The 72,089-nt window shown below is 38.8% G+C and overlaps 2 protein-coding genes across 2 annotated transcripts in view; both read left to right on the top strand.

Moving 5' to 3' along the window:
• Nucleotides 1-20,768: 20,768 nt before the first annotated feature.
• On the top strand, nt 20,769-39,956 carry LOC309716628 (solute carrier family 4 member 11-like). Its single transcript, XM_082550549.1, has 20 exons — nt 20,769-20,971; nt 24,141-24,191; nt 24,955-25,032; nt 25,391-25,434; nt 25,637-25,856; nt 25,966-26,047; nt 26,139-26,262; nt 30,883-31,092; nt 32,491-32,575; nt 32,655-32,780; nt 32,869-32,982; nt 33,611-33,743; nt 34,018-34,091; nt 34,922-35,192; nt 36,534-36,640; nt 36,945-37,110; nt 37,267-37,440; nt 37,777-37,972; nt 38,613-38,782; nt 39,220-39,956. Exons 1-20 carry the CDS (start codon nt 20,935-20,937, stop codon nt 39,284-39,286), a joined length of 2,529 nt encoding a protein of 842 aa, XP_082406675.1. The 5' UTR covers nt 20,769-20,934; the 3' UTR covers nt 39,287-39,956.
• Nucleotides 39,957-70,429: 30,473 nt separating this feature from the next.
• Nucleotides 70,430-72,089, top strand: part of LOC309715941 (putative nuclease HARBI1) — a gene marked incomplete at its 5' end in the record, with an annotated part of 12,011 nt that continues 10,351 nt past the window's right edge. Inside the window, one exon of the mRNA XM_082549460.1 lies at nt 70,430-70,488. Coding sequence (XP_082405586.1) covers nt 70,430-70,488 — 59 coding nt within the window. The remainder of the gene's footprint in view (nt 70,489-72,089) is intronic.

Below are 72,089 nucleotides of genomic sequence, written 5' to 3'. Positions count from 1 at the left end.
ACTGTATTCCGTTACAGTTACCGTTTAAAAAGGTGGTATTCAGAATACAGTTACTTTGTTGAAATAAATGGATTACACGGCGGTACTTCCTGTTTCATATTGTGGCGGGTCAGGACTGTTTGGGTTTTGTTTCACAGCTACGTTCTGTTGTTCCAGGCGGCAGTGTTACGGTTGCCATGGTTACAGGGTGACATGCTCTCCCTGTAACCATGGCAACCGTAAGCATGTAAATATAATAATAACCACTGCAGCCAAGAAGAGTGCCTGACGAGCCCAGTTGTAAGTAAGCTATTAAGACTCGACTGTGTTCGTGTTTTCCTCCGAAACAATAAGTTCCGTTGGAGCAGCCTTTCAACGCCTCTCTCTGTCTCAAAGTTGACCCACACAACAAAGTAAAGCTATTTTTCAGCTACAAGCCGACACGGAACCCAACGTATTGGCCAGAAGTCCCTTTACGGTTCGGAGCCGCGACCTCCTTTATTAGAGGAAAAAAGCTCAAAAGTCAGACTTGTTAAATTTAAAGAAGATATGTCTATTTGAATAGTAATAAATCACAGCAATAGTACATTCATGTAGTTGTAAAAAGCATGATAATATATTAAGTAATCCAAAGTATTCAGAATACATTACTCTCATTGAGTAACTTAACAGAATATGTTACAAAATACATTTTGGGGCATGTAATCTGTAATCTGTAGTGGAATACATTTAAAAAGTAACCTTCCCAACACTGCTCTCACTGCCTGTGAAGACAACATATTTTGTTCACTATGCTGGTTTGAAGATTTTTTTTTCAGATTAAATATAAATTTAGCATTTGGGTCAGTAACCCATTTGTGGTATTCAGGTTAGCTTCGCTAGATCGAAAATCTGCCTTATAAATTGGGCAGGTAAAATGATCCTGAAGCACAAAACAAAAGAAGAAATATGATGTTTTTCCCTCTACATCTAACCTCATTCCTTTCTAATATATCTGTATTTTTCTGTAACTTTCATGTGTTTGGGACTATCACTTGGATTCATTCACCCCTTTTGCCCTTCCCCCTCCGTACACTGCAGTTTCCACCCAGTGGTGGCTCTGAATCGAACAGCAATCAATAACAACAATCAAATTCTGCCCTAGGGTGTTAAAACCTCTTGCCATTTACCAGTGGATCATTTTACCTGCATCAAATCAACACAAAGTTTCACTTGTATTTTCAAACTCCATGAGGTTACCATGTTATTTTCTGGTGTGTTTGTCTTCTGTTTCCAAGGTAAAGCGAGACTGCTACCTGCAACTAACTGCTGTAAACACAGAAGAAAAATACGTTAATAGCTCACGACATTATCATGACAATTTTTAGCCTTTCAAGGGTATAATGACTTGTTAGCTTCTGTAATTTTACTTCCACAGATAAATGTAACAAAATCACAACACTCACAAAATATACTCATTGTTCTTTCACAGAAGTATAAATGTAGCTGTGTATCCACACCTACTGCTAATTTCTAACCAACATGCTTGTCTTTCATGCATGTTGGAAGACAACATGCTTAAAAACACCAGACAAAAAAAGCCTCAAGCAAGTCCCAGAATCTCCTGCACCCCCTATGCCCCCTGTACATTGTGTTCAGATTTTTAATGAGTCGGACTCAGTATTACTAATCGGTCTGAAAAGCATCACTGCAAGAGTCACAGCAAGAAAATCTAATGCAGGTTATTATTATACTGGACTGTGACATTTGCCAGCCAGACTGTATGACAATGAACAGACACTTTTATATTTTATTACCATGATATGAAAAATACACAGATTTTCTTCCACCAGTCCAATTCAGGGTTAGGTTTGTGCTGGAGCATCTGCCAGATGTCATTCTATTGATAAAGATTTAGTTATTCTGATTGAGATGATTTTATGAGGGACTGTGTCTTCATAAAAAATAAGTAAAACTTAAAAAGTAAAAAAAAATAGTTTATCTATTCTTTTTGAGGGTGTTTCTTTTTTAGAAATGTCCTTAGGCTGACTTTGGCAAGTCTGGGCAAAGAGTGCACAGATGAGGAAAAGTAGCTGCAGCATGAACTGCTTTGGCAGCAAGCAAGCATTCACGTTTCAAACCACAATGATAGGTCTTAAATCTCTCCAGACAATGGACACATACAGTGGGGCAAAAAAGTATTTAGTCAGCCACCGATTGTGCAAGTTCCCCCACCTAAAATGATGACAGAGGTCAGTAATTTGCACCAGAGGTACACTTCAACTGTGAGAGACAGAATGTGAAAAAAAAAATCCATGAATTCACATGGTAGGATTTGTAAAGAATTTATTGGTAAATCAGGGTGGAAAATAAGTATTTGGTCACCTCGAACAAGGAAAATCTCTGGCTCTCACAGACCTGTAACGTCTTCTGTAAGAAGCTTTTCTGTCCCCCACTCGTTACCTGTATGAATGGCACCTGTTTGAACCCATCATCTGTATAAAAGACACCTGTCCACAGCCTCAAACAGTCAGACTCCAAACTCCGCCATGGCCAAGACCAAAGAGCTTTCGAAGGACACCAGGAAAAGTATTGTAGACCTGCACCAGACTGGGAAGAGTGAATCTACAATAGGCAAGCAGCTTGGTGTGAAAAAATCAACTGTGGGAGCAATCATCAGAAAATGGAAGACATACAAGACCACTGATAATCTCCCTCCATCTGGGGCTCCACGCAAGATCTCATCCCGTGGGGTCAAAATGATCATGAGAACGGTGAGCAAAGATCCCAGAACCACACGGGGGGACCTGGTGAATGACCTGCAGAGAGCTGGGACCAAAGTAACAAAGGTCACCATCAGTAACACACTACAACGGCAGGGAATCAAATCCCGCAGTGCCAGACGTGTTCCGCTGCTGAAGCCAGTGCATGTCCAGGCCCGTCTGAAGTTTGCCAGAGAGCACATGGATGATACAGCAGAGGATTGGGAGAATGTCATGTGGTCAGATGAAACCAAAGTAGAACTTTTTGGTATAAACTCAACTCGTCGTGTTTGGAGGAAGAAGAATACTGAGTTGCATCCCAAGAACACCATGCCTACTGTGAAGCATGGGGGTGGAAACATCATGCTATGGGGCTGTTTTTCTGCCAAGGGGACAGGACGACTGATCCGTGTTAAGGACAGAATGAATGGGGCCATGTATCGTGAGATTTTGAGCCAAAACCTCCTTCCATCAGTGAGAACTTTGAAGATGAAACGAGGCTGGGTCTTCCAACATGACAATGATCCAAAACACACCGCCCGGGCAACAAAGGAGTGGCTCCGTAAGAAGCATTTGAAAGTCCTGGAGTGGCCTAGCCAGTCTCCAGACCTCAACCCCATAGAAAATCTGTGGCGGGAGTTGAAAGTCCGTGTTGCTCGGCGACAGCCCCAAAACATCACTGCTCTCGAGAAGATCTGCATGGAGGAATGGGCCAAAATACCAGCTACTGTGTGTGCAAACCTGGTAAAGACCTATAGTAAACGTTTGACCTCTGTTATTGCCAACAAAGGTTATGTTACAAAGTATTGAGTTGTATTTTTGTTATTGACCAAATACTTATTTTCCACCCTGATTTACCAATAAATTCTTTACAAATCCTACCATGTGGATTCATGGATTTTTTTTTCACATTCTGTCTCTCACAGTTGAAGTGTACCTCTGGTGCAAATTACTGACCTCTGTCATCATTTTAGGTGGGGGAACTTGCACAATCGGTGGCTGACTAAATACTTTTTTGCCCCACTGTAACTACGGATAAGTTTATTATACTGCATCATACAAACAGTACACAAAGTAGCATGTAGTCAAATGCCAATAGATGACAAGGCGAAGAACAACAAAATGGCAAATTCAGGTTTTGTCTACAGACCAATCAGTATCAAGTAAAAGGAGCCCTGAGCATAATTTGTGATGAGAAGGCGTGGGCAGGGATCTTATATAATTGTGACATGAAACCAAAACTAACTGAATTACATTTATAATGTAAAATGTGAAAAACGTGTCTTCATAGGTTAATAAACAGTGTTGCACAGCTCCTCCAATTCCATGTGTATATTCACTTTCATCCACTGCGCTTCAATACAAGCCTGCGTATTCATGGCTATGTGTGTAAAGCCTGTAGGTGTATGTCTGCAGACATCTGTTTTTTTGTGTAATTAAATGTGTCCATGTGAGAATGCATGGACAACTACAAAGAAGTCTAGTAAATGTAATTTTTGCTTCGATTTCTACCATGTTTTCTGATAGAAGGGAATTCAGTGTACCTTTAGCTGCATATCTTATGGGGTTATAGATGCATGTAAGCGTTTACACTTAAAGGTTCACTATGTTGTAATGTGTTACAGTTGCCAGCAGCTGCACTGTATTAGCTGCATTCAGGTCCTGGAGCAGAACAGCATCAGAGGGAGAGCAGCTGGACAGTAATGACTGCCCACTATTCACCAATCCTTCAATGGCCTTTAATCCTATGGGTCCAACTGAGTTCTCATGGGAGCTCACTAGATTCCTACATACTTAAAATTCTCCCTGTGGAGGCCATTTTCTGAACAAACGCTCCTTCTCCTGAGGCAATTTCACAGTTACTGTCTCAGTATTTCAGGTGAAGCTGGTTACATTTTTCTTAACCTTTTGTTTTTATTAGTGAGTCTCGGCTAAATAACAGAAACAGATCTTTTCATTTACTTCTTTTTACTTCAAAATGATCATAAAATGAAACTAACATATTTACAACACTTTTAAAAAGTGTTTTAGGTCGAATCTTTGTCCAGATGAGCTAAAAATGGAAACGATTGACTTTAACAATGATTACTTTTTTATGAAAAAAAAAAAAAATCTATGGCCCATGTGATAGGCAAATGTACACTGCTTCATTTGATCTTAGTTTCATCCACCCCCACCTCACCAAAACTCTCCAACTTTTAGCCTCTTAGTTTTAATCTCTGGGGTCCAGCAACCCTCGAAAATATTTGCTCCTCCCTGTCCTCTCTGTGCTACTGTGGTTTTAGAAATGGTTGAACTAGCAGTGAACCATGCCTTTCCTTTCCTGACTTGCCTCTCATGTGTAGTTGTGATCTTTAGATGGCAGATGTCTAGGGCTTATGGGAAATAATGATTGTTAAAAGCGAACGACTGAATAAAAACATGAGGTTGTTTTTCTTTTGAAAACACAGTCAACACATGTTTGCAAAAGGTTCCCGTTCAGTTCCAGTTTCAGTGCAGCTCTTCATGTAAATGTAATAGGTACATTGAGAAAGGCCCTATAAATAGATAGCCCAAGTCAAGTTGAAGTGCAATAATTAAATGAAACTCTTCACCCATGGTTATTTCTATTCCCATGGGATTTAATTGGAGGAAAGTGTGTTTTCGGTTTGAAAAGAGCAGAAGCAACAGAAGCATAGCCTCCAGTGCAATTAATTGGATGACCCAGTGGTAAAAAAAAAACCTCACTACATTTTCAACAAATGACTCTTGAATGGCAATGACTTCCAGAAAAAAGGGTTTGAAATTAGATAAATGATCCCAAACATGAGATTTTCCAGAGCAAACATAAAGGTGTCATTACACACGATACTCACAAATGATTATGCATATTATTTGTTAGTAAAAGTTGCAGATAGACACACATTCAAATTAGGCCAAAAAACATATTTTGGCTGATTCAAAATCTTGACGCTGAACCAGCGCACTGACATTAATCTTTCTGAGCATTTCTATCTGTATTTCTGCTCTACTGCTAAATGAGACATTCTGAAGGCAACAGTCTGGTGGGCTGAGTGTATGAGGATGTCAGTTCACATCCACTTCTGATGCCAGCCATGCCCTCACTCAGTCACTATCATTGTTGTGAAGCCAGTCAGATTAAACCGAGCAGCTATTTGGCCTGAAGAAAAGTCTCTGCATGGGCAACGATATGGGCTAGAGGCTGGCATGTTGTCTGCCTCTTCTTTTTCTGCAGATTTACACATATTGCTGGGTAACCTTTCAACATCTTTAGCTCCAGATGTAAGCCAAGTCAGCACCTGTCCATTGGTGATCTAGTCAGCCTTTATAAAACCCACGCGTGCATTCTCCATCTTTCCCTTAACAAGGAGTGAATGTTACAACAAGCCTTTTCTACACACAAAATCCAGAAGTTCAATCTCCAAGAGCCTTGTTAATATAAAAAACTGTTATCAGTTATCAAAATAGTATTTTTTATGAATCTACTCGATAGTTGAGCCAGTAATTGTTGCAATCATTCTAATTGTGACCCTTATTTGTCTTTTAAAAACACTCTATAATGAATACTGACCATAGCACAACTACAGTGTAAGTGTGGGTACGTAAAGAATAGAAATCACTAGGAAAGATGCAATTAACAATCAAAACACAAAAGCAATCAGTCCTGGAGCTGACATGATCAACAACACTAAAAAGATTATGCTTTGTAAACCTCACAGGAATATTTAATCTCATCGCTGTTATTTTCTGTATAACATTAATTAATTCCTTATATCAAAACTGAAAAACAAGAAAATATTATCTGTGGTTTTTCATTTTTGAGAGACTCAGCTGGGTTTATACTGCCCTCTAATGGGTTTAAAGAGTAGTACAACTCCCGCTTCTCCAGACTTTGAAACACAAAGACTCCATCACTCTTAGTGATAAGAACACAGTCTCATCAGTGCTGGAGTCAATGAAATGAAGCTTGTTGTATATACTATCTAAGAGTGATATTCTCACACTGCTGGCTCTTTGTAGCTCTGATATTTCAGAGCATCTTAAAGCAATCTGCAATAATTAAGGCTCTGCAGTCATGGCAACCCCCAGAGAAACAGCCTGAGAGTCTACACAGGTGCTCAAACATACTTATATAGAAAAGTCAAGTTTCACACAGACCAGCGAGGAATGCCATTTGAAAATGGCAAATGCAAATGCCATTTATTGAGCTTTCCTAACACATAGTTTAACATTTGTCATACTGAAAATAGAAGGAAACAGACACAGTAAAGGATTATGACAAAATATATCAAGTAGAATAACAAAACAAAGTTACTTGATAATGGAAATACTTTTAAGCTGCAGTCTATTTAAATATGTATGCTTTCACACAATTATGCGAGTTGTGCTTTTCCTGACAGAGACTTATTAACCGAGACCTTGATGCAAAGGTGTTATTGAAAAGCCGACAGGGAAATTATATATTTTCTCCTGTGTGTTATGTGCAAAAACAGTCTTACGTTGCAAAGTTGGCAGAACTTCTTCATGTGCTACCTTGATGCAACCTATCCCTGTCACCTTATTAGCACTGCCTCGATGCCAAAGGTCTGTTGAGGCATTGAAGCAGAAAAATATGTTACCTATCTGTATTATTATGTCTGCCCTTTTTGTAAAGCTTGCAGTTCACTTCTCACCATGGTTATTATAGATAGCTAACACCTCTGTCAGGGTCAATAGAAAACAAGGTCACTAATTACCTAATTGTTTGCTCACTAACTCCAAAGCCCTTATGACCTCTTCATACCAGTCTTCCTTATCACATTTCAGGCATGAACCAAGCAACAATGAAAACAGATTTCGGGCAGCTATGTGAGCTTTCGCTTTGCATTTTAAAGCACTGCTAACTGATGTTCATAGTGCATGCACTCTTTGTGGCCTCCAAAATAACGGACTAATTTATGCTAGATCCAGGTTTTAGCTTTGTCACTGACGTTAATTGATCTGAGAGCCATGAAAGCGTATTGTTTTATCAACCAACCAGCAGGATTATCCACGCAAAATATTCACCAAAATGTAAACACAAATAAGACTTTAGGTCCTATCTATCTATCTATCTATCTATCTATCTATCTATCTATCTATCTATCTATCTATCTATCTATCTATCTATCTATCTATCTATCTATCTATCTATCTATCTATCTATCTATCTATCTATCTATCTATCTATCTATCTATCTATCTATCTATCTATCTATCTATCTATCTATCTATCTATCTATCTATCTATCTATCTATCTATCTATCTATCTATCTATCTATCTATCTATCTATCTATCTATCTATCTATCTATCTATCTATCTATCTATCTATCTATCTATCTATCTATCTATCTATCTATCTATCTATCTATCTATCTATCTATCTATCTATCTATCTATCTATCTATCTGATTTGTGGCTACCTTATGTCCCACTTGCACATTGACCTGATCTCTACATGTGCAGTAAGCCAATAAAGACATCCTATGAAAAGAATGTTCGAATGTTTTACATGGTATATACCCATGCTTTATTTTTAGTTGTTTGGTCTGTGATTTTCGTCTGTTGTTAAATGGTTGTTAGGCAACATGATGACACCATAGTATATAACTGAAAATTCAAATGTTGTGCTTTTCTTAGGTGTTATACATCGGTGCACATCCATAGGTGTTATATGGACTAAGTGCTCCAAATGGTTAAATTTAGCCTGATAGAAGGTGGGTGCTAGACAACATGAAAATATGTGACCTAGATGAGAACCTTCAGGCGCTTAACATGTATGGGTGTTGCATGTTTGGTTGCTGAATTCCTGATGTGTAGGGGCAGTTCATGTATGCTGGTGATGTATTATATGCACGAGGTTCTGGAAGAGGCAAGTATAACGAGTAGAACGACAGGACTTAGAAGAAAGTATGAATGCCTGGAAAGGCTTCTGTGTTAAAACTGTTATTATAGAATGTTATTATGTGAATGTCCAGGTCACGCAAGGCTGCTTAGTTATAATAAACTTATAATAACAATTGTTTTAGATTGATTAACAGAATTACTCATTGACTTTATTAAAACATAGAATTTATTGCCTTGAATTTTATTTGCAGTTCAAATGCAAAAATTAATAACAAAGAAAGGGATTAAATAAACGTGCCAGAGGCTGGTGGGCTGTTTATTTGGGATTCCAGCAAATGGCAAAGGTAAAGGAAAGTGGAGGGACTGAAAGGCAAAGATGTATTGCAAAATTTGAAGTGATAATTGTGTCTCTGTGATGAAGTTATTTGCATAGCTCTACTGTCATGACATGTCAGCTTATTTGTTATCAGCTGTGAGGCCATATTAAAATGCTCCACATACATTTCTTTTTTGTATTTCATTTCTTTAAAAATGTACATAAGGTGATGGATTGCCCAGATTTTAGACACATATTGTAACATAGTGTAAACGTATAAGCAAAAGTGGCACAGTTCTGTTCTGGGTCATTTTGACCGAGCATTTTTAGTTTCTTGTATTTTGGTATTATTCTGTGATATGATTTATATTCTGATTCTCTAGTTGTGCTGTTTTGATTATTATTATTGTCCTATGTTTCAGTTTAATTCTGGTTAAGAGTTTAGTTTTAGGTTTTGTTCTTGTGCCCTCGTGTTTAGCGTAGGTTTAGTTCGGTGTCAAATCTGTGCCTGTCGTGTTTCCTGTTTTACTTTGAAAGTCCATGTCTCATGTCAGCGTTTCCAGTTTTGCTTCCCTTGTCTTGTTAGGTCTGATTACTCCCAGCTGTGCTCTCTTCCTGTGTCCCATTCCATCCTTATCTCTCAGCGTATTTAAGCCCTGTGTTTTCCTTGCTCTGTGTCGTGTTGTACCTGCTTCGTGCTGTGTTTTTCCTCAGTGTTTCTGATAATGTTCAAGCTCACTGTTTCCTGGTTTTGTTTTCTAGTTTCCCAGTTTTCTAGTTTAAGCTTCATGTTTTGAGTTTCTAGTTTACTTCCCTGTATTTCATGTTAAGGTTTTTCTCCAGCAATAAAGCTGCTGCCTTTAGTTTATCATTCAGTCTCCAAGTCCTGCATGTGGGTCCTACATCCTCCTGCCACACAGCACGTCCTGACAAAAAGTCTTGAGCCACTTCTCATTTCTTAATATTTTGCTTCCAAGGATCCAGACTTTAATTTTTTTAAAGTGCTCTTGAGCAATAGTTTTCCAGTTTGTCTTTGAACATTGAACATGAATTTCTGCCCAGTCCTTTTACTTGATCATTTAAGGAGCTTTTTTTGTTTGTTTGTTGAGTCCTAACTCAAGAAATGAACCAGTTGTGTCTAAATATAACATACAACTCAACATAACACAGTTTTAAGTTGCATCTTAAGGCACTGTCACAAAGCAGAAGTCTTTTTCCCCATTTCTTTAGGCTCAGAAAAATGCCAACAACACCACAGTTCGACCAACATAAAATGCTGTTTTTGCATCAACATAGTGATGCCCAAAGGGAAAAACCTGAAATTTGGCATATGCCACCATGGTGTGCAGTGTGTCCTTAAAAATGGATAAGGGGATGAAAAAAGCTATGAGCTATGAACACACAAAAGTCGTTTTTTTTAATCCACCATACAATACCATCTGGAAGCATCTAATTGGCAACAATTCAACCTTTTCAGCATGAAAATGATCCCAAATATGTTGTCAATGCAGTAAAAGCACATTTGGATAGAAAAACATACAATACAACACTATAAGTCATGGATCGGCCTTCCCACAAGATTACTGAAGCAGTATAGGGTTGTCTTGATAAATGGACTGGTACTTATTTAGCAGCTTTCCACTCTGACTCTTGAACGCACTTTTCACTGCAACCCTCATTTAACAAACCACACATGATCATTCAAGCATGTTTTTTCTATACCTTGTATACCCAACATTCATTGACATGTTCACACTACAATGGAGCAGCGCAGAGTTCAGTATCTTGCCTAAGGATACTTTGACATGAAGCTGGAGAACCAATCCAGTGACCTTCCACTCTTTTGGTCCAAAGAACAAAATGAAAGGCACCCAACACCCAAAGATGAGCTTTGGACTGTCCTTCAAAAAGCTAATTACAAAAAGTGTTGGAAAACTAAGATGATCATACCAATTATAGGCTTTCAGGCTTGTTGGAATAGTAGTCTAAGGAGCTTGGAAAGAAAACGACTGCACTTCTTGGGCTGCTTGGAGAAAATTCTCCTGTGTTTCTTGGATAAACCTGCTACATAAGGGATAAAAATGTTGTTTCGTTTGTCATTCTGTTTCTTCCAAGTTGGTGTCTCACCTTCTTTCCTGTCTAGCTTTGCTGATTCAATGAAGACCCAGTTGGGATAACCACATATTTTAAGAGCTATCTGATGATGTATGTATTCCTTTTCTTTCTCTTCTGGCTTTAGAGGGAACGTTTTCTGTCCGGTGACAGCTGATAATACATAAGATGACATGTCATGACAGTAGAGCTGTGCAAGTAACTTCATAACAGAAACAAATGTATTACTTCATCAAAATATATTTTGAAATACTCTGTCTTTGCCTTTTAGCCCAAGGACAAAACTCCAAAACACAACCTAAACAACATAGTGTATGCTGTGCAGTGAGGATGCTCAGACCTGTACATTGGAGAAACCAAACAGCCACTCCGTAAAGCATGTCACAACATAGCAGAGCCACCTCGGCAGGACAAGACTCAGCTGTACATCTGCATCTAAAGGACAAAGGTCACTCTTTCGAAGATGCCAGTGTTCACATTTTGGACAGAGAAGACAGATGGTTAAAACAATGAGTGAAAGAGGCCATTTATGCCCACCGTGACTGTCTTTGAACAGAGGCCATGGCTTAAGACACCAAATGTCAGCCACGCAGAATGCAGTTTTGAGGCCCCTTCCCAGGTGCCCTTAACCCCTACTCACATCTTGCATCAGGTGACCTCAACAGGTCACATGACAGGTTTAGACAAGGTCTCACAATGGTTCGACTTGAAACCTCAGCTGATAATGACCCCCGCCCTTTTTGGTTCATGTGATGAGGCACATGATCAATGGTTGGTCATTGACCCTCTTAAGGGACAGCTCCCTTTTTTTTTAACTGAAGAAACTTCTCGAATGAGAGTTAAAACATCTTCAAGAATTTTAAAGAAGTCCAGTCGCTTTCTTTCGAAGCTCCTTAGACTACCATGACCTGGATGATTGAGAACCTACACATACCTGTTGGAATAGTACAGTCTCAGTTTTAGCCCTATACTTATACTTCATTTCTTGTATTTCCATGTATCATTGGACCTATTTCAAATTAATGAGTGATAGCTCAAAACACTCTGCTCTGTTAGTAAAGCAGGTGGATGATTTGAACCCTGGTTCATCCAGCCTACATATCTGAGTGTCCTTGAGCAAGATAGTGATGAATAAAGGATGATGAAGACATTGTGTTTTCCTGACAGTTAGAAAATGCTTAAAAGCATAGAAAATAGTGCTGTATGAATGTGTGTGCTCAGTTAAAGACCAACAGTGCTATAAGTACCAGTCAGACTCAGACTAAGTTGTGACACTGTCACGATCCTGGGTCTTATGACCCAGTGTTTTGAGTTTTAGTTCATTTTGATGTTTTAGTTTATGTAAGCCCTTCAGGTTCCTAAGTTCATTTGTTATCATGCTTAAGTGTTTCTAGTTCTTATTATTTCCCCCTCGTGTTTCCAACTATGGTAAATCTCCCCTGCTTTTCATGTGTTTCATGTCTGTGTCTTACATTGTGAAGTTTGGGTTGTCATGTCTACGTCTCATTATGTTTCCTGTTTTATTGTGAAGAGGTCTGGTGTTTCTGTGTTCATCGTGTTCAGTTTTACTCTTCCCCTGTGGCGTTGTTATGTTCATGTTGATCTACTGTGCCTTTCTGTTCCATGTTTCAGATCCCTATGTTCTGTCTCCCCCAGTCTGTTAAGTCCACATGTCTTGAGTTCCGTCAGTGTGTTTCCTGTTTTACTTTCAGTCTGTTCTATGTTAATGTTTCTAGTTTTGCTTCCCTTGCCTCGTCCTGCTTAATTACTCTCAGCTGTGCTCTCCTCCTGTGGCTCATTCCCCCTCGTTATCCCTCAGTGTATTTAAGCCCCATGTTTCTCTTTGTCAGTGTTGCGTCCTCCATCATAGCTGTGTGATTTTTCCCTGTGGCTCCTTGTGCTTTAGTTTTTCCCAGTTTAGTTTATTTTGTATTGTTTTTCGTGTCCCACTCCACGCCAGCAATAAAGCTGTGTTTTTTGAGTTTAACTTTTGACTCTGTGAGTTTGCGTTTGGGTCCTTCTCCTGCCTGCCACACAGCCGAACTGTGACAGACACCTGGCTTTATTGCTACTACAATTGTATTTCTAAAATATTTCTACATAAGAAAAGGTCATTTTTTTCATTTTACAGTTTGTACATGTATGTATGCATGTTGGCAGACATGCACTTTAGACTTCCTTGAACTTTTTTGTTGTTTTTTTTTTATTCAGGCAGTTTTGATGTAAATAGCACTATTCTGCTGCAATCAAATCATTCTGGATAATTTGTAATGTAGACTCAGCCATGAACAGCAGGCGAGTAATTGGATAACTTGCTGTGAAAATGCTTTCCTGAAGCAATTTGAATAGTGTTAGCAAGTTCAAGCAACTTTGGAAGAGATTTTTTTAAGTGTCCTCTTCATTTGCTTAAACGTTTGTCCCCCACACAGAGGAGGTAAGAAAAAGACTTGAAAAATTAAGATAATGTGGAAAAAATTTAGTTAGTACTCTGTTTTATGGATCTGAGGTTTGTTTGAAGAAGCTCACACAATAAGTTACAAATTACACATGACGGTAGATGATTGCACTAAATTTAGCTCCATTGGTTTAGGAGAAGAGCTTGTAAGAGGTGAAGTCAAGGATATTTGCTCATTTGGTCCTTTTGTTTGCAACTTTGGATTATTGTGCCTTGTCCGTCTCCACTGCTTGCTTAAACAGCTCCCAAAGTGTGGCCACGAAGAGCTGCTGAAAACTTGGACTAGACTAGACATACACTACTCTGAATTTGGATAATATGGGCTACGGAAACTATTTCCCTAGTAACTGCTTTAATTAGTTCACAACAGTGAGTAGCATTTGGCACAAAATAATTTATACGGAATTTATATGTATACTTACAGTTTTTCTCAGTCGCTTTGGTGCATTTCTCACAACAGAATTGAACTCTCCACCACTACTAAGGCACTTCTCAAAACAATTAGTGCAAACTGCAAAACATGGTGGATAACTTGCAAAAGTGAGTCACTCCATCAAAAAGAAAAGTCAGGTGTCCAAAATAAGTTGTCAATGCATCAACAACAAATCCCTTGAGCAAAACAGACAATACATTCATCAAAAGCAAGTACTGATACCAAACAAAGTGTCAGGGCTGTCACAATTACAAGTCATTAGACCAGCACCTTTGGTCACAAAATCACATGGTCTGAACATGTTCCCATTGTGACGGATGTCTTTGTAGGTGCTTCCCAATGACATGTCAAGTCCGGACCGCATGCATGGCATGTTGAAAACCATAAATTGTAAAGGACAATCAAGACACTCCATATGCACTCTTGATAATATTTAATTGAAACTGTTCACAGCATTGTGCAAACTGGGGAAATACAGTAAATCAAACATTTTACAGCAAACAAACTCACCTAGACAGTAAACCTCACTGCAGTAGTTACGACTCAAAAAAAACAAACTGAAAAACAGACACTGCTGCATATCAATCATTGATATCTAGACGCTCCCGTCTGTCTGCCCACATATTTGCATCAACATCACAGCGTATGTCAGCTCTATCGATGCATCGGGGAAAGTATCTTCTGGAGTGTCGAATCCACCCTCTGCAGGACTCTGCTGTGATGTCATCACAAGCTGCATCCATAGCTGCTAGCAGGGTCATTTGGGTATGTGGATGCCTGTCATATACCTTCCACCTCCAGGAAGAGAAAAACTCCTCAATTGGATTCAGGAATGGACTGTAAGGAGGAAGAAACTCCATAAGCATCCTGTCGTGTGCTGCAAACCACTGCCTGACTACAGCAGAGTGATGGAAGCTTACATTATCCCAAACCACTACATACATTGTCCGATTGTCACCAGGATCATCCCTTCCATTTTGTGGGATCAGGTCCCTATGAAGAGCATCCAGAAAAGCCAACAGGTGTTGTGAATTGTATGCACCAATACGAGGAATATGGGTGTGAACACCATTCTCTGAGATTGCGGCACACATTGTAATATTCCCTCCTCGTTGGCCTGGGACATCAATGGTGGCTCTTTCACCAATGTGATTCCGTCCACGCCGTCTGCCTTTTGCGAGATTGAATCCCGCTTCGTCAAGATATACAAACATGTGCAGGGGTTCCCTGGCCTCCAACTCCAGGATATGCTTTACAAAGGATGAGAATCAGACAGGTCTGTAATGGTGCATTTGGCAGAACAGATTGTACAGTTGGAATTGTACATAGGATTACAGTAACATGCATAAATGTAGGTTGAGTACATGGCCTAAACTGTTACAGTGAACAGAGGTACATATGCGAACATGTGTTACCTGTACATACTGGTGACGGAGCTCCTTCACTCGATCACTGTTCCGTTCAAATGGCACTCTGTACAATTGCTTCATGGACATTTCATTCCGTCTGAGGACTCTGTCTATGGTGGAAATTGATATTGACTGAATATTTCCGAAGATGGTGTCATCGTTTACGACAGTTCTTTGTATTTCTCTCAGTCTCAAAGCGTTGTTTGCAGCCACCATTGCACAAATTCTTTCCTCTTGCTGCGGAGTCATAAGTCGACCTCTTCCACCTCCTCTAGGTTGTCTGGCAGTCCTTTTTGAGATGCAGATGGGAAAACACACACATGTAAGCGCAAACATGCTTACAGTGATTGTCACAGGACTATCATTCAAAACTCCTTTCTTTACAGCATTACTGTATTGTACCACAGCACACTATGCCACACCTGGGCCAAGTCTGCGCTTCAGTTACAGTACGTCTATGTGTAAGGATCTGTAAGGTCATGTCCTAATGCAAGTCTCCTGTATGACTATGAAAGTGCAGAGCAAATTAGTTTGTGCTGCATACTGTAACTAGATTACGGTGTGCTCACCTGTTTTCCCGACGAAATGTCTGGATGATAGAACTTACAGTAGTTCTCCCAACATTTGGCTGCACCCTTCGACCAGCCTCGGCCATTGTGAGGCCATGGTTTATCACATGATCCACAAGTGTTGCCCTGATTTCGTCAGGAACGTGTCTATGTGGTTGGCCTCTTCTCACCCGGTTTTGTCCTCGTCCTCCACCGATCCTCACTCCTCTTCCACGAGGCTGACGTTCCATGTTCTGCTGTTTTGTAGATTCAGTATGCACCTCATGCCAATCCTGTCTGTTGGTTTACATTGCAGTATATATGTACTTGTGGAGTGGGGGATGCTGTGCCGCGGTTCACCTGTGACTGGGTAGGAGAGGCTTTTCATTGGTTGCAAGTAGGAGTGACACACACCAATTTTCATTAGTGTGAGATAAGGTTCACCTGAGACATGTAGTTTATGGAGATTTTCATGGGAACTCCTCCAAAATAGGGTTTTCAAAATGGGTGTATGAATCGTTTGACAAGCTGTTCAGCAATTTTGAGTGCACTGACACAAGCAATGCAATGAAGACTATTAGTTGTAAGGACAATGACTATTCAGCCGGTACAAGTATGAATAATTGTGACATTCATGATGAAAGAAAGGAGATAGTGATGAATAGGAAGTCAAACGTGACCATTCTTTAGATATTTGTACTCACTCAACTGCTTCATGTCCAAAGGCATTTGCCTTTGGACGCAGTGAACGTGAAACCGCCACAGGGTTGTGCCAAAACGACTACATGTTGTGGTGGTTGAACTAACTGTTGTGCAATGTTTAATTCTGTTGTGAGAAATGCACCAAAGCGACTGAGAAAAACTGTAACATATGCAATAACTTTTTTCTTGGATTACAAAGATTATGAATATAAAAACATGAACTAACACATGCCAATATCTACAATAATAGCAACCTTTAAATAGTGCTAATGAATGCAGAAGTAGAAATCCTTGGTTTGAATGCCTGTGATGTTGTAGTGAATCATACATATAAACATTTCACTGGGGAAAAATAGTTTGAAGTCACTGTTTAACAGCAGTAAAACTTTTACAAAGCAGTCATGTTAAGATGGCAAAGAGTCCCAGTTTGCGTTAAAAGTAGTTTCATTAAATATTCCACCTTCCACATTATTTTATGCACTTAGAACCAACTCGTCTCTGATTGGCAGAGAGGGCATTAAGGTGCTATGTGTAGTGACCCAACTCTCTTCTACCTGTGGACCTGCTTGCAAGACCATTCAAGCTGCAGCTCTTAAAAAAACAGCAACATCTTCCAGTTCTCCTTAAGTTTTCTTTGCAATATCATTACCTTTTCCTGCATCACAAGAACTAAATGAAGAGCAAAAAGGAAGAACGGGAGACGTCAGGAGTCATCGTGAATCAGTTTGCAGATGGTAATGATCATCAGACTGTATGTGGATCAGAGTTTTATGTGTGTTTAGTACTACTACTAGTACTCTTTGCTTCTGGAGCACCAGATGATGGGACATACTTGGTAAACTTTTTTTATTTTCACGCATAATAATTTAACCTTAGCAGATACTATATTCTGGCTGTCATTATAATTTGATCAGTGAGAAATCTTGAATTTAGCATACCCAACATTTTAAACAGAATCCACTTATTTAGAAATATTATTTCTACCTAACATTTAGCAGAAAATAAAATCAGAGTATGTGATGAAACACCACTTATTCATTTTGCCTGTTTGGAAGGATGACGGTTTTTTGGTTCCAGACTCTCATTATTGTAAATATGTAAATGTTTGTAAATGGCCTGTATTTATATAGCGCTTTACTAGTCCCTAAGGACCCCAAAGCGCTTTACATATCCAGTCATCCACCCATTCACACACACATTCATACACTGGTGATGGCAAGCTACATTGTAGCCACAGCCACCCTGGGGCGCACTGACAGAGGCGAGGCTGCCGGACACTGGCGCCACCGGGCCCTCTGACCACCACCAGTAGGCAACGGGTGAAGTGTCTTGCCCAAGGACACAACGACCGAGACTGTCCAAGCCGGGGCTCGAACCAGCAACCTTCCGATTACAAGGCGACCTCCCAACTCTTGAGCCACGACCGCCCCATGTATGACTTTGTTATGTCAATGGTGACAATAAGCATGTGATAATAACACATTTTTATCTTTAAAACCACAAGTATTGATTAAAGGTCAACAGGAACAATACAACAAGAGACTGCAAATAGTACTTCATACGTGTGGTAGGTGTTACAGAATCAGCACGAAGGAAGTTTTCCAACACAGTTTAATATGCATAAACACACTCCACATGTGTGTCCACATGTGAGTCTATATTTAATGTTTGACTATTGCTGCTACTTTCATGCCTTCAGTTATACATTTATAGCTTTAAGTCAGCAAAATATTGTCTCTCATAGGCCATCCAGTACTGAATTATGAACCTGCTGGAACTGCTGTTCACAACAGGCATTTCTGTTCAAAGGTTTATCATGATGAAGCATTGTGCTTATTTCTGTTATAAACACTGTGTTTTTCGTTGAACAATGCTTATGTGTTTGTATTTGTATGTTTCCCCACAGTTATTTCCCTCAGGGTACTTGTGGGGTTTGATTAATGGTTCACACTAGAGTAAGCCAAGCTCGTTTACTTGCGGTGAACCCCTTGACCACAGAACATTAGTTTATTAATGCAGTATTTCATTGCTTTCCTGGGTGCTGTGTTAGTGACTGTTAATGTGGTGATGAAAGGTCCACTATGCAGATCTTTCTTCCTTGAGCAGAAGTGTAAAGTGTTGAGGATCAGTTATTTAGGTAAGATGCAAAGAGTCTTCTGAGTAGACCTTATGAACTGGAAATAAGGATTTTTTTTCTCTGTGTTCTGATGTGATGCTTATTTGAATTGGTAAAATCTCAATAATATCACTTTATTTTGCAGATTTTATTTTGCAAATATGGCATGCGTGAAAAGTTTATTCAGTGCATAACTGATATAGATAATTGACAACTGATTGTTAAAGGCAAGGCAATTTTATTTAGAACCCTTGTTTCATACTCACACTACAGAGGCAGATTCATGGTGCTGCAAATGAACAACATAGTGCAGCACAGTTCAAAGTTCAAACAGCGCAGAACACAATAAAAGATTAAACATCTACTTATGATCAAGGTTTCAGGCCTTTGAGCTTAATAAAAAAACAACAACAAGCAAACAATAATCATTTATTTCCACATAGAAATTCAAATTAATTAAAGGTAGTTTGTAAGTAGTTGCAAAATAGCTTGTAAAAAGCAACAGTATGACTTTAGTGGTCAGGTTAGACATTAACACTTGAGAATGAATGAGGAGTACCCTCTTTTAGCCACTTCTGAGAGTCTCAGTCCTTTACAACATGCAGAATTCAGTTTGCTATGAAATCCCCTACAGAATCCCAGCCGTGTTGCTGCCATGCTGCTTTAACACCAGACTCTGCTGCCATCTCAAGGCAAATGAGGGAATCACTTCTTCTTCCTAAACTGAACATTAGTCTGAAGCCAAATTCAACCAAGAACACAACAAACAAGTGATAGATATTAGATATTCTCAGAAAACATCGAATCTTATATACAGCTCATTACAAAATATACATCTCAATATAAACGTTATTTATGATTTTGGAAACGTTCATTGCAAATACATACTATAAGTGCAACTTATAAATATTAACTAAATATTCACTCTTATTATTCCAAATTCTGCATCTGTACAATGTCAGACAAAGGTATTCTATTCTATTTTATATTTTCAAATATTAAGTTAATTACAGAATTATATCTTTTGGTGTCAAGACACTACTTTTGCATCATTCGATTTTATTTCTAAACTGTCATTGAGTATCTTCATTTCATAACCAGCATGCAAGACACGCTTTTAAATAACTGCCACATCTATCTGTGAGAATAAACATCATAAGTTGAGTTATTTTATACTGTAATAATATATAATATACTGTACTGTTATTTTATATCGTAAGTTTATAATATGGTTACTTAAACCTTAAAACGGTTCTTTTTCACAGCTTTTGCCAGGTCTGTTTGTAGCAGTTAAGAGGATTTCCCAGCAGTATGTGCATATAGATAATTAAAATAAAGATGTAGATCCAGAATAAAGGGTAAACAAGTACACTTTCCCCTCAGAATCTACATTAAAATAATGAAAGTGATTCTTATAGTGTAACTAAAGAATCTTGAGCATATTTTTAATGTTATGGATCAATAGTTTTAACACGGGTTATTTTTTTTAGTGTCTTCATGTTCTTGGATGTGCATCAGATTATAAGGAATCATTTGAGCAGGTGTTGTGGAAAGAAATACGGTATGCCAGTGAGGAATAAAACAGTGTCCTGTTGTTAAACAATGGGAATTTGAATTTCTACTGAGTCTATGACATTCAATAACAGATGTACAGGACATGTATTTCATTACCTCGGCTGCAAATGCGATATTTATATTTTACTGGTCTCTTTAAATGTTTCAGCCTGTTATAACGAACATTTGTTCACTTTTTCCTTGACTGATCTGTCAGAACCGGTTTGTGTACAATCTAAATATTCCCATTGTTTTTTTGTATTTATATGACATTTACAAAAAGAGACATGCTATTTGATGACTTTTGAATTGTTTATTGGTTTGAATGATTTAACCTTTTAAAGCTTACATCACGATGCTGAAAGAGTTACCTATGAAAATAACATACCAAAACCCTAAAATTGCCTTTTTAAAAGTTACTTGGAATATAGTCCATTTCATAGGCACAAGGACCCAGCAGAAACAAGCACCTCTCTCCCCCTCATGCTTTCCCTTTCTGCCCTCTCTCTCCCTCTTCCAAACTCGTGTGCTCCCAGAGGAGGTGCAGGGAGGTAACGTTACATCAGTATGTATGTATGGGCGTGTGTATAAAAGACGTGGAGGATGATTAGTAAATGCTGACGAGCAGAGCAAAGATAAAAGATTATGGGTTGAGCTTTGGAAAACAAATGACCTAAAATTTAAAAAACCCCTGGAGAAACATGGAAGACAAAAAGGTCCTTACTTTTGTGCCCTCTGGTAAGTTTTACAGGAGTGGAGTGAGGTGAGGAAGTGAAATGTGTCAAACATGTGGAGGAAGCCGTTTTAGAGTGTATGTGTGAATGTTTCTTTCCTGATTCTTTTCACTTGTGGTTACATTTTTAATGTCTTCTTGTTGTTAACAGTAAAACTACAGAATAGGAGAAAGATGCTTTCATTGCCCAGAAAGTGAAAAGCAAAGCACATGGGTCAATATTTACAGTATGGCAATAAATGATACACTCATCTGCCATGCAGTGCTTTAATAACAGACCTGCAAAAATATTTCCAGCACCAGTTTTAACTCTGTTGTGGCACCAGGAACAGTTCAAGAAAATTATCCAAGTTCTATATTTTTTCTTAGTGAAATTTGGCTTTTCTTTACAAAATAGTTTTCCTCTCTAATCTTGCAGAGTCTGTACATCATCCAGTGCCCTAAGATGACTATTATTGAAAACAGGTGCTATATAAAACATTTGAAAAGAAATCTACTGAAGTGTATGGGCTCATGTTAATGGTAACACAGTTCCACTGGCTGATCTGATTATTAGTGATTATTATTAATTAGTAAGTGTTTATTACAAGCCAAAATATGTCTAACATTAAAGGTACCAATATCTAAAATGGGACAATTCTCTTTGTGACCTGGAACTTACTTTCATCATTGCCATTAATATGTTAATTCCTACTTGAATTTTCTCAGGTCAAGGATTAAGAAGATTATCTGGTAGAAAAATGTCTAATGTTCTAATCTGGCAAATCTCAAGGTTTTCCATTCTCAGCTCTTCGTTCTGTGGTTGTCGTTGGTGATAATTTCAATGTCAGAAAATCTACCAACCTCAATAACACCCCTGATGCTCGACTTTAGATTATTACCTAAAGGCTTCCAGGTTTTCTATAATTCAGCAGAACCTTCTTGTAATGAATCAATTTGCTCTTTTAAGATTAGTACCACATGGCAAATAAATTCTTTTGAAGTGAGCAAAACCTCCTTTCAGTCAGATACTCAGGTTGGTATAAATTATGTAACTGTAACTGTACTGTTGGTTTCTAATGTTTGCATATCCAGCACATTCACTGTGCTGGATATGCAAACCGATAAAGATAACCTAATATCTTTATCGGTACCCTTTGAGGTGTTGATGTGGAATGAGCGCTAGTTCCTCCTTCCTGTTATTTATATTATAACAAAGCATATGTCTGCATTGTGAACCACAGTGTACACACTGTTCATGGTACAGGAGCGTGCACCCACCATGGTCAAATTAAGTCTCGATAAGATTTTGCTTTAGCAGCAGGTGTAGTAATTCAGTGTATTTTATTGAGTGGTGCATAGGAGGATATCATTAGCTGACCTTCTTATTTGATAGACAAGCTATTATAAGTCCTTACATGTGAACACCATGGTCCTTCTGCTTTCATAGTTTGACCTTGTGCAGTTCAGCACAGAGTTCTCAGATTTGCAGCTCAGCATACTTGTTTCCAGAGACCCAACAAGGATTCTCCTGTTTCCTTTTTCACAAGGACGTAGCCTGCTTGAAGTCTACAGATGGCAGTGTGGCTGTCTGTAAGAATAAATCATATGTTATGCTTTAAGACTTACAGATTTGGTTCATGAGATAGACCAATAACAGATAGCAAACGATGTGCAACAACAGAGGGGTGATTTGGCACGTCAGACTTCAAAAACTGTAAAATACAATTTTAGATTCAAACATAGCGAGAAAAAAATACTGAAAAAATTCAGATAAACCAGCGATTGATACAAGGATACCAAACAAGCTGCATTAGCACTCTTAATTGTACTTAAACACAATTTTATTTTGAGCCAAATGCCAACACCAGCATACTACTATCCTGATGGCAGTGATATCCTGCTTATAAGGCATAATGGTCATTTTTTGTGGGGGCCGCTAGCCATAATAGATGATAAGCAAGAAGCAATAATAGACAAGCATTTCTGTCACTGACAATTCAGCCATTTTTTCCTTAATTTTTTCTTCCCCAAATGTCATTTATGTCCTCACCTCAGCTTTCAGTAGGGACTAATCGGAAAGTGATGCCATTACTCCTTTTGTTCACAATATTGATAAGGAATAGTTTAGCATATTTACAATAAACCTGACATTCATGTTTTCATGAGGCAGTTTCAGAGGTCACATCCACACACTGTCCTGGCACAGACGGCTGTGTAGTCTGTGTGGACTCCTGTGAAGAGGAGGCGGCCTGGGAATGTTCTATCTAATCTGCTTTGAGATATAGCCTTGCTCGCAAGCCCCTAGAGCCAAACAGTGCTTCAGGCAATGAAAACTCATCTGTACAGCTGCAGCCGTGTCTCACAGATACATGACCGCCAATACAAACATCAGACACAGCTGGCACTAGATTTGTTCTGTAACCGAGACTTCACAGATCTCTTTTAAGATTCCCAGGTTCTTGTCTTTTTTTCCCTCTCTCTCCACAGCATTACCATAACTTGACATAAGCTTCTTAATTTTCATAACAGCATCACATTATTTTGGTAAATCTGGAAGTAATTGTGCTTAGACGTGTGTGTTATAGGAATTTGTAAAATGTGTATACAGAATGCACAAGCATGTGCACAGAAAAGAAAAGATGAAATCTTGAGATGCATCCTGAAATGAAAGTGAAACTGATTGTTGCTCTGGTGAAAAGCCACTGTTTTTGCATGTTTGAGTCCAGTTTCGCACAGTTACCATGTTAGCTGTGTCAAACATGTCACTCAAAACAATTATAAAGACTTTCCTTTATTATCATTGAAGATGTTGTGGTTTCAGACATGGTTGTAGTTTTGACTGAAGAAAGTTGATATCCTTAGAGGTTCTATTAACAACAATTCATGTTAGCCAGTAGCAGCTTCTGAAAAATGTGCTTGATGTGTAAAAAAGAAACATATTAACACTAACACGATATATTAACACTGCAGTTATTGTGCACTTACATAAACTTCATTATCTGAAAAAATATTAGTGATTCAAAATAGTTTATTCTGTGCTTATAGCGATGTGATTCTAACTTTTCCATACTGCACCTAAAGAACTGAATGGCAGACAGTACAAACAGTGATGAAAATCTTTAATATAAAAGACTGCGCTTGAAGCTGAGCAGGACATTTTGTAAACATCATATTTGTTCCTTCCATCCACAGCGGCTCCACCCACAGAGAGGCCTAACAATGGCTACTTTTTCCAAGAGATGGGTGCGTATTGCTTTTTACAGCAGACTTTTGCTCTTTTATGAAGTTCAAGTGATCTGCACAGTAACAAAGATGATTTTTCCCTCAGGACGGTGGGGATCGTACGCGTCTAAATTTATTGTATCACTATTATTTATGCAGATGTCTGTTCTTCTCTCTGCTCACTGATGACCCATTTCACATGCTGGTGGGCACAGCCAGTCTGTTCGCTGTGTGTTAATTAATGAATAACAAGACAGATGATCTCTGAGTCAATGATGGGAAGAGTGAATAATCATAGCTCAAAGCTTTGCCCGTGAAGGGTTAATTGTCTAATTCTGAGGCCATTTTTTCTTCCCCCATAAAACTAGCAACTGAGAAGCCATATTTATCTTCTATACAATGAAGGACTTTACGAGAGGCTGCTGTTGTTATATTGCTGCATGTCTGGTTTAAGGGTTTTTTTTATTATTGGCAGTCTCTCTCTCCCTCTCGTCAACAGATGGTAGACTGGTGGGAGGGCAAGATAAATTCTCCCTTACTGGAGGCATTGTTAATGTGGCTAGCATAGCATCTTAACCTTGATGCAAAGAAGAGGTTTTATCATAGTGTGATTTATCTTAATAAACACGGTTGTATGATGACCTTTACAAGTCAAACAATTTTACAGTGAAAATGTATTTACTGGATATTATTGGATTATGCTGTTTATGAGATATAACTCCTCAGTTATATGTAATGTATGTACTCTGGGACTTTGTTGCACTCATTTATGTTTTGTTCACAGAACTGAGGGATGGAGAGGATTCACCTACTACCAACAAGGACCACATTTATGACAATGAGATCCAGATTAGTCCTTCAGGTCTGCCTTTTTGAAATTTGCCTTCATTCTGTTCAATTCGATTTTATTTACATAGCGCCAAATCACAGCACTTTGCATTGTAATGTAAAGATACTACAGTAACACAGCAGATGGAATTATTTAGTCTTGTCTTGTTTACTTGTCTAGGATTTGAAATCACATTTGACTCCAGCCTCTACCATTATCAAATCATGTGTGGCAGCTTTGATTCAAATAAAAAAACATTGTTGAAAAATCCGGAGTGAAGGAAGGAAACCTTTAGAAATATGAAAGAAAAGACTGTATTAGAGCAACAGTTTGGTGATACTAAGACAGTCTTTGCATATAAACGTAATGTTTTGTGTTTCTTTTGCTGAAGATCCTGAAGGACCTGGACTTGGGCTTTTAAACACAACAAGAAAAGTAAGATTTACTTTTTTGTATGAATTTTTTTATACCATTACTTACTTTTTTCTTATCTAAACCACACTGCAGCAGCAAAAGCAAATTAAAATATTTTCTTTAATGTAACTGAGACAGCATCAGCAACTTACAGCAGGCAGAAAACGATACCCTCATTTCATTCATTTGCATCCATGATTTAAATGTTCTTGCTTCCCACCAGTATGTTAAGCCCATGAACTTTGAGGAGGAAGTCCGCGCCCACAGAGACCTGGACGGCTTTCTGGCCCAGGCAAGCATCCTTCTGGATGAAAAAGCTGCCACTCTGGATGAGGTGCTAAGGCGAATGTTAACTCATGTTGTGGTCGAAGGCCGTGAGAGTTGGGATGTGGATGAGATCATGAACTCACTGTTCACAGACGCAGGAAGGAAAGAGATCAATGGTGAACGAGCATGTTACCAAAGAAGTCTAAATCACTTGATTACATTAAAGGCAACTAGAAAATGAGCATTTAGTCTGATTTTGCTGTTTATTGGATTATGCTTCCACAGTTCATCTTCTGTCAGAAACCATTCAGGGTGTGACGGCAACTTCTACTGGCATTCATTACCAGCAGTCCTGGCTTTGTATTCTGTGAGTTCATCTCCTGTTAAAGCTGTCTGAGGTTTAGTTCATGTCTCTTCTTGGTTAACTGATTTCAAAGAATAAATTTCTTTGAATTCAGCTCGAATGTGAGGAATCTGCAGAGACGTCATGTCTGCATCACCCGCCTGGAGAGTCCACAAAACTGGGGTGTCAACTGTTGTGAAGCTCGCTACGTCGTCCTTATCCTCGCTCCACCTAGAACAGTAAGGTCAAATTCTCCACTCATCTTCTGAATATCATCTTAATTTTTTCTTAATTTGTCGATAGCTTACTTGTTGCAAGCAATTACTGTTTGCTGATGACTGGCCATAATATTCAGTTGCATAGACTGCATGTAAAAGCCTGATGTAGCCACTGTTACGTCACATATTGGCTTACGGGCTGCTGTTTGGAAGCCTTGAGTTTGTCGTTTTGGCCTCTGTCCATCCTCTTATCTTATCCTATCAGGGTTGCAGTGGAGCTGGAGCCTATCCCAGCTACCATAAGGCGAGAGGCAGGGTACACCCTGGATAGGTTGGCAGTGTGACGCAGGGTTAACACAGAGACAGAGAGACAATATACCATATTTGGATGAGTTATGTCTCAATTCTAAGATGAAACTGAAAAGAGAATTTGTAACATAGTATAATTTCAGGAGGGATTTTGGTAAATGGTATTTATTAGATTTGACTTGTGATCCTATACATGAAGTTTTTAGGTAATATAGTAGATAATGCTTCAAAATTCAAAAACTTCCTAAACACGTGGCTAGAGATTTTGCCCGGCAAGCTTGATTGCTAAAGTTCATCCATACTTTCACTCCATCAGTGCAGCACACAGACACAGACACGTGCTAGTTATGCCCAATAAACAGCTCAGGAGGCCCAATTTGAGAGGTCCAGTTCATCAACATGAATCAGTTGATGTTATGCCTAGAACATCTGGGAAGTGACAGCTACAGTTGTGGACATTTGCCTGTCACTCAAAGAGGCCACACCCCTAATAAAACAAATATAAAATTTACTCTTGTATCATTTTCATTCTTAACTTAAGAATTAACTTTAATTTTTTTTGCCAACCTCAAAAGGCCATTTGAGGAACTTTGTGTTTGGTATTAACTAAATATTCAGGCTTTGACATAAATCAGCTAAGTCCACATTTATAATAATAATCGATTATTTATTTTGACAGTCTGTTTATTGATTACTTTTTTGGTCAGTATTCACTGGCTTTCCATGACGTTTAACTTAACTCTTCACTTTTCCTGACTTATTACAGACCAAAAAAGAGTCAAGTGAATAAACAACACAATTCAATTCAATTTTAAAGGACTTTTAATGTAAAAATAAAAACGACATGCTTCTAATGGAGAGATGTCAAACTGTGTTTCATTGTTCTTGTAACAGTGACAATAAAAATCTATTTTATTTATATAGCGCCAAATCACAACAATCGTCACCCAAGGTGCTTTATACTATAAGGTAGACCCTACAATAGAGAAAACCCCAACAATCACATGACCCTGTATGAGCAAGCGATTTGGCAACAGTTGGAAGGAAAAGCTCCCTTTTAACACATAGTGGTCACTACAGTGGACAGCCATTCAAAGCATTTGTATTTCTTGTACTTGTGTCAGTGTATATTGGCACTTCATACCAAAGTCATAAGTCAAACTGTATGTTGTCCACCGAAGTGGACATGTAACAAACTGTGTACATGTTTTTAAAAAATGAACTTTTTTCATGCTAAAGATGAATAAAAATCCTGATTGAGGTTGTCATAATTTATCCAAAGAGTTATTAACTGTAAGAAACCTCCAGCAGAACCAAGCTCAGGGAGGGCCCTAATAACCACACTCATTTGTCCCCTAATCCCACTGTTTCTGAAACACTAAACAAAAATGACACTGAATATTTAAAACATGTGTAATACATTATCCTCACAAGTCAAATTTAAAAGAAGCCCTACTAAGTATTTCAGTGTTTTTGCTATATTATTAAATGCAAAAATCACATGTGATAATTAACATAATAACACAACATAATAACATCACCTAAATTATCATTTAAATTGACAGAAACTAACAAAGCCAAACTTTGTTGTTTTTGTTTTGTTTTGTTTTAACATTTATTTATTGGTTTTAACTGGTTTTACATGATACACCGTGGACATAAAAAATAAAAACAAAATAAGTAAATAAAAAAAAAAAACCCACAACAACAACAAAAACAACATAGTAATAGTATTAATAGTAATAAACAGAAGGGAAGAGCAGATATACAAATCAAGTTAGTGCTTCAGGCCGTTAAGTCCACAGTGTGCACGCTGCAGTTCTCCAAAAAAGTTGTAGAATTTAGACCATATCGCCCAAAACCTGTCCAGTTTATTTCTTAATGCATAAGTTATTTTCTCCATAGATAGTATAGATGTCAGTCCATTAAGCCACTGAGATAGTCCACATATTTTTTGATTTTTCCAACACATAGCAACAGCGCTTGGATTCCAAAAGTCCAGTCGTTAACAGAGCTCTGTTGTTTGGGTATATATTTAAAATACATATTTTAGGATGAAGTGGAATCACGTCACCAGTGATTTGACTCAACAGATTTATTACCTTTTCCCAAAAGATTTTCACATGTGGATGCTCCCATATACAGTGAAATAAAGTGCCTGTCCACTCCACACTTAATACAGGAGTCTGGGATGTTTCAGTTAAAATGATGCATTTTTGACGGAGTAAGATATTGTCTTGTTAACCATTTATATTGAAGTAGTTTAGATTGCACATTAATTGTTTGACTCTGGGCCAAGGAGCATGATTTATACCACTCATCATCAGATATATCCATTTGCCTCTAAAATAGACTGTGTTGATGGAATTTTCCATAAATAATTTGTACAATGCAGAAACTCGGCCTCTCCCATTTAGATGCTTTATAACTGTGCTCTCTAGAGAGGAGGAGGTGGGGATTTCTAAGCTGTTACCTTGTGTGGTTAAGATAAAATTTCTTAATTGAAGAAATGTAAAAAAATGTTTGACAGGAATAGAAAAAGTACTTCTAAGTTGTTCAAAAGACATAAGAGTATTATTCCTAAATATATCAGACACTTTTCTTATACGTTGATCGAACCAAAATTTAAAGCCTGCATCCGCGCTACCAGGAGGAAAGCTGTTATTGTCACGGCTCTGGGTCAGTATTGACCCAGCATTCTGAGTTCTGGTCTATTTTTGAATGAACCTTTTGTTTCTCTTGTGTATTGTTGATGATGATGATGTTTGAGTTCTATGTGTTATATTCGGTAGGCCTGCTTACGAGTCTGCGTCTGTGTCTCTGTCTGTCGTGTGCTTCCTGTTTTATTTTGTAGGTCTGTGCCTTATGTCAGTGCGTTCAGCTTTGTGCTCTCCCTGTCTCGTCAGTGTAATCAGCGTCAGCCGTGTCTCCCAGCTGTTTCCTCTTCGCTCTGTTCACCTCTTGTATTTAGTGTCTGTGTCTTCCCCTACTCGGTGTCGCGTCGTTAACGTCTTCTGCCCTCACTCCCTCTGTGTGTTCTTTTTGCCAGCCTGCCAACCTGTCTAGTTATTCGGTACTCCTAGTTTAGTTAGTGTTTTTCTGTTCTGCTTCATCCCAGCAATAAAGCTGTGTATTTTGAGTTTCTTCTTCCTCCTTGAGTCCTGCATTTTGGGTCCTCTCTTCCTGCCTGCCTACACACAGCCATGATAGTTATTTCCAAATATGGGAGTAAACCTAGACAGTTGTAACATTTCTCCCAAGTAGTTATGTGTTTCAAACCAGATCGTTATAGTGTTTTTTAAAAAGGGGTTCTTAGTTTGCTTATTTAGTGTCTTCCTGTCGGCTGAGTAAAGATATAAGTTCGGGGGACTTTGGATTTCTGTAGACTCCATAGAAACCCACACTGGAATTTGCTCATTAACAAAATAAAACATTGCCGCTCTGATTTGAGCAGAAGTACCACTTTAAATTTGGAAGTTGTAAACCCCTCTTTCATAAGGGAGGTTTAGTAATGAGATTCTGAGTCTTGGTCTTCTGTTGTTCCAAATAAAGTTTCGGAATAGTTTTTGCAAATCTAAAAAGAGTTTGGTGGAGAGAGAGGTACTGATTGAAAAAAGGTAAAGATATTTTGGCAAAATTGACATTTTTAGTATATTAATACGACCAATTAAAGATATAGGTACTTTCATCCATCTATTTAGAAGTGTAGTAACTGACGTTGTTAAGGAATTATAATTGGATACCAGAATATTTTCAATTGAGGGAGTTAATTTCACACACAGATAGTAAACCCATGTTCAGATAGCAGAAAGGGAGTGTTGATTGGAGGATTTTGTCGTTCATTTTAATTCAAAAATAATATTTCGGATTTAGCAAAGTTTATTTTATAACCCGAAAATGTACTAAATGTATTAATGAGACTTAATATGGATGGTATTGATTTGTTTAAATTAGTGCAGAACAGGATCACATCATCTGCATATGGGGCGATACGGTGGTCAGCATTACTTTAATTCCTGATATGTTTTTATGATTCTGAATTGCCATCGCAAGAGGCTCAATTGCCAAGGTGAACAAGAGAGGTGACAAGGGGCACCCTTGTCTAGTTCCACGATATAATCTGAATGGTGCGGATAAAAAGACCATTAGTTAAAATCTCTGCTTGAGGGTTGGAGTATATCAACTGAATCCATTTAAAAAATCTGTTTCCAATGCCAAACCTTTTCAAAACTTCAAATAAGAATGGCCATTGGATCCTGTCGAAGGCTTTTTGCTGTGAATCAGAGAATGCAGAGAATGACATAACATCAACTTTGTTGTTCTGTTTTTTAGAAAAGCACCAAGACAGCCATTGAGGTGGGTAGAACATTTGCAACAATGTTCTCTGGCATTTCCTTCAGACAGAAGCTTCTGGAGACAAAGACCGAAGAGGAGTTCAAACAGGAGCTTGTCAACCACCGACAACAGCTCTCTGTAATCAGTGATAAACCGGTCACAGAGGAAGTGGAGGACTCAGACCCACGCAGGGGCAAACCACTCCAGGTAAAAATAAGTAACCAAGAGAAACATATGTGTAAATCTAGCTAACTAGTCACATAAACAAATTTCTCTACTGAGTGTTAGGTTGTTTTCAGATGTGGAGACCACCCCCGCGTTTCCCTGTTATTCAGGCATATGTGCTGCAGTAATATAAAGTAGTTGAGCCAGAATGCACAATAAAGGCTGAAAAAGCAGCCAAGTCTTTGATGGAAATGTCAGCTGAACGTGTGCACGTCCATGTATGTCATTAAGTCCAGTTTCTAAATTAAGATGAAATGTGTTTGTTCAGCACGAGGTGGGAGAAAGGAAACACCGAAGTACAGTTAAGCGAAAAAACATGTAATAGGTTGTAAAAGACTTAAGTTTACATCAGGTTGTGGTTACACCTGATGTTCTGACTGCTTTCAAAACAGCATTTAAGTATAGGCTTGCTGCTGCCAAGCCTATCCTACAATCCCAGAATAGTAAAATGTGAAAATAAACATTATGGATGCCAGCACCTCAGTTTTATATCGTATATCAGCTAAATTCCTTCTGAAATGTCTCCACTTGGATCATTTTTAAATTCAAAGCACAAATGTGAATGTAATTTTTTTTAAATACATTTTTGTGGTAATGGAAGTCTATGTTTGTGATCGCTTTCACGTCATTGTTTTTTTTAAAGGAGAAAAAGGGTCTTTTCTAAAACACCAAGAATATAAGAAGAGAAGAAATCCAGTTTTACTTCCAAAATGTCTGTGTCTATTTAAGAATCTGGTTTCATGGAAGCAAATGCTATCAACAGCTAGTTTAATACACTTTTTCTCTTGTTGTTGTTTGTTTTTTAAGTGTGTGTTTTGGATTTGAGACACCACACTTGTATCCTCAGATTATTTTTAATAATCCGTGAATGTTGAAACAACTGCACCACACGGTAAAGGATCCAGGGTCATTTTACATGAAGGCCAAACCCTCTTCTAGCCAAATAAACATTTCACACATAAGTGCAAACTCCTGGTAGTTTTTGGTGTATTTATAATATTTATTGTAATGATAAAGTCACATTATTATGTCCACTGGGTAGTTTTTTCCCTTCTAATAAGTCTTCAAACTGACAGATACATTACTCAGAATAGCTTTCCAGTGTTCATCTTCTCACTGATACCTAAAGCAACATGCGTGAACAAAGTCTATGGCATTTATGCTGCCTGTACTTTTAATGATGTATAAATCATGGCCACAGTGTACCAGCATAGTTCAGACTTCTGTACAGTAAATGACTGCATGTTTCTGGTTTAGTTCAAAAGCATATCACATTCACATTTCTGATACATTATGCATTCAGTTGTAATAGCATTATATTATGTCACATTATATTGTCACAGCTTCAGTGGGCCTGACTATGTCCTACCTTCTTCGCAGTGCACAGATTTCTTCAGATTTGGTAAGGGTGTTTATGAGGACTTCCGCCGCAGGCTGCCTTTGTACCCCTCAGACTTCACAGATGGTAATAACAATTTCCTTCACATTTGTTTTGTGGATTTGTTACTGTGTAGCTTTAGTAACATTTTGTATAATTCAAACAGGTATAATTGGAAGTGACCGCTCTCTCTTGAAGTACACCACCACTGCGATTTTCCTCTACATTGCAATTCTACTGCCTGCCATTGCCTTTGGCTCACTGAATGATGAAAGCACAAGAGGAGAAATAGGTATGGGATTTTTCTTTACTCTTAATTTGGCACACAGTATGTTCAACAGCTTTAATGAAAAATACGTATCTGTTTCATTCATTGAAAGATGTTCAGAAGACCATTGTTGGCCAGAGCATTGGAGGAGTGATCTATGCTTTGTTTGCTGGCTCGCCGCTTGTCATTCCGCTGACTACTGCACCACTGGCCATCTTCATAAGCGGTACATTCACATTGCTTGCTACGATTTGGATGTCAGACTATAGAAGTTAGATTTTTGAATAAGTAACACTTATTTAATGACAAATAAGTCATACAATTAGTTTGCTTTGAAGTGTACATGGTGGGATTAGGTGCAGCAAATGAGGTCAGAGTCAAGCCTGATGGCTAACATTAGGCAGCATAAGCAATCAAATGAAGTCATTACTGGGCCACAGCAATAAAGAAATGAATGCAGTCTGAAATGACTCGATGTAACTCATTATCACATCCTTTGGCTTAAATGTTGGTTTGCAAGGATCCACTCAGAGAGACTTATGACTAACCTCTACAGACCTTTGCAATCTCGTTTGACTAAAATTTATTTCAGGATTTGTTTTTTTTAAACACCATCTCCAGTCACCACAGACAGCTGTTGTTATATAAAAAAAGACTCCTGATAATCTACTTCATACAACACCTGCCTTGCATATAATTTATACAAACAGTAGTCAGATCTGAGAATTGACCATTAAAAATGAAGGTATTAATTTCAACAACTCGCTAAGCAATATGTTGTCACTTAAATAGTGGAATGCTCTTGAAATTAATAAGCTTTTATGAGTTTGTGTGTGTTATTGTATAATTTGCAGTCATCAGGGGTATTTGTGATGACTACGACCTCGACTTTGATGCTTTCTACGCCTGCATCGGTTTATGGAACAGCTTGTTCCTCATCCTCGGAGGCTTATTCAATGTCAGCCTGCTGATGAAACTCTTCAAACGGTAAATACACGCTCGCAAACAATATTTGTTACTATTAAATATCACAGACAGAAGGCCACTACTTTTGTCTAAACACTGAAGTGAACTGATAAAGGCTAATCTGTTATTACTTGTTGTTTTCAGCTTTAATCAGTAATTTTCTTTCATTCTCTCGTGCCATTGTAGCCATAATTTTCCACTGAAGTTAATGTTTTGTCTGTGCTTTGGAAAAAACCCACACTTTTGATACAACATGAATGATCGCACCATGCTGCTTGCTTCTCTTTTCTTCCAGCTCAACAGAAGAAGTGATTGCATTGTTCATCTCAATTGCATTTGTTGGAGATGCGGTGAAAGGCACAATCAAAAGTGAGTCCAACTAATGTCAGACTGCCACAATAAAATCTTTTTAGGAAAAACAAGCAAATAGTAGAAACAGAGCAGTATTCTATGAGGACATACAGTATATAATATTAAGGAAAACATTTTTTGTGAACTATTATTTTTGTGTTAAGTTTCTGTAACAAGTCAGGAAAAAATGGCTAAACATATCTAGGATTCTTAAGAATTGTTCTTCTGAGCCTCAGGCTCTTGTAATTTTCTGCCAATCGACTCCAAATTGAGCAATGCTTGAATAACTGTAAATATGTAGAGAATGACTTAAAGGTGATTACGTTAATCATCTGTTACATTTGTTAAATACTAACTGTGTGGATGCTCTATATCAGCGGTCCCCAACCCCCGGGCCTCGGACCGGTCCGTGAGTCGTTTGGTACCGGGCCGCGAGAGTTGAGGCTCAGGTGTGAAATGTCTGGTTTTCAGGGTTTTTATCGGTTTCCAGCGTTATTTTGTTATCGTTTTTATCGTTAACTCGGTTTTCCTGGGTCTTTTCACTGTGTTACGAATAAATCTTCTTTTTTTCGGTACCGGCACTGGTTTTATTTTGTTGTATTTATCCGCGACACCTTAAAGGCCGGTCCGTGAAAATATTGTCGGGCATAAACCGGTCCGTGGCGCAAAAAAGGTTGGAGACCGCTGGTCTATATTACATTTCCTGCTACAGACTTTAATAAGTTCCTGCAACTGTGGGATGTGTTCCACTAAGATCACATACAGCTATATCTTGTCTTCTAGTTTGTCTTTAGTGACATATCTTTTTTCTTCTTCTTCTTCTTCCATCTTTCTACTCCACTTTCTAGTTTTTCACCATTATTACCACGGGCCCATTCTCACGACCACAAACAAAACACTGGTGCTTCAGCAGATTAATGAGATTCTAGACAGTGCAAAAAACAAGACAGACACCCCACTGGAGCATCAAAATGAGACCAGGGTGATGTCAGGACATGCAGAGTCAATCTTCCTGCCTGAGTCTTTGGTGTTATGCACAAGAGAAAGACCCATCCTCTGTCTCCTGCTCATGCTGGGGACTTTGTGGCTGGGTTATACACTCTACCTCATCAAGAGGAGGTAATGTTTGTTCACTTGTTGTTTCACATTATGGATATCTGAACCATTTTATAGCTTATTTTATCGTATCAAAATATATGTAGTAAGCAGAGGTGCAACTCTAGTTTTTTTTCTCCTGGGAACGCATCTTTATAAAAGAACAATAAAGTGTCACCAGGTGGAAATACCACATTAAAAGTACAAGTGAAATTTGAGCCTATTAAAAGCAAACTGTGCTTCAGTACACTTTACACGCAAGAGAAAACAATATTTCAAAACATACCAAATACATCAGGGGAAATACTCTGTTTCAAATGCTGCCCAAAGCAGACTCTTTTCCATCTGGAGTAGCGAAGCCATAAAAATGTCATGTCGTGAATATTTTAGTCAGCTGAACTGCAATAATAGAAAGATGGAACAATCAAATGTGAAAGATATATGATGTGATACAACCAGAGACGCTGTATGAGATATAAAATGGACTGCCACATGTTTAACACTTAGTATTTAAAGCAGTAGGATGTACTGCAGTATAACAATGTTACTCTTTAACTAATAACATGAAAGCTGTGTTTTAACTGTCGTCCATTTTATATTCAGAATTTTAAAAGTCTGCAGGACAAATTTAAACTCTGTTGTAAGCAATGACAGAAAATGCATTTACTCATGTGCAGCACTTATGTGTGCAATACTGAGAGGAAATATTAAAGTTATCAGGAGCTTTACTCCACTATGTGTAACTAGACTGTTTGCTGCTTTTACCTAGTAGTGATTTTAAGCCTGGGTTTAAATTAACAAAGGGAACTGCAGTTGTATAATGTAGTAGATACTTAGCTAGTTACCTTTATCCAATTCAAAAGAAGCCATGTAATTTATGAGACATCCAGCCAGGATGTCCCTAGAAGAGCTTGAGGAGGTTGCTGGGGAGTGGTTTGGGCATCTCTGCTTAGACTGCTGCCCCCATGACCTTCACCCAAATAAGCTGAAGCAAATGAGAAGATTTGTGATAGTTACTTCCACTTCCCCTCATGCTTGCTGCAAATAGGTTCACATAACGTACAAAACAAGGACAAAACGTGCATCCCAAGACTGGATTGCAAGGTTACAAATCATGTGCAATGAATTTCACCCTGCAGTAATATTACTGGAATACGTGAGTTAGATATATGTGACTCTGTTATCATGCATTTCTATATCTGACTCCTGGGACTTCATTGTTCTTTTTCCCTCAGTGGCAGCTTTCAGCACTTGACATGAATTATTTCCCAAACACAAAGAGTAACTGCAGTAAATGTGCTGTAAAACTACTTGTAGAAGTCGAGTTGCAAAACGCTGAAATATTTCTTGCTATTTTCCCAACAGCCCGTACCTGAATGACAAAATCAGAGAGGTGGTGTCTGACTGTGCTTTGCCTGTGTCTGTGCTGATACTCTCCTTCACTGGCTCCTACCTTTTCATTGACATACAGCGTGAGTATGGATCTTTCAAATGAAAGAAATGATAGAAGAGTACTCTTGAGGCTTAAAGTCACAACCCTGGCACATAACGTTTTTCACTGTTCATAAATCCTCTGTTGAAAGGGGAAAACATTTGCTTCAAGTGAACTTTAAACCCAGTCTGGGGATTTTGTGTGTGTGAGAGATAGACACAGATTTTAAGCTTTGCTTTTAAAACAGAGGCTACTAGCAGAAAGGTTAGTTCAAGCAATTATTTATTTTTTGTTTTCATTGTATGTTTGTAACAAGCTTTCTGTAAATGTTTTGCTTCTATTAGTTCCCGTGTTCAGTGTACACGATGGTCCGATCTTCAAGTTCCCTCCATTTGAAAAGCTGTCAGGAATGAATGCACTGAGTGCAGTTGGTCTGGGGTTTCTACTTGCTTTGCTCATCTTTATTGACCAGAACATCGTCATTTCACTGACACATGTGCCGGAACACAAGTACGAATCCCACTTTATGTTTGAGTTCTAAGCTATGAGAAGAACGACACACAGCAGAACCTGTGATTTAAATGTTACCTTTACAGTATTTGGTATTGATGCTGTGCCTTTACTGACAAACCACTTTAAGCTTACGTGTGTGAACATCTATACCAGGTTGCTAAAAGGCACAGCATTCCACTGGGACTTAATGCTGACAGGCTTCATTAACATCCTCATGTCCTGTCTGGGGTTGCCATGGATGCACGCTGCTTTCCCACATTCCTCTCTGCATGCCCGTCAGCTTGCCAAAGTAGAACAGCAAGTAGAGAACGGACACCTCTACACGACGTGAGTAAAGTTAAAACGAGGTGTGCTCTGACCGCACAGAAAGCACCAGCTTTTATGAATGCTTTTAACACTCAGTTTGAAACCTTTGTGACAGAGTGTCAGTTCAAAACTAAGCAGAATAACAAAATGGTTACTGTATGTAGTTTAAAGAAACTCTGGCTTATCTCTGCAGCAGACGTAGTGTGCATAGTTGCCCATAAATTGTTTAATACGTCAGTGATCCATTTAATTTCTATCCTTTCATGTTGGATTCAAAAGCTGATCTTATGCATTAAAAGATATAAAGATTGTTCTGGGTTGCTCAAACAACTCATTCCTCTCTTTTTGTCCTAATAGCATCGTTAGTGTGAAGGAAACACGTCTGACCTCACTGGTGGCCAACATCTTGATCGGCCTGTCCGTGTTCATGCTGCCCATTCCTCTGCAGTGGATTCCCAAGCCTGTGCTCTATGGGCTCTTCCTTTACATCGCAGCCACTTCACTTGACGGAAATCAAATGGTGGACCGCATGACCCTCCTGCTAAAGGAACAGGTGGATATGAAGCAGATAAGAAGAGTGTGGTTTACTGATCCTGTTCCTCATTCTAGTTTATTGTCTCTTTGTTTCCTTCGTATTGATTGAACTTTACAAATGATAACCAGTAGCAGTGTAAAAAACAAAACAAATAACTAACTAACAAATAAAAAGCAGAAGAGTGAAGAAACTAAAATCCAGCAGAAAAAAAAAATCACTCTTCTGGGGAAAGAAAAGGAAACAAAGATCTCTTGTTATCACATGACTGGTCCCACTCTTGTTATATCACAGAACTTTCATATGATAAGTTGGTGCACACCATAACAAGAACAACTTGTTTTTAATGGAAAACAAAGTTATTTTTGTCATAAGAGTTTATCATGGTCTGGTTTAAATAGACAAAATATAGTACAATAACATGGCACATTTTTGCATAGCAATGAGTAAAATATAAAGCAACGCACTTCTGAAAAAAATGCAAATGTTGCATTACAATTCCAGAGCTTACAGGAGTATTTAGCATACCTTTTCTTCTCAAATGGTAATTTATACTGCAGCAACAGGTGTGCTGTTATATACAAATCTTGGCTTGAGAGGGGTATTATAGTTAATCTCACTTAAAACATAGTTAATCATATCTTATTCTGTCTCTGTCTAGACCTCCTATCCTCCCACTCACTACATTCGGCGTGTGCCTCAGAGGAAGGTCCACTACTTCACGGGGCTGCAGATAATCCAGCTGATCATTCTGTGTGCATTCGGGATGTATCCTCTGCCCTACATGAAGATGGTTTTCCCCTTGCTGATGATCCTGCTGGTCCCTGTCAGGTGAGATAACCCAGGCCAACAGGGGGCAGAGTGGGAACATGAAAATCTGCATGCATCCTTATCTGCAGCTCATTGGCACCTCAGGAAACACAATTTTATGGTCCCATTTTTGCAATTAGTACCAGTTTGTGTTAGAACAAATGCAGTACAACACGACCTTCTTAAAAACAAAACAAAATTAAATGTTTTACATGGAAAAAGTAGCATTAAACCTTTACTTTCTCACATTAAAAAAAAGGAAGAAAAAGGGGACTGCTGCGTCTGCAGTTATTTTTATCATATTCTACGTGTAGAAAGACACTCTTCCCACTGAACCCCCCACCACACACACACACACACACACACACACACAAGAAGTGATGTTCTTACCCTAAGTACTTGAAGATTTGTTGTTTCCTTGTAAATAATACACGCATTTTTAATGTGTTTTCTCTCAGGACGAGCTTGCTTCCAAGAATGATTGAGGCCAAGTATCTGGACATCCTGGATTCACAATACATGTAAAACTTTAAAGCAATTTCATGACAAGATTCAGTTTCTCCAGGAATTAATTATCTGATGAAATAAAATTATTTGGACTGCAAGATTTCGCTATCATTTATAACCATCCTTTTATTTTTTATTGTTCATTGCAAATGTAACTTAAATGTAGCTGACTTTACTATGGAAAATCACTGCATATTTGTTGTATGTAACCCTTTAACTTTAACACGGGTTTTCATGCACAGATACGTGTTTCGAGTAGCCCTTGACAATGAGTGTAATCCCTTTAGAATTAAGTGGAATTTCAATTTTTAGCTTAAATCACAGTGGTATTATAGAATTAAATCATATAGAATAGTTTTAAGGGGGTAATTTTTCACAATTATAGAGACAAGAAGGAATCATTATACAATGAGGACTAGAGAAGCTTCCACCTCCTCCTCAAATGAAAAATCATCAGAAGAAAGTGAAAAAAGAAAAGAAAGAACAAAGAAGAAAAGCCAAAGACAAGAAGAACAAAAAGAAAGCAAAGAACTGAACTACAAATAAAAACATATAAATTAAATTATTCACAGGTAATATGAATAGTTTATTGTTACTTCTGTTGTGTTCAGTTTTGGGTTTGCATATAAATAATAAAAACCACATAATTCTATTGGACTCTGGTCATTCACATTGATCATTTTTTGTACTTTACTTATAGTCCTTTTAAATGTTTGTGTAAGGAAAAAAAAAGTTTGACTTGGCTCCATGATTGTGGACCTTTGGTGGACCTTTGCCCTGCAGTGTTTGCTGCTGTGTTTTTTCTCTTGTAAGTAGAAAAGAAAGAGTAGTCCTTATCACATTTTTATGCCTAACATAAAAGAACAATTGAAACTTACAACATCTGCGATGCGAACCAGTATAGTGCACAATAAATGTGTAAAAAAAACAAGGTTAGCTACATAATGTGGCCCATGCTACTAAGGCTAACGCATATTTACTTTATAAAATGAGGAAATTTTAACTGTTATTTCCACAAAAATACCTGGAAATTGCAGACTAATTCAAATTAATTACATTATAATTCATGCCTCTTTTCTGTAAACTATCTGGCAGTTATGCACTACTTACAATAATTACATACTACTAAAGATTATTTTTGAACTGCTACTACTTAAACACAACTTATAATTATTATTTTCCCCCTGTAATATACCTAGTTACACGCTGCTAAAAATGACTTATGCACTACTTAAAATTACTTACACTGCAGATTTTTTCTTCTTTCCAGTAGTTTAGTGTATCACTTGTATGTACATGTTTGTTTTATTACATGGTATAACCAGGTAAAATACATGGAAATTCTAGTTAATTCTAGGGAAAATCACTCTTAGTTGCAGGCTGTATCATAAAGTGCTAGGGGAACCTAAAATTGCCATGTCAGAGGCTTTCAGCTCTTGTGCCCACAGACCAAAACAACACTTTATATAGTTACTTGGAGGGAACCAGTATTGCCAAAGAATATGGGCAGGATTTTCTTTGCAGCCAGTGTCTTGAGTTCTCATTTGCAGACATTACAGACACACGTGACACTGCACAGGTTTGGAACACAAACCCCATCAGGTCATTGAAATGTGTTTTTCAAAGCCAGTTGTATATAGACTGTACAATATTCTTATGGATGAGTCCATCAACAGACCAACATATCATATTGTGAACTTTTTTTGTTGTGGACAGCTAGGATATTTTCCCAAATTACAATGGCAGTTTGGGGCTTTTAATTATTTTTTTGAATAGTCCCTTTTCTATACGCCCAATAATATTTGGTTAATGTCCGTAAAAAAGAGGCACTATTTAACCTTGGTTGGTGAATTTACCTGAAACCTTTTTAGCAGTTGAATATTCAGTTTTCTTTGCGCCTACTGAACCGTAGTTTGATTCGAATGTTAGTTTGACAGCACTCACCACTCTTGGAACGACATCACAGTCTACATATTTGAAGCAGAACAAATAAACTATTTGTGTGAAATACAAGCAAACTTTTAGTGCTTCTCGAATGACCATGTATGTACACAAAAATGCAAATGACAGTAACAGTATCAGTACATGGGCTACCTGTGTTCCTAAGCGTGTAAGAGGGGTGTCGCCAGCACAAATAGTAACATATTTTCAACAACTACATATATTTTAAAATCCAGTGTAAAATCCAGTATCTCTCAAAGAGACAAACACACTTTCCTTTCTGACAGTTTTAGCTATAGACATCCCATGGGTATGGGGAGTAATCCACTATATACTTTGGGTCTTGGAGAGCGGCCCTATGAGCTGTTGTTTCAATGGCAGGTAACATGTTACTCTTAGGATGTACAGAGTAGGTCCTTGTAAGAAGGTCAGACAAACTGCTTTTCATTATTTTCATCCATTGTGGTCTTATCAAGAGCTCATCCCTCAACAGGAAGGAGGTAGTTGAGAAACAATGTCATCAGGATGTTTAGATGCAGTTCAGAATGAAAGCCTTTGATAGTCTCAGACTGGCATCGTGGTCTAGTAATCCTTTCATCCGAATCAGTCCAACTGTTTACCATTAAGCCTCAAAAATCCAGCATCAGTTTTGAAACTTGGGTTCAGAAGGTCAAGTGAACAAGTTAACATAGTCTTTCATTAAAATATTTCATATTTTCTTAATCCTTTCATTTGAATTTTTGCATAGAGTTGTGCAAAAAAGACATGCTTCAGTTTAAAATGTGATGCTGATGCTATGATAAGGGATGTGATAACTTCTGTGTAAGCTGAAAAAGCCTGTGTGAAAAAGAAATTCTAACTGTGAAGGTGTGAGTTCACACTGGTGAGTTTCTGTTCAAAAACACTGAAGCCAGATTTCACAAGAACCACTCCAGCGTTCATGTGAAAAAGAGCTTTTTATTAAATTCCATAAAGATCTGTAATATGTATTGCATGATATTTTACAGGCATTCGGTGTTTAGTGTTGGTGTTAACATTTTTATTATATCACACATGTTTAATACTCCTAAAGCAAAACTAGGCGTGCAAGAACAGCCATAGCAAAACGGCCAAAGTCTCAAATTATATTTCACATAGTGCAGTGCCTTCCTTCAGGGAGATGAGAACTGACAGTTATAAAGCTAAGAATAATAAATTTCCCCAACAGATGGCGGTAGAGGTTTGCCTTTTGGGAAGGTTTAAGCTCAGGTCTTGTAGATAGTAGATGTATACTCATCTGTATGTTACAGAAAATAAATTTATCAACCAGTAAAATAAATGTGGATGGTAAACTTAAGAATGGGCAGATATAAAGAATAAGCAGAAGAATCACCACCTTTAGATGTTTTGTCAGGTTTTAGCTACATTTGCTTCCCGTGAAGCCACCTTTGGCTGCAAACAGACTATTTTACTAATTCTAGACCCATTTTGCAGCTTATGCTGTTTATTGCACCGTTAAGACATTGACTGCTTAATCATGCCTGTTTTCTGTATTAGCCCTGTGTACTGAATGGTATGAATGGACATGTGCTTGCAGGGAAAAAGCAAAATAAACCAAAAGGCTCTTTTAAAATGGTGCAGCAAACAGCAAGCAAACAGCAAGCTATGGAAACAGTTATTGAATTTGGGCTGAGAATATGAATATGGATGCAACAGAAAAGATAAGGGTTGTAGTTATGTTCTAAGTTATCTTCCATCCATCCATTCTCTTCGGTTTACCCTTATCAGAGTTGCAGGGGGCTGGAGCCTATCTCAGCTAGGGCGAGAGGTAGGGTACAACCTGGACAGGTCGCCAGTCTGTTGCGGGGCTAAAACATAGAGACAGGCAACCATTTGCACTCACTTGTTTCCACAGCAAAATATGAAGGATTTGACAATGTGTGAATTTTCAAATAATAAGTATTCCTTGTTTCAACAATAAGAAAATTCATAGTTTGATCCTATTCAAACTGACAGTTGACTCTTCAATATGATTCTTCTTTGCAATTTGTCCGTTTGGGAAGTGACACTGCAGGAAAGAAATTCAAGAGAGTCAAAAATAACACAAATTGGCATTCATCTTATGTTCCCTTTTAAAAGCTCACAAAAACTAGAAGGAAATGTTAGAATTTTATTTTTATGAATGTACAAAATGAAGACAATGGAAACCAGAGAATACAGAGGTTGAAAGGGGAACCTGACCTTCTTGTATAGTCCTTCAGTCCAGGTCGATCAATACAGTAAGAAAAAAAAGTAAAGTAAGTAAAAAAAAAATCCAATCATGCTGCTCGACTAAGATTGGCTCTTTGAAGACATTTGATTCTCATGAGTAAATAAAAGGGAGGGAAATGTCCACCGCTTGGTCGTCATAAAGAAGCTGCCAGTAACTTTCCCCATTACAGAAACCTGTAGATTTGTCAGTGTGCCACTGGCAGGACAGATCTCCCTTATTTGAGAGATGTACTAAATAATTTGGTGCCCTTGTCGAGGGTAAGTCTGACTTTCCTTCATATTTCAAGTATTCTCCAAGTGTCTGTGCTGCATTGCCTCCCTGTTGTCTCCTGTTCTTGATGCGGCAAAACCTTCAGAAATTCCAGTGTTTCACCAGACTGACTCAGACACCAAACAGCTTCTCGCTGAAAGGGCGAGAAAGAAGAGCCTCTTCCTCCCTGGGGTTAATCTGTACACACATGCACACAACCAGTGTCATCTTGCTATTAATTACCGAGACGCAGGGTGTCTTTGAAACATCGAAATGCTGCTATAGGCACAAAAAGGGTGCTAGTAACACAATGATCATTATTCTTATGAAGCTTACCCACAGATTGAGAAAATCACACTGGAAACATTATAAGAGAGAGACAAGAGTGAAAGAAGTAGACGCAACTTCCAGACTTGCTTCTTTCAAAACAGATGCCATAAAACGTAATAATATTATCTTAATCTGATTGTCAAGTAACACTTATCTGCTTCAGAGTTAAAACCAAAGTTGGGGCAAAATGTAAAGTAAAAGAAGTCTGTGCATCTGTTTGTCAGTTAGTTATGAAGCCATCTGTTACTATTCATATCTGCACAATTCTTCAATCCTATCTGCAAGAAGAAGGGTTTTTACAAAAAAAAGACAAAAGAAGAACATATTAACTTTGCATTGGTGGTGATGTAAATCAAATTTCAAGCTCCGTCTATAATGTTAAATATAATGGTTATAGACGCCAAGCGACTTCCAGCACCTTTGAGCAGACTCCAAGCAGACTAGAGATGTGCATAATAGGATCCTAATAGGATTTTCTGTTGAACTTAGATAAAGGTAGTGGCTAATATTGTTTTAATGGATAGGTGTGTCCTGAGAGTCTGTCGAGAAAAAAAAAAGCAGACAGAAGGAAGGTGAATAAACTGCAAACTCAAAGTAGTGCAATATATTCCAGTGATACTTCTAGTTTAATCCTTTCACACTTGTCTAAAACAAAATGTTTGAAATGTTTGTTCCTCTAAGAATAGACAGGCTTCCTTCTGTTAGGTCTACTTCTAAACAATCATTCACTCAACTCATTAGATGGAAACTAGGGCATCCCAGTTTATGTGAGACTGCAAAACTTTGTTATGCATCGTCTCTGAGTTGAATATTGAGACAATGGCACATTTGGTTGGCTCGAACATAAACATATCACACGTAAAATATGCGTCTCCATTAGAGATGTTCAAAATTGATGATTACAGGGCAGGAAAGTAGCTGAAATAACAGTGATCGTGACATGAAAGGTTACTCCACAAGCATCCAAAGATTATTCTTGTCCCATATGATCACCCTGAAGAAATGCTTCTCAAACTGTAAGGCGAGCTCCAGTGTTGGAGATCCTCTACAGGTGGGGTGTGGATTATCCCAGCGAAAATAGAGGATGAAAATAGGTTTTAATAATTTATTTAGCCTGTTGACTCTGAGTTAAGCTTTGAGGGTGGGTGCGCGCCATATTTGTGCACCTTATTGATTGGCTGCTACTGAAAAATAAAACCAATAGTAAGATGCCACAAAAACTACTTTCACACACAAATTAGCAGCGACGTTCTAACACATACTCACACCTCCATTTTTCACACGTCTGCTCTTCATTTTCATTACGCTCACACTCGTTTCTCACACCTTCACTTAAATGTTGTGAACACAGCAAGCATCAAGACAACATGAGCTGCATGACAGGATTTACACTCTGTAGGTCAGGGAGGATCAGAGCAGATGAGGTGACAGAAGACACAGAAATCCACTGCATGGACTGCTGTAGACAACCTTATAGTGTCTTGCATTAATAACTAGGTTGTTCAAGCCTGGTGCAGATGTCAGGATGCTTTAAGGTCCATCATGGAGTTAGAGCTGGAGTATCTTTACAGGCAGGAGAACTCTGTGGAGCTAGTAGATTGGTAGAGCGCACTGGACGTGTTGTTAAGGAGTCCAGGCAGTCGGCAGCTTGATGCACTGAGTCATCGCTGTAGCAACATATACATGGGCAAACAGTCATCAGCAAACACAAACAAAACCCACATGTCACTCATAATTAAAACAATACTTTACTACTTTAAAACAACACATTAGAGAGGTGACAAAAATCAATATCACTCTCTTGTCTGAATTTAAAATATGAAGCTTGAGAGCTAGACTTTCATCTTTCCTGGAAGGACGATTATATAAAAAAAAAAACAACCTGTCATTTTGGTTATAAACCAGAAATCAACTCAAACATGTCACACTATTCAGAGAAATCAGGCTGACTAACAGCTTTAACTGGAAGCAGCAGGTAGCAGCAGACAGACGCTGAGCATGAATATATTTATCAATAAACTGTGCGAGAGTTGGATATGTGATAAAATCAGAAGGTGGTAACTGAAAACGACACAGAGAGGCAATACTGAAGGAAAGAAATATATAAATTAATACATTTGGAGTCATACTCGATGCAAAAAAACCCTAGAAAGTTGAGAAGCAGGATGCTGACCGTTGCTTTAGGTTGCATCAGCATTAAAAAAAAAGTAGATAAATAAAAAACATGTATGAAGCTTGTGGATTAACTTAACTAAACATAGTAAAGTAGTTTATTTCCCCAAATATCTTTTTTTAAGTGCAGAAAAAGAGGAAATAGTTTAAATGCCATTTAAACTATTTGACTTTGTTACTTTGCTAGCTGTTCCATGCAGAACATTATCCAGTGATTGAAATAACAGTTCATATTCTACGCCAAGCCTAAAAACTGGCTTATGAGGAACTGACAAAAACGCCAGTTTTCTCAGATAAATGAAGGCTGTAAAAATCTTAGAGTAAATGATGGCTTTTATCAGTGCTGGAGGCTTGTTTGTGTGCCAGGAGTCTAAAATGGCACAGCAGGACCCTGGCATGCAGCAAGCCCATATGTCAGCCCTGCAGGGAAATTTAATCTATGTCACTATGTCTAGGACATGTGCCTGTGTTACCTTGGTGTCCAAACATCGCAGGTAGGAACAGATGTATTCTATGCTGGACCCAAAATAGGTGGAGGTGCATGAAGGTTGAAATGATCCCTAAAGATAAACAAATTAGTCATGCAAACATGTTAATTAAACTGTCAAATGCAAAAGTATACCTAGTGGAAAACCGGTAGTCTTATGAGACGATTTGGAAATATTCAGGAAATCCGTTTGCATTATTCTTCCTCCTCTTCTCTGAGTGAAAAACATGCAAAGATGCATCAAGTGGCTTTTTCTCTGACTCCCGGCACTGTTAAGAGCCTCTTGTGTATTGAGACTCCAGATTAGAGGCGGTTTTCAATGATGGCATTGATGCTGTTGTCACTCATCAAAGCTGTGTGCTACAGAAACTCTCCAAAAGCTCAACCAAACCATCTGTTCTTGGCAGTCTGATGGGACCTGGAGAGAGATAATCCTCCACCACTGCTAGAAGTTAAAGCACCGAAAATGCCGACTGAAGAAACACGAAACTCACGAACACCCAGCTGAGATATTGATGTTAACGCTTATGATGATCTGACCTCAATGTGTTCACTAACTTGTACTCCTGAAACAAAACAGCTGAGAAGCTAAAGGTTATGTAAGAGAAACTCTTTTAATTCAAGTAACTCTTTTTGCATAACACAGCAGGGGCTGACCCTGTGCAGTCAATGTAGTTAAAGTGGAAAAGAAGAATACATTTAAGGAATAGATGCATTAATAGGGTAATATAGCCAAAAGTACACGTCAAGGAAAACAGCATCAAAGTCCATTTTAAATGAGCTCTGGCCATAGAAGATGGCTGGATGCTGTTCACATATGGCCTGTTCTCAAGGCTTTAACCTGCATTTGTGAACTGTGTTCACAGGCAGTGACTTCTGGAGGTGTTTCTGGGTCCATGGTGTGATTTCACTCCCAGAACCATACCAGAGGGCCCCTACAATCATGGGCATCCAATATTTGTTTTTAGCCTTGTCCTTTGGGCGCAGAGATGAAAAATCATAGCGATGATAAAACATTATAAAAAACAACATACACGCACATTGAAGTCTAGGCACAGGGAAATTATTAAAAGTGGACCAATACCAGTCACTCACCAGTCCTCAGCTGAGATTGTGGGATGACCAAAAAACCCTTGGCTGAGGACCTAATGTTACAACCGGTGTCAGAGGATCTGAGATATATTTTGATCTAAACCCAGAACGGGCTTTAAAAGTCCTCAGAAAAATCTAAATGAATTCTGAAATTAATGGCTGGCAAATGAGAAGAAGCTACAAGACGAAAAGTGTTGCATAATCAGCACAGTAGTAATATTACATGTTACTGTATATTTCTCAAAAACTAAGTTGGGGGAAGCATGTATAATGAAAACAGAAGACGTCCTGAAGTGGAGCCTCAGAGGATGCCACATTTAATGGGAACTGGGGGAAAATGAGCAATTTCATACTTTGAGCGAAAAGCTTCTTTCTCTTAAATAAGAGTTAAAGCGCTTCATCGCTGGGCTCTTAAGATCAGTTTCATCCACTTGGTTTCTTATGAGCGTGTCATATTCAGTTGTGTTGAAAATCACACTGAGTTCTAGTAGGACTACACTGCATATGAACTGAGTTGAGAAGGATATCATTACACACCCTTACAAGAGCCGATTCTGTGCTCTCTGTAAAGGCATTCAAGAGTAGAGCAGAAAAAGCTTCCTTCAAACATTGCACTGGAAAGATGTCTAGGGGTCAATAAGAAGAGTTCATTAGTGAGATCACCTCTGATAGTTGTGAGGATGTTATAGGCTGGAACTGCTTATGGTAATGTTGAAGGATGAAGCTCTACAAACCCAGAACCAGGGAGAGAGATGCTAGCAGAGGTGTGGACTCGAGTCACATGACTTGGACTCGAGTCAGACTCGAGTCATTAATTTTATGACTTTAGACTTGACTTGAAAAAATGTTATAAGACTTGTGACTTGACTTGGACTTTTACACCAATGACTTGGGACTTGAATTGGACTTGAACCGGTTTACTTGAAAAGACTTGATATTTTACCCCAAATATAAAATTTAACATGCATATTATATAGAGATTGAAAATGTGACGTCATTCACGGGTAGAACCGCAAAGGATTCTGGGAACTCGTGGCAAGCGGTACTAGCACACGCAGGCTTTCAATTAAAATCAGTCACACAGCGATAAAAAGAAACACAAAAACGCCAAGAAGCTGTTGTATTATTAACTGCAATAGCCGGTCGCATGACAGCCACGGGAAGCCGACGGGTAAAGAGATCGGTTGTTATCGGATTACGTCGTTGAAGAGAAATTGTTCGAGCCATGTTTCCGAAGTAACAAAGAGGCGACTGGATTGCAGCCATTCAAAGATAAAATATAACGTCCCAGAACACTCCAGCTCACAGGTTAGTCTGCTCCAAGCATTTACACGAAGGTCAGTGTTTTTTAGTAGTTAATACGTCATTTTCATAACATAATTGGTGATATAGGTTACAAGCAAGTCTGGCGCTGAACAGAAATTGTCGCGCTATGCTCCTTTATTTATTGTGCATAAATAGTGAATTGTCCTGACACAATATTGCGTTTCGCTTCTGTTATTATGGTACATTGACAAAAACATATACTTTTATTCACAGGATAAAACAGTTGTTTTGTATCACTAATTGCCCAGTACGATTACAGCATACAGTATTATTGTCACTGCTACATTTCTGTGATGGGTACCAGAAATTATTTCCACTACTAATTAATTACCGTTGAGCTCAAAGGTCCTATTAATAAACTGTTAAGGAATGTGTATTTATGAAGACGATTTGTGAGACTGGTAAACTTATGATACTTACGATGGTCTTTCGTTCTACACGGTGCATTTCAAGGTCCTGCACCCATCCGTCGGTAAACTGTACCTGGGCTTGTTGCAGTGACCTGAAGTTACTAAACTTCATGAGTGTGTGCACTCACTCCAAGAACCGTATGATTATAAATATGCATATAAATATGCTAGGATGAGATAGCTGACTTCATCTAACTAGCAAATGTTGTCCAGGCTACGTTGGTGATACAGTTTTTTTTAATGTGTATGATATTTTTGTCATGCGATTTTAAAGCTGGTCCTACAACCGCATCCAAGAATAACATGCAGCTTATCTCAGAACTGTCGGTGAAAATTATTCTAGGAGCTAGGTTTAATTGAGCTGCATTTTAAAGAGGTGCAATTTCACAATTTGTGTATATTTTCTAAGTTCACTATTTTGTCATGTGTTGAGAAAAACACAGATTTTAAAATTACATGGTCTAATATTTACATTTAGCATATAACTGCAACATTATTTTTTCGTTTTTTTTTTTTAAAGACTCGAAAGGACTTGAAATTCAAAGTTTCAGACTTGTGACTTGACTCGGACTTTTACACCAGTGACTTGAGACTCGACTCTGACTTGCCTGACATTACTTGAGACTTGACTTGAGACTTGAGGATAAAGACTTGAGACTTACTTGAGACTTGCAAAACAATGACTTGGTCCCACCTCTGGATGCTAGCTCTTATATTTTCTATTTTGTCAGTGAAGAAGCTCAGGAAATGCTCTCATGATTCAGTAGAGATGTACAGAGCAGGACCACCACTGAATAAATCCACTTCAAGCAGATTTATAGCAAAGAAAACTATTTTAGGTCTGTTGGCATCCACATTAATTAATTATTTCATTATTCAATAATCTTCCTTGGCTTTCGTCACACCTCTTCACAGTCACCTCTCTTGACACCTGGACTTTGTCTTACTTCCATTTCCACTTAGCCCGTCTGTATGCTTGTCTTAGGGAGCAGGTGGAGTCATTTAACCAGGTGCTTTTCTTAAGTCTTTTTAATTTTAAGGGGGCGACATAGTCCCCAGTGCCATAGTAAGAGGCATTAAAGAGTGTCAGTACAGGAAGACAGCGCAGCTGAGGTGTGAGTGAGTGTGAATGTGTTTGAGAAAAGTCTTCCTGGGTTTATGCACTGAGCTAAGGAGTGAGGCTGGGATGGGGAGGAAGCAGGGCAGGGCAACAAGGATTTAAACATAATCATGAGATGATCGGAGACACGAGATAAACCAAGGTCTAGTTTTGCATTTGAATTTATAAGTATCTTTTGCCACAGAGAGTACCTTACATTATTTTGTGAATTGTGGTTGCTTTTGTGCCAACAAGGTTATTGGTGGTCTGGTCTGCAGGGCATTGCATTGTTGGGGGTTCGGATAGAGACTGTTGAGAAAAAAAAACAACTTAAGAATGCAGCAAGTTCATTATAAGATGGATTATAAGATATTATCTGCCATAAGTCTTATTTAGTCTTTTATACAGGGTCATTCTGGTTCTAGTATCCATGTTTGAAACACATGAACTTGAAGTAAAAACCACTCCTGAGCACAATCAAAGCATTATATCTAGCAACCTTCCAGTTTGTTTAATCACTACATGTATCTCAACAATCATATCTGCAGACATGTTAAGCTTCTTTTCAGTAATAATCTTATTCCTGAAAATGTGTGGGATTTGATGACACGATGAAGCATTAACATCACACAATTACACATCTGCTCAACACTTCGCCGCTCTTAAAAGCTGATTTTAATTTAGCTCAGTTTTGCCCTGAAAAGGCCTTTGCAGCTCAACAACTCAAACAAAGCCCTTTCATCTTGTATATTGTTGCTTCTCATTTCCTTGAAGGCATCAGTTCAAAGATTATGAAACTGTGTTCATCTACAGTCACTGCGTGAAGGGTGTGAAAAGGCAAAGAGATTCAACCCTTTGTTTTCTGATGAAACATTTTCCCTCAGAGCTGAGCATCCTGTTTTCCTCCAGTGTTCACTTTACCAAACAAGACGTAAAGAAGAGTGAATCTGACATAGAAAAGTGCCAGGATCTTTAACTGTGGCTCATCTGTGCCTCAGCAAACAGCCAGAGTGGGCTTGAACAGAGGACAAGCACCATTGGCTACCTAACTACCTGTAAGCCAATCACACAGTCACTTTACTATGACACAGTGGATGCACATAAGAGCAGGAAATCTGGCTCCAAATAGATAGATACGACACTCAGTGAAATCCAGCATAATTTGCATTTCCTTTTTCTTCCCCAACAAGACACAGCAAGCTTTATGTTTCATGCTCTGGGCCAGCGGATGTACTTGACAATTAACATGTGAAAAAGGCTTTGTTTACTTCTATAAATAATTTGGTTTATTATTCACTTGGGAGACAAATGGGCATATTCCCCATTATCATAAAGTCACATTGTGCTATGTAATCTAATGAGTAAATGGTCCTCTTTCTCTCTTCATATCTTTCTCCTATATTGGTGTAATACTGTTGTAATTATGCATAGCCATTAGCTCAAAGTGACCTAAGCAAATCTGGAAAATCCATCCATGTTAGACGAAGTATTGTTAGTGCATGAAATTGTTATGCGATGACTGGACAAAGGGAGCACGATGTAATGCCAAAAAAGTAAAAATGGTTGAATCTAAACCATAAATTATAACCATAATGTTTGAGGCTGTTTCCTCCTCTTGGCCCCACTTGTCAGTGATTTTTTCTTATTCTGATCATCTCAGGCATAGAGCAAGATTTAATCTTCTGTTTTTGCTGGTTGCTGGGTTCAGAAGACAGTTGTCTCAAAGGAAAGTGGCCTTTAAAGACTGAAAGATGTCATTTCAGACAATGAACTACAGGGTTGCACAATCACTTAATATAAGAGAAATGTAGATTATGATTTTAGTGTCCCCAAACAGCTTCAGGTTCAAAACCCTAAGTTCATAAGTAAAGAACACATTTAGACATTCACGTGTATAAACTGTAGAAAATATATGGAGTAAACCGTAAAAAATGAGCCCCTTAACTCCAACTTTAGTCTTATGCACAAAATGAAACTGAAAAAAGAAACAGCTCGTTTTGGACCAGTAATACATTTAAACAGAAATTAGGATTAAACAAGTAAAGCACAGGACCTACATTTGATTCAAATCTGTCTATACTATGTAATAGGGAATCGTAATTATAAGATCTTTGAGGTCCTGCTACCGTCTAATTTGTCTGTAATTAATGAACCAACAGATAAAGAGGTTTGTAGAATTTGGTTTCAGTTGTGTGAGATGTAAACATTGTATGAATATCGGTAGGAAAACAATTAATTTAAATATAAATCATCAGTGTTTTAAAAGGTAAAAAATCAACTTGCATTGTTGTCAAAGATATGGAGGTATAAAAATAGTTGATCACAAATTCAGAGCAATAAAGAACAGATCAAAATGTAATTTACTGAATAAAATGGTGAAGATGGTTATAGAAACTAAGGTGGTGGAAATGAACAGCAGTCTTAAGCTAGTAGGTGGATTGTGAAGATCTTTAGATGCTTTCTTTTCTCGGTGGCAGGCAGCAAAAACATGGATGTTGCAGGGGAGATGGAGAACAAGTCAAGTAGTAGATTTATTCATAAGCTGAACAACAAGACAACAAAAAGTTGTTCAAGGAGCAGTTTTAAAAAATGATGTTAATGTATAAAGAGCTGTAGTCCTAAAAGTGATTCACAAGGAGTTTCCATCTCTGAGATTTTATATTTTCTGCCTTTGAAAGTTTACTTACTGTGCCCAGGTCGAAAGGAGTTAAATGGTGCTGATCCATTGGTTTTAGTGAACATATTCCACGTACTACTGTTAATTCTTGCAGCCATATCCTACTAAGGACTAAATGCAACATTCAGAGAAATACCTCCTTGAGTTTATCTTTCATTATTCCATGTTTTTTTCCAAATATTCATTACCATGTAGACTATGGACACTGTGAGAACTGGAAAAAGTGGTGAAATTTTGACTTGATGGTGAGGCTGGAGGTAAAGTGATTCGGGTGCAGTGTCTGGGAGATATGATGTATTCAACAATTCATGAATTCATTTTTCAGTAGTGACATTCACTGACTGACTCACTGATGCTCGCATGAAGCTGTTAAAATTTCAGCACTTCAATTAAATACTCATGCTACTGAAAAATACAGCCTAGACAAAGCACCAGGTACTAGCAGTCTCTCAACTAAGGCTGAAGTTCAGCTGCATCACAATGAAAACGTGTTTTTTTTTTCCACGGAGAAAACAAATGAATTCTTCCTGAAATAGACATGAGGCAGTAGAAGAATTAAGCCGGCATCAAAGAGGCAAAGCAAAAGAACACAAAGTGCTAACGCTGCTACAGATCAAACCTTGATCAGCCTTTGACACCCTTGCATAAAGAACCGAGGATCGGAAAGAAAATCAAGGTGTTTGCTTGCATCATTCACAATGACATATATTTTGATTGAACTGTCTAAAATGATTGCAAGTTCTGCTCTAATCAGGTCACAGTGGTCTTGACTCGTCTACCATGACAGTTTCTGCATGCATGTATTCGAGTATGCACATTTACTGTACATGCATCTTTTCATGCTGGGGCACAGGCCTCCTTTTCTAACCCAGTTGTGTCTGGATGATTTATTCAGTGACAAGTACAGTCCCTGTGAAGATTGGCCTGTAATGACATGTCATTTCCGTGGAGGAGTTAAGGGAGGAGAGGAGAAGAAAGGAGAGGAGAAATAAGTAGAAAAAAGGGGCAAAACAAACATTTTGTCAGGGTAGGTTTTTTTATTTTTTTTCACCCCGTCTTATCCTGACTTGATTAGCACTCTGTTCACTCTTTCTGTCATTCCACTTTAGCGTCTCCAGCTAGGGTAAATTAGAAAAATAAGAGGAAACGTCAATGAAAAACAAGCCACACACTAATGCAATCAGACACACCAAAACTTGCTCTCCATCCCTCTCTGAGTCACACTGGCATACACACATACACACAAGTGGTTTCAGCAGCAGCAAGAACAGCAAGTACAAGGTCCAGTTTTAAATGGACTTTTACTTTCACTCCCCATACTTTTAAACAAAGATCGGTAGTTTCTACTCTTTACATTTTCAGAACAGCCTCGTTACTTTTGCTTTAACGGATTTAGAGGGAGTCATTATTTCGTCATTGCGAGCCTCCAAACATCAAGCCTAACTATGCCTAAACAGGAACACATGAAGGGCAGTCCTGTTCAAATTCAAATTCAAATTTTATTTGTCACACACACACAACCATACACAGTATGACATGGGGGTGAAATGCTTGTAGCTGTACAATGCCCGACCATTAAATGACAGAAGAAAAGTTTTACAATATTTACAATTCGTTCATTTATTAATCACTTAAGGTTAAAAGTGGGAAGGAGTGTTTTAGTTGTTGTTGTTGTTTTGTTTGCCACAACACCGGCTGCAGATGTTCATAAGTGACGGTTGTGGTACTTCAGCATCCAGCCCTAAAGAGCATAAAGGCAGCGACTATTTTATTCTAGTATTATTCATGCTAGTATTTTATTTTAGTATGTAGCAGAATGAATGTTTTATTTCAATAATCACATTAGTGATTAGTGAGCCAATCACATTAGTTTTTGTTTTTTTAATAGTAGCTGCCATCTGAGTATCCCTGACTCGCTCACCTGTTGCCAAACACATCCGGGCTTCGGTCACTTGACTTTCCTCGTGGTCCAGGTGGGAGTTGCGTTCATGTCGCTGCTGCCTGGCTACACTTTTGTTGGTTGGTGTTCTGTGGAGATCACCTGCCGATTATTTCCCAGAAGCCTCACCTCAATTGCTGGTATGCGTTTATTCTGTGCCAAGCCTGCACACCAAGAAAATCTACTGAAGCTCTCAGTAGAAATTATTGTGACTTGTAATTCCTTACCCCACACTGAGTCATTACAACCAAAGACCTACCGTTTACTTTCTCACTTTGAATACATTTCAAAGCAGGTATTTTTTTTTAAACTTTGAGCAAAGAAGTTGAATCAGTACTTCAACTTTTACTGGAGTATTTTTTAACTGTAGTATTTGTACTTCTACTTAAGTACAGAATGCGTATATTTTGGCAACTCTGATAAAGGGAGCTGATTTGATGGACACTGCTGGCATGAACCTTAATGTATTTTATGCATCCAATATTTCACAAGAATAAAATTAAAAAGAAATAATTGAATAAAGTTCAGTTGTCAAACCTTATGATTAAAAGGTTCATAAAGGGGACATTTCATTCAGAAAATCATCTTTACCATTTCAGGAGCACATGCTCAATTTCAGACATTGGCTACGTTCTCATACATTTGTTTTTGCAATGTATGAGAACATAAATGTTTTTTCTAAATAGAAACGGAGCATTATAATAATGAATATCCTGCTAAGTTATATATTAAGTGTGATCAAGTTAAGCTGCGTAAGCCACTGTGATCCAGTGCCATGATCAGGAACTTTGAAGTAATAGTTTAACAAGTTAATGGTTGGAAATTTATCCAGTGCAAAAGTGGTGATCTCTAAACCCTGAGGCAAACTCAAGAAACCCTTACTTGTGATGTTAAAAAGCGGGTAAAAAAACATCAATGTTCAACTATATATGTATGTAACATTAATATCCAGCATTCAGCCGGAGGAATATGTAGACTTTTAATAAAAAAATACTGTATTTCATTCTTGGCAGAGTTCTGATGAAGAGGCAGGTCCATTGTCTTGCTGACATGTAATTTTCTGTACAACAAATTTCCATCACTTACTGGCTAGCAACTGTATATGTAGTACATTTATGATATGAAGTAATATTGGCCTGGACAATTTCTCACTCAGCCTGTGATTACAAGTACTCGAACACAATGTAAATGTAACCATTTTAACTAATGATTATGGAAACTCAGCTTGAGGGGTATTTGCAATTCTATTTTTAAAAAAATGCCGTTCACTGGCCGTTGGAGATGCTTAATTGCCTGAAATATGTTAAGTAGGGACAGCTCTTCAAAGTCATCATCCCTGTTCGAGCAGCTGTAACATTTCCAATGGCTGAGACAGATCAGGAGGATGACAAGCACTTTAACCTTTTTAGAGGTGGTGGCTGAAACATATTTAAGGGGACAGTAAGGGAAAATGATTGATTGTTTGCTGTGAGAAAAATTGCTGGTGGAGGCTGATTGGAGTGTGATGCTTGTGTTGAACGCTCAGGTACTGCTGCAACACAGTTTCTCAAGGGCAGTGTTCCCAATGACCAAAGAGGGCTGGGGGAGTGTGATGAAGCTGTGGCTTGACAAGTGCCATGTGAAACACAACATATCTGGTGACACTGTTCATGTTGATACTTGTCAGTCACTGGAAAAATAGTCATGAAAAAGCAAGAGGGTCCATTTTTTCCCTTTTCTTGACAGCATCTCCTAGACATATATATCTTGCAGGTTTTGTCAATAGTGGGGGAAAAAAAAAAAACATGGGAAAAATAGGTCGCAGCAACATGTCACTGGATTATTTAAAAATTAAAACAGGGCAGTGAGTGCAAGTTATTCATAGCTTAAATTAACATTGTGCTTGCACTAGCTCAGTGAATGCAATTTTTATACCCTGCCATCACGATTACCAGGTGAATGTACTTCTTTTCATGTTTCTTTTGCATCTACTGGAGAGGCTCACAAAGGTCAGTCAAGGAAGAGCACTGACCTGGAGAAGCATGATCCTCTCTGAAGCCTCTCTGTGTGAGGATCTAAACGTATTCTACGCTAGATTCGACACAGCGAACACCATGAGACCGGACAGTGTGCGCACCGCGGATGACGTCAGTGCGCACACTGTGTCTGAGGAGGATGTGCGGAAGTGCTTCAGGAAGGTGAACGCACGCAAAGCTACTGGTCCGGATGGGATTCCCGGCCGCGTCCTCAGGTCATGCGCGGCTCAGCTGGCTGGAGTGTTCACGCACATCTTCAACCTTTCCCTCTCTCTGTCTGTAGTCCCAGCCTGCTTCAAAATGGCCACCATCGTCCCTGTACCCAAATCCTCCACCATCTCCTCATTGAACGACTGGCGACCTGTAGCCCTGACCCCCATCGTAAGCAAATGCTTCGAGAAGCTGGTCAGGGACTTCATCTGCTCTGCACTACCCGACTCACTGGACCCTCTACAGTTCGCATACCGCCACAACAGGTCCACTGATGATGCCATAGCCCTGACACTACACACTGCCCTGTCACACCTGGAGAAGAGAGACACGTATGTGAGAATGCTGTTTGTAGATTACAGCTCAGCATTCAATACCATCGTTCCCTCGAAGCTGGACAGGAAACTGCAGGATCTAGGACTGAGCAGCTCCCTCTGCAGCTGGATCCTTAGCTTCCTGTCTGACAGACGCCAGGTGGTCAGACTGGGCAGCATCACCTCATCCCCCATCACACTGAACACTGGTGCTCCACAGGGGTGTGTACTGAGCCCTCTCCTGTACTCACTCTACACCTACGACTGCACAGCCACTAACAGCTCCAACATCATTGTGAAGTTTGCAGACGACACTACAGTGGTGGGTCTTATCACCAACGGTGATGAGACGGCTTACAGGGAGGAGGTCAGCGCCCTGACCCACTGGTGTCAAGACAACCATCTCACCCTCAACGTCGCAAAGACAAAGGAGTTGATAGTGGACTTCCAGAGGTGCAGAGAAGTACACACCCCCATCACCATCAACGGCGCTGCTGTGGAGAGAGTGAGCAGCTTCCGGTTCCTTGGTGTACATCTGGCTGAGGATCTTACGTGGTCAGTACACACAAACAAAACAGTGAAGAAGGCGCAGCAGCGCCTCTTCTTTCTCAGGAGACTGAAAAGATTCGGCATGAGCCCCCGCATCCTCAGGACCTTCTATCACTGTGCCATTGAGAGCATCCTCACTGGATGCATCACCACCTGGTATGGCAACAGCACCGCCTACAACTGCAAAGCTCTCCAGCGAGTAGTGCAGTGCTCTGAACGGATAATTGGAGGTGAGCTTCCCTCCCTCCAAGACATCTACAGGAAGCGGTGCCTGAGGAAAGCGGGGAGGATCATCAAGGACTCCAGTCACCCCAGCCATAAACTGTTCAGACTACTTCCATCAGGAAGGAGGTTCTGCAGCATCCGGTCCCGTACCAGCAGACTGAGAGACAGCTTCTTCCACCAGGCCATCAGACTGCTGAACACGTCATAGACACCTCAGCTTCACTACTGGAACTTCAACATTATGCACTCCACACTGTATATAAATGCCACTTGTTTTGCACATATTCAACTCTGTATATTTTATATATTTTATTATTATTATTATTATTATTTTATTTTTTATTTTTATTTTTTTACTATTTAATTTGTAAAAATGTGTATACACACCACACACACACACACACACACACACACACACACACACGTAGGAAAATATTTAGTATACACATCCAGAAATGCATACACTATTATATATTGTACATATATTTATTAGTTTCAGGTTGGCCATTCTTGTATTTTGCTCGTTTGTGTTGTTGTGTTTGCACATCTCTGTTGCTTGTGGGGCTCGCACACAAGAATTTCACTCGCATGTGCTGTGCCAGTGTGCCTGCACATGTGATGTGACAATAAAAAGTGATTTGATTTGATTTGATTTAAAAGAAGAAGAAACACTGCACTGATATTTGCTCCAGTGACATTAAAAACTTGCAGCTGCTTCATGAAAGAGTCGGGAATAGCTGGCATTAAAGCCTGTTACCTGCTTGGAATCAACACTGGAGAAATGCTTTTCTGAAGTTATTATATAGACTTGGTTCAGAAGACCAAAAAGCAGAAAGTACACACAAATCTATTATCTGCTGAGACCCAGTGTCACAAAAAGAGACCTTTTGAGTATGTCTGTATAATTAGCTGCAAAATAATCAGGGTAAATGACATATAGAAAACAATGTTAGCTGCTTGTGTGGACATTTTTATGAATGAGTGAGATGTTTGGACAAGGGAGGTGGGAATTGCCAGATTAGAGGTAAATGAGCAAGAAGAGCTTCTGTTTAAACATGGTAACAATAATTAATTACACTAATTGAATGGAATTTGCATTGTTTTTTAATATTAACCTAGAGAAACATGGAATTTTAATAACTATATAGGAAAAAAAAACATTCAGGCACTAATAAAATATAGCATTATACAATATAATATACCAGACACTTTGTTAGGTACACCTGTTTAAATGCTTGTTAATGTGAATGTAATAATCAGCCAATCATAGGCCAGAAACTCAATGAATTTATGCATCTGCACATCTAGATGGCCTGTTGAAGTTCAAACAAAACATCAGAATGGGAAAGGAAGGTCATTTAGGTGACTTTGAAGATTTGTGCCAGACAGGCTGGCGTGTGTTTCAGACACTGATAATCTACTGGGATTCTCCCACATAACCATCTCTAGGGTTCACAGAGGCTTTAGAGAAAGAGAAAATGTCCAGTAAGCGCTAGTTCCCTGGAAAAATATTCCTTGTTGATGCTAGAGGTCAGAGGAGAATGGCTACACTCTTTCAAGGTGATAGTAAGACAAAAGTAACTGAAGAAAAATTTGTTATGGGGACTGGGTATACAGCCCAAGGATCTACAGCAACTACCATGATTTCAGAAGTGTTTTTTAGCCCCTTGTTGAATCTGTGCCACAAAGAATTAATGCAGTTCTGAATGCAAAAATGGTGCCCAACATGGTACACGCAAGGCATCTAAAATCCCTGGTGAGTGTACAGCTTGGAAGAAAAGGTAATGAAACATCTTATGAATAGTGGCGGGTGGGAGTCATGCTCTTAACCTCGGCAACTCAGGGGTACTAAGAAGAGCAACTATACAGATTTAGCAGCTCTGAAGAAGACATGGAACTGAAAAAGTAGGCCACCAGGAGACATTTGTCAGCACTATTTTAGTATTATGATTAGCCGGGTACATAGCTGATTGAACTGCAAGCTCATTCTTATGCTAGCTTACCTTGATGTTACCATCGTCACACCTTCACGTCTGTAGTTTTCAGTGAAATTACATCTTTGTAAAATTTTAGTATTAGTCAATGCAGTAATATGTCTTTAGAATTATTAGGATGGCACACATTAACTGTGCTACACATTTGTTCAAAAATGTATATTTGGTTTTCTCTTTAAAACCTCTCTGCCTGTCAGCCTTGAGCAGCCCCATTAAAATTGTGTGCCACCTTAACTGCTATTGTTAAACTTAAAAAATACTTTTAAGATTACTCGTTTCCATGTTTAAAAATATAATCTGTGACCAATGTTTTAAGTTGAATTACCTTTCAGAACTGTCTCTAATAAATGTTTTAAGGTTGAAGAGTCCCCTAAAAACTGTAGAGCTTTCCTCAGGTTTGACATGAAGGCTTTACTCTACACAGTAGAATCAGAGCTTTTTTCTGCTTTCAGAAACCAAACATTGCTCAACGTTCAGCTCTGTAAACAGTTCTTGGTTGACACAGTGGCACCTGTCTTGGAGTTGTCAGTCATGGCAGTCTTTAGGTGTACAAAGCACACTGGGAAACAAGAGAACCCATTAAAACACTGAGATCGTGTTGCCTAATGCCTGGATGGAGCTTAAGTGGCACCAATGCCAAAAGAGGTTTTATTGTGCAGGGTTGATGCAAAAACTATTTAAAAGCAATAGAATGAAATGCACTATAACTCTAATGGTTACTCACTCACACTGCAACCAAGTTTCAAACATGGCCTAGAAATAAAACATTTTTTTTCTGAATTTTGCTTTTCTAAAGCCCTCCAACTTCCTGTTGATGTACAAAAACTGAGAAGGAAATACTTTGTTCCATCTCTTATTTTATGATGTAACATCAACATAGAGCATTACAGAAAGTGAATGGAGGCATGACAGCAATATCAAAGGGGTCATTTTCCCAAGATATGCAAATATATTTTGCCTCAGATTGGCAAAATAAATCTCTGCTGTGGGGTAAAAGTTTATTTGTAGATTTTATGTGTCCTCAAGTGCCTGCCTACACACACACACACACACACACACACACACACACACACACACACACACACACACACACACACTTACACACACACACACACACACACACACACACACACACACACTTACTTCCAGGCTGTTTCTTGGTTTTAGTCTGACACTGAGAGAGATACGTCTGTACAAGTTATAACCACCTTTAGTTTTGCTTCCAATAACACAATGTAGTTCCCTTTTAACATTTTACTGTTATTCGAATTATTCATTTCATGCAGTAAGTTTTTTCATTGGTTACTGCTACTCTCACACAAAAGTCAAATGCTTTTAAATTTACACAGTTGGAAGAAGCATGTAATCAGTATTACTGTTTGCAGGTTTATTTGATTTGATGTGTTTACATACACTGTCATAACCTGGTTTCTGTAAACGCAGCAGTTCAGTAATTTATATTCTCTTCTACCTAAATTAGTTTGCTGTGGCAAACCAAACATTTCATGCTGTTAATAGTAAAGACTTCCAAACAGCAACATGGGGTTGCTATAATTGTGTAGTAGAGCTAAGAATAGATACTGAGAGAGCACCTGCTCCATAATCATAGAAATAACAAACAATGGCTCTGACTACAACAATGACACGTGTCCCCAAATTGACCGGGACTATAATCTGATATCTTTATCATTATCTGGCTTGAATCTATAATTCTTGCTGTCATTTTCAATTTTCTGTGTGTAAGGTCACATTCAATACCAAAGCTCTTAATCAGTATTCAGCATCATGCCTGTAGGGCAAACTTCCATCCCCACGTTTATGGTGCTGGCTTGATTCAGGGACAAATTAAAAGACACTACTTAAAATGCACCAAAATCGTCGCAAAAATGTAGGCAGTGGTGTGTTGAATCATTTTCCCAAGATGCAATATTCATCATGCAGGGAAACTCATTATGAAGTAATTTCTTTATAACTACACTACAAATGAGGCTTTTTTTTCTTGAGATTTTTCCATTTCAGTACTCTCAAACACGAACAAAAGTGTGTCCTGCCTTAACTTTGTGTGTTAGTTTTTCTTAGTTGCCACTTGTTCTCTCTGTCTCGCTCTCCTTTAACTCATCTCTTATTCTCTGATTGATAAACAAAGAAAAAGAGCAGATAAGCAGTGATATTCACATTTTCTTTCATTCACAAGAAAGGGAGAAATAGTTAATATCATGCAGGGTTAAAAAAAAAAAAAGGGGGGGGGGGGGGGGGGTCCAATTTTAACTCTGGTGAATCAAGGAAAAAAAAAATCCAACCTAAGATCTTCTAATCAGCTTCTTTCACTGCAATGCGGACCAATTCATCAGCTACAGTGCTGTGCAGTGCGTCAAGTGAGGTGAAAATTGAGTACTGGTCTGTACACTAGCATCCAGGAGTGATTGTGCTGCTTAATAAGGCAGCTGCTCTGGAAGTGTAGGGCCTCATTCATACAGTATTAAATGTGTTTGTCCTATAGAGCCACTTGTATTATTATTTTTTCCTTATAATATTGCATTTTATGGTAAAAGTAAACCCTTTTTTACCTTATCAAAAGCTGATAAATCTGCTAATTTAATGATTACAAATTAATGATCAACAAAACAAATATAGATATTAGTTTCATTATATTATATATATTTAACATGTTGTCTTTGCATGATACTCTTATTAAGTATTGGGTTGATTTTCAGAATATCGAATTCTGTTTTTATTTTATAGCTTCCTGGCCTGAATTCTAAGTTGGATCATACAGTTAAAAATCAGAAGCTAATATGTGACATTCTTAAACATGTTCGTCCATCCATTCATCTTCTAGTGTTTATTTGGGGCTGGATCCTTAGATGAACAACAACAACAAAAAAAAAGGTGTCATTATTTCCTTAACAACAATTAGGCCAAAATGCAGAAGCACTGTGTGAAAATCTAAGGACCCATTACTTCTTCATTGGAATTATGAGGGTAAGTAGCAGCCAGATGGTGATAATCAGATGCACTTAATTGAGTGATCATCAGCAAATGACCACCTCTATAAAAGCTTGAAGGAGCAATGATTTTAGAGGAGGGAAGAGTTATAAGGCTATTGACTAATTTGAGGTCTGAAGTGAGACAGATTATTATTTACAACTAGAAATCATTCAGGACTGTTAATATTCCCAGGAGTGAACATCCCTGCAAATTCACCAAGGTCGAACCAAAGAACTTTATCTTGGACTAAATCATGCCTAAATTAGCATGCTAAATGCTAAAGTTCATGACAGTATAATCATAAAAAGACTGAACAAGTATGGGTTATTGAGAAGGGGTGCCAGGACAAAGGGTCTTTTTGTTTTTCTTTTCCCCAAAAATGAACACGGCAGCACACATTTTGCCAAACTGCATCTGAACATTATCAGGAACAATGGGGGATGTTTGGTCAAACACCAAATATGGTAAAAAAAAACAAACCCAAAGACTCTGATAGGCTCATATCCTATCAAAAACAGTTGTAGGCTGATCATTTGGGCGCCACAGAATTATAATAGGGTGTGCTAGCTTTTTACCATGACTACTAAATGACCATCAAGGAAAAATGACAAATATGCTCACCAGATCTTTCAGATAATCTTAAACTCTAACTTTTGAGATTTTTACTAGCTAAATGTACCAACTGACAAAGGTTTTGCAACTGAAGGATAAATAATATCATTATATAGCAGCTGCCTGATGTACACATTGCTCAATGTGTGAAAAAACCTTTAAAAAAATAAGAGTTACCTTTACAAGGTATCACTCAAAAGGTACTTGGGAATATGCTGAAATAAACACGATATAAATGTCTTTTAGGTTTCAAGGTGAACATCAATTCTCTCCCACACATCATTCAAGTGGCATCATGAAGGGACCGACAGGACATATTTATCTGCCCAGAATATTTCAGCCTTTTCAAAACTAGAGAATAACAGCATTTCTGACTGGAAAAAAAAGCAGGTGGTTTGAATTGTCAACTCGTGTTTTCATTCATGTGGTGCTGACACATTTCACAAAGATAATTAGAAAGCGCTATGCCAAATTAGATGGAAAGTGAGAAAAACTATTTCTTGCAAGCAATATTTTCTATGGCATCTCTTCACTTTGGAAAAAGTATCTGCAAGCTGGGGCTATTTGACAACACAGCAGGTGATATGAAAAGTGGATTGCTGCCTGAGGAACTGTTTTCTGTGGCTCATTAAGTTCCTAAAGGTAATATTTTATTAAATATGCCCTTAAGATGTGATTCTCAATATGGTTCTCAGGACACAAAGATTTTTTGTTTTCCATTTTAGCCATTTAAAGAAAAACATTTGGTCAAAATGGCAAATGGTGTTGATCAAATAAACAACAACCGCAACAGATTGTTTCATTCTTCCCTCTCTGCAAACACACCTTTAGCTACAAACATGGTTGTACAGGAAAATCGGCATAGCTAAGTATTGTGTGCTTGTTAAAGTAAGACTGATTTGCTAAAGCAAAATAGTAGAAAAATCTACCTTAAGAGCCGAGTATGGGGAGGATATTGAACTAAAATGGTAAATTGACTGTTTCTTATACAGCACTTTTCTACTCTCAAAGCTCTGTATATAACATGCCACATTCACCCAATCACACCCAGTCTCACAAGCACTTTATCTACAGTATACTTAGTGCTTTCTAACTTTCTAACGCATCGGAGAGCAACTTGGGGTTAGTATCTTGCCCAAGGATACTTGACATGCAGACTGGAGGAGCCAGGGATCGAACCACTAACCTTCCAATCAGTAGGTGACCTGCTCTACCTCCTGAGCTACAGCCTCCCTAAAAGTGTTTCAATTTTACCCCCATTGTCCAATCTCCAGTTACATCACAATGTAGTAACTATAGAATAAAAATTCAATTGGTTTTTACACTGGTTGCCTTAATGTGCTATTGCTTTTATAATGTGATGGTGTTTTTATTTCCTCTGGTAGCTACTGATAACTTGCTCCAAGGAGCTCAAATTCTTGACATTAGAACAACTGCAAATGTGGCCAGAAGTTTACATATGGGCAAGAATGTCATAGAAATTGAGAGTTTTTAATGATTTTTTTTGAACTGTTCTTTTTCCATGGTAAAATGATATACAGGATACATCTTTAATAACTTCCAAAAACAAGAATTGGATGCACAAGCACATACAGGTGCAAATATTTGCTTCGTTTCCCTTAAATCTTCTAATAAGTGGTGCTGAAGACTCTACGCTCTACAATGTGTTAACCTGACAGAGCCAAACCACATTAACTTATTAGTGATCATAAATGACTACAACTGGTAATTTCTCTATGCTAGCGCAGAAAGAATTTCTTTGACAGCACTCATTAGACTGACCAATACAATGGGAAGGCAGAGGAAGATGGATGATTATAGATTTACCTGTCGCCCTCACATGAGAATAAATTTATTTATTAGGCTGTTCAGAAAGAGGCCAGAAATCAAAAAGCCTGCTTTTTGATGTAAACTGAAGTGAAACCTGCTGGAACACCGTCCACAGTGAAGCAAGTTTCACCATGACAAAGAAAGAAGCCCCTGTTCCAAAATTGACACCTTCAACTGAAATTCACCACCACCCACACGTTTAAGCCAAATACTTTTTGGGGAAAAGTTTTATCATTTGACGAGGCAAAGATTGAGTTATTCGACTAGAATGACAAAAGATATGTTTTTGGAAACATAAATGAGTAAGTGAGGCTTTTAAACCTAAAAACACTCCACCATCATGCATGCTGATGGTAGCAACATATTCTGTGGATTTTTTGCTGTCAGTTGTAGTAGTAGTAGTCGTTGTCAACTTCACCTTAAATCAGCATCTAGACAGTTAAAACTTTGTTGCTCTAACAAAACAATGATCCCAAATTCAGTTCAAAGGTTTAAAACCGATAAAGCAGGCTAACATTAAGCTTCTGGAATAGACTCCCCAAAGCCCCAAGCTCAGCCCTATTAAAGATGAGTGTATGTAAACTACTGACCACAACCATAACAGCTAAATACAGCACAGTGTTTTAAAGCAGAAAGGGATCCAGTCAGCAGGTGCAAATGTTGAATGTGTTTACCTCTTTAAGCAAAATTACTGTTGACAGCTTGCAATAAAGTATGGAGTGTATATGTTATGGATATGTATGCAATGAGAGGTGCGTATGTGGTACTGAAATTTATAATTGAGAGGTAAAGAAAAACAAGAGCAGAGAAAAGCAAGTCAGTAACATAAAGCAGAAAATGTTCCCATTGGAAGAGCAGATTAGATTTTTTTGTATAAGATAAGATAACCTTTATTAGTCCCACACGTGGGAAATTTGTTTTGTATTAAAATATCTGAAATTCTAAAACACGCGCACACATACATGTTCATTTTCTGAATGTTGATTAAATGACAAAGGTTTTTAATATCAACATCTAAAGGTTAGAATGTTCATTTTACAAAATAGTAGGCTTTAAACAACTGAATAGACTCAAACGCCCTGCTCACTGACACCCTTTCAATCTGGCTGAAATATTGTAAGTACTTATGTGTACTTATATGGACATTTCCTTCACTCCGTTGTTAGCTTTGTTTCATCTCTACAGCTGGGAAACACTTTTGCGGGAACAAAAACAAGTCAAAATCAAATCAAATCAAATCAAATCACTTTTATTGTCACATCACATGTGCAGGCACACTGGCACAGCACATGCGAGTGAAATTCTTGTGTGCGAGCCCCACAAGCAACAGAGATGTGCAAACACAACAACACAAACGAGCAAAATACAAGAATTCGCCAACCTGAAACTAATAAATATATGTACATGTGTGGAGGGAGTTTTTCTGTTTCCAACTTTATTTATATAGCACATTTAATAACAACAAAATGTTGCCAAAGTGCTGTACAAAGATATAAAAATAAATAAATAACAAATTATACAATAACAAATAACATCAGTAACAAATACCTGGTAACAGAAGACTAAGTGAATAGAATAGAATAGAATAGAATAGAATAGAATAGCCTTTATTGTCATTGTACAGAGTACAACGAAATTGGAGTGCCACTCCCTTGGTGCAAGTTTCAATAATAAATATAAATGTAAAATATAAAAAGTACAAAAAAAACAATCGTAAGTACTCAAACAATAGTATGTACAATATATACAGGATAGCAGCATTAATATAATGACAGTATGAATAGCAGCATAATATAATGACAGTGACGGTATGGAATAGGTTCAGTTGTTTTTGTGCTTATTTACTACGGTGATAGCTCTGGGAAAGAAGCTATCCCTGAATCTGTTTGTCCTGGTTTTATGTGACCTGTACCGTCGGCCTGACGGTAATAGTTCAAACAGTTGGTTGCTGGGGTGAGAGTGGTCCTTGATGATATTGCCAGCTCTGCTGAGGTACCGAGAGTTTGCAGTGACCTCCAGGCTGGGCAGAGAGCAGCCAGTGATCTTCTGGGCTGTGTTGATGACCCTCTGCAGTACTTTCCTGTCTGCAGCTGAGCACCCTGCATACCATGTTGTTATGCCGTACGTTAGGATGCTCTCTATGGTGGCTCTGTAAAATGTCACCAGCAGCCTCTCCTCCAGGTTGTTCCTCCTGAGCACTCTCAGAAAGTGGAGACGCTGCTGGGCCTTTTTAACCACCGCTGTAGTATTTGCAGTCCAGGAGAGGTCATCAGATATCTGCACGCCCAGAAACCTCATGGAGTGTACCCTCTCCACACAGCTCCCGTGAATGTAAAGTGGGGCCGGGTCTGCTCTGCCCTTCCTGAAGTCCAAGATAAGTTCTTTAGTTTTCGTGGTGTTCAGTTGGAGGTTGTTAACTGAACACCACTCAGTCAGTCTGTTGACCTCATCTCTGTAGTCCGACTCATCCCCCCTTGAGATGAGTCCAACCACTGTGGTGTCATCTGCGAACTTTATGATGGTGTTTGAGAGATGGGTAGGGGAGCAGTCGGATGTGTAGAGCGTAAACAGGAGGGGACTCAAAACACATCCTTGTGGAGACCCGGTGCTGAGTGTGATGGTGCTGGACCGGTGGGGGCCGAGTCTGACAGACTGTGGTCTATTTGTCAGGAAGTCCTTGATCCAGAGGCAGATGGGGGTGGAGAGTCCCAGGTGAGACAGTTTCTGGACCAGGATCTCCGGGATGATATGATTGAATGCTGAGCTGAAGTCCAGAAAGAGCATTCTCACATAGCTTCCTCGGTGCTCCAGGTGACTCAGCGCAGTGTGGAGCGCTATGGTGATAGCGTCCTCGGTGGAACGATTTGTCCTGTAGGCAAATTGGTGGGGGTCCAGAGTGGGAGGCAGACCGGCCCTGATGTGCTGACAGACCAGTCTCTCAAAGCACTTCATCACTACAGGCGTAAGTGCAACAGGCCTGTAGTCATTTGGGCTGGCCACAGCTGTCTTCTTGGCGATGGGGATGATGGTGGAGGTTTTGAGGCAGGGCGGGACGGTGTTTGATGACAAGGAAAGGTTGAAGATTTTAGTGAAGACTCCGGTCAGTTCGTCAGCACATGCTCTGAGAACCTTTCCATGTATTCCATCAGGACCTGCCGCCTTCCTGGGATTCACTGACCTTAGAACACACCTCACTTGGTGCTCCCTAAGTGTTAGTGTGCCAGTGCTGGGGGCGGGTGGAAGTGGTGTGGCAGCTGAGGACTTGGTCGTCTCAAAGCGGGCGAAGAAACGGTTTAGATCCTCAGCCAGTGAGGCATCAGTCCTAGATGTTGCCTGGTTATTGCTTCTGTAGTTGGTAATGTGATTGATCCCCTGCCACATTTTTCTGGGGTCGTTGTCAGCAAAGTGATCTTCAATCCTCCTCCTATAGGCAGCCTTAGCTTTCCTGATGCCTCTACTCAGGTCTGCCCTGGCCGCCCTATACGCAGCCCTGTCCCCTGACTTGAAGGCAGTGTTGCGGCTTTTTAGGAGGGATTGCACTTCACTATTCATCCAGGGTTTTTGATTTGGAAACACCCTGACCCTTTTGTTGACGGTGACATTGTCAACACAGTTCCTGATGTACGAGAGTACAGTGTCCGTGTACTCCTGGAGGTTGTGGCTGGAGAATAAATCCCATACAGTTGTTGAGAAGCAGTCCTGCAGTTGAGAAAGGGCTCCTTCAGGCCAGGTTTTTATTGTCTTTGTCTGGGGCTTTGTTTTTCTCAGCAGGGGGGTGTAGGTGGGGGTGAGGGACATGCAGAGGTGGTCAGATCCAGCCAGGTGGGGGAGGGGTGTCGCTCTGAAAGCATGCCTGATGTTTGAATAGACATGGTCCAAAGTGTGTTCTCCTCTCGTAGCAAAGTCCACAAACTGGATAAATTTAGGAAGCACAGTCTTTAGGCACGCTTTGTTAAAGTCGCCGGCGACAATAAAAACCCCATCGGGGTGGGCAAGCTGTTGTTTGTTTATGGTGTTGAGCAAGAGGCTGAGAGCCGTGCTAACGTTAGCATCCGGCGGTATATAAACAGCTATCACAATAACTACTGTAAACTCCCTCGGGATGTAAAAAGGTCTGCACGAGACTGCCAGAACCTCCAAATCAGGAGAACAGTGTGTGTGAATGATCCTGCTGTTACAACACCACTCGTTATGCACGTAAACACATAGCCCCCCTCCTCTGCTTTTACCTGAGTTGCTGTTTCTGTCATGCCGGTGTAGCGTGCGGCCTGCTAACTCGGCTGCAGCGTCGGGAATCAGCGGGTGAAGCCACGTCTCCGTAATAAGAATAATGCTGCAGTTACGTGCAAAGCTTGTGTTGGCTATCTGTAGCTCCAATTCGTCAAGTTTGTGGGGTTGTGAATAGATAGGATAGGTAATTCTCAAGCGGTGTTGAAAGCCAATGAGTAAAAATGTGTTTTAAGATGGGATTTGAAAGGATTGACGGTTGGGGCCTTTCTAATGTGGAGAGGTAAATCATTCCACATTTTCGGCGCCACAACCCCAAATGCCCGGTCACCTCTGTGAACCAGCCTGGCCAAGAGCAAGAGATCACTTGATCTTAGAGCTCTAGGGGGTATATATGGCTGCAGTAAGTCAGACAGATATTCTGGAGCCTGACCGTTCAGCGGTTTATAAGTCATTAACAGAATTTTGTATTTAATTCTAAAGCGGACTGGGAGACAGTGAATTGAGGTGAGCACCGGGGAAATACGCTCGTGTCTCTTTGAACGTGTCAGGAAACGAGCTGCAGCAACACTGGCTAACACCTACATATAGAGAATTACATTAGTCCAGTTGAGATAAGATAAAAGCGTGAATTGCCCATTTTAGGTTTTTAAAAGATAAAAGGATCTCACCTTGGATAAGAGCCTCAAATAAAAAAAAAGGACCGCTGTACAACAGAGTTAATTTGTTTCTCAAAGGTAAACTTACTATTCAGAATAACCCCCAAATTTTTTGCATGTGGTACTAGAATTGCAGCTTGGTCCAAAGATGATCACTTCAGTTTTTTCCTCATTAAAATTAAGAAAATTTGAGGCCATCCAGGTCTTAACTTCGCCGAGACACTGAAATAAGGATTCCAGCGAAGCGGAGGTTCCTTCTTCTTATTGTTGAGCAAAATAATCCAGGTGCCTTTTGTTTTTACAGACTGTGTGGCTTAAATTGTGACCTTAATGTGACCTTAACCCTATGGCAGTATTTTCCTCTCCAATTTGAAAATTCTATTTCAATCTAATTTAAACTTTAACTAGACAGAAAGATTCAAGAAGTGAACTTTATTACTGCTGCCACTACTATAGAGGAAACATGCTATAGTGAACAGTTCTGAAATCTCATAGCTTTTTTTTTTTAATCAAACATTTTGGCAAAAAACTACCAGTAGGGCCATTCTTCCATTGTTCCACGAAGTCCTGAGAGTCACTGTGACCCAACATGAACAACACCAGTAGCCTGAAAGAGAAATTGTATTTTTCTCAGTGTCATCCAGAAAGTCACTCATGAAAACTGTCAATGTGACACAGTTTGTAAACAGATTTCTTTGAAAAGGCTCACATCGGCTTGTGCACATTCAAGGCTTTCTGCAATGCCAGAGAGCTGAAGATATGTAATTTCTTGGATCAGTGAAGTACAGGCTGATTTGATGTTTGATTAAATCACTGATTATCATCAACTGTGATGAACTAAACCTGCACTGATATACATAAAAAGTCCACTCAGTGCCCAAGGGGTTACAAACAGAAGTGCAAGAAAGCAATGCTTTAAAGAAATTTGCCCTTAGCTCACATAAGCTGCAATAATGCTGAACATAAGAGGGCAAAGGATTACTGGCACCATTGGAAAGATGCTGTTTTGATCTTCTTGTTACCCGGAAAGTTAAAAAAAGAAAAGAAAAAGATGACCGAAAGAAAGGGCATTATTTGAATACTTATCTTAAATTGCAATACAGTTTAAGTTTTATTTGTCATATATTAGGTAACAATGGCACATCACTACTGGCACTGAAAATCTTAGGCTCAGAGCCCCCTCAAAGTGCACATAGAAAAACAAAATTGCATATAAGATAAAAAT

This window comes from Aulonocara stuartgranti (assembly GCF_965226115.1).
Source record: "Aulonocara stuartgranti genome assembly, chromosome: 2".
Lineage (NCBI taxonomy): Eukaryota > Metazoa > Chordata > Actinopteri > Cichliformes > Cichlidae > Aulonocara > Aulonocara stuartgranti.
The sequence above is the reverse complement of the archived record's forward strand: the minus strand, read 5'-3'. Positions and strand labels throughout refer to the sequence as shown.

What these genes read in the sequence shown, in the direction of transcription:
- LOC309716628 (XM_082550549.1), top strand. Translation starts at nt 20,935, where the DNA reads ATGGAAGACAAAAAGGTCCTTACTTTTGTGCCCTCTG. An exon ending in GCAGGGGCAAACCACTCCAG is followed by an intron (nt 31,093 to 32,490) that starts GTAAAAATAAGT and finishes CCTTCTTCGCAG; the next exon opens with TGCACAGATTTCTTCAGATT. An exon ending in CCCCTCAGACTTCACAGATG is followed by an intron (nt 32,576 to 32,654) that starts GTAATAACAATT and finishes TAATTCAAACAG; the next exon opens with GTATAATTGGAAGTGACCGC.